At 41.0% G+C, this 70,408-nt stretch overlaps 7 protein-coding genes across 10 annotated transcripts in view; 1 reads left to right on the top strand and 6 right to left on the bottom strand.

Moving 5' to 3' along the window:
* Positions 1-13,367: 13,367 nt before the first annotated feature.
* On the bottom strand, positions 13,368-16,252 carry crcp (calcitonin gene-related peptide-receptor component protein). Its single transcript, XM_010777164.1, has 6 exons — positions 16,166-16,252; positions 15,077-15,113; positions 14,870-14,968; positions 14,668-14,762; positions 14,483-14,540; positions 13,368-13,997 (listed from the first exon to the last, which is right to left on the bottom strand). The coding sequence occupies exons 1-6, from the start codon at positions 16,171-16,173 to the stop codon at positions 13,851-13,853; spliced, it is 444 nt and encodes a 147-aa protein (XP_010775466.1). The 5' UTR covers positions 16,174-16,252; the 3' UTR covers positions 13,368-13,850.
* A 319-nt stretch (positions 16,253-16,571) lies between these two features.
* Positions 16,572-19,633, bottom strand: LOC104950624 (protein FAM111A-like). Its single transcript, XM_010777165.1, has one exon. The coding sequence runs from the start codon at positions 19,574-19,576 to the stop codon at positions 17,819-17,821; it is 1,758 nt and encodes a 585-aa protein (XP_010775467.1). The 5' UTR covers positions 19,577-19,633; the 3' UTR covers positions 16,572-17,818.
* Positions 19,634-20,800: 1,167 nt separating this feature from the next.
* Positions 20,801-26,938, top strand: LOC104950625 (protein-tyrosine sulfotransferase 1). The gene is made up of 5 exons (XM_010777166.1): positions 20,801-21,560; positions 22,179-22,337; positions 22,967-23,220; positions 25,467-25,668; positions 26,316-26,938. Exons 1-5 carry the CDS (start codon positions 21,156-21,158, stop codon positions 26,349-26,351), a joined length of 1,056 nt encoding a protein of 351 aa, XP_010775468.1. The 5' UTR covers positions 20,801-21,155; the 3' UTR covers positions 26,352-26,938.
* A 314-nt stretch (positions 26,939-27,252) lies between these two features.
* Positions 27,253-36,242, bottom strand: LOC104950634 (pinopsin-like). Its single transcript, XM_010777181.1, has 5 exons — positions 35,906-36,242; positions 35,390-35,558; positions 35,008-35,179; positions 28,484-28,717; positions 27,253-27,832 (listed from the first exon to the last, which is right to left on the bottom strand). Exons 1-5 carry the CDS (start codon positions 36,240-36,242, stop codon positions 27,677-27,679), a joined length of 1,068 nt encoding a protein of 355 aa, XP_010775483.1. The 3' UTR covers positions 27,253-27,676.
* Positions 36,243-38,726: 2,484 nt separating this feature from the next.
* LOC104950626 (transcription elongation regulator 1) lies at positions 38,727-43,300 on the bottom strand. 3 transcript variants are annotated; one of them, XM_010777167.1, is made up of 7 exons: positions 43,231-43,300; positions 41,698-41,929; positions 41,118-41,258; positions 40,567-40,828; positions 40,235-40,477; positions 39,124-39,207; positions 38,727-38,906 (listed from the first exon to the last, which is right to left on the bottom strand). In XM_010777167.1, the coding sequence occupies exons 1-7, from the start codon at positions 43,275-43,277 to the stop codon at positions 38,809-38,811; spliced, it is 1,107 nt and encodes a 368-aa protein (XP_010775469.1). In that variant the 5' UTR covers positions 43,278-43,300; the 3' UTR covers positions 38,727-38,808. The 3 variants fall into 3 exon arrangements, with proteins under 3 accessions (XP_010775469.1, XP_010775470.1, XP_010775471.1); XM_010777168.1 differs by having other exon boundaries at positions 38,728-38,906; positions 40,235-40,441; XM_010777169.1 differs by lacking the exon at positions 39,124-39,207 and having other exon boundaries at positions 38,728-38,906.
* Positions 43,301-47,356: 4,056 nt separating this feature from the next.
* Positions 47,357-59,692, bottom strand: LOC104950628 (clathrin interactor 1-like). Its single transcript, XM_010777170.1, has 12 exons — positions 59,482-59,692; positions 56,153-56,257; positions 55,751-55,847; positions 55,111-55,219; positions 54,675-54,887; positions 53,396-53,564; positions 52,724-52,934; positions 52,538-52,619; positions 51,711-51,788; positions 51,037-51,350; positions 49,662-49,836; positions 47,357-49,508 (listed from the first exon to the last, which is right to left on the bottom strand). The coding sequence occupies exons 1-12, from the start codon at positions 59,520-59,522 to the stop codon at positions 49,153-49,155; spliced, it is 1,950 nt and encodes a 649-aa protein (XP_010775472.1). The 5' UTR covers positions 59,523-59,692; the 3' UTR covers positions 47,357-49,152.
* A 10,204-nt stretch (positions 59,693-69,896) lies between these two features.
* tcerg1b (transcription elongation regulator 1b (CA150)) overlaps positions 69,897-70,408 on the bottom strand; it is a 4,996-nt gene continuing 4,484 nt past the window's right edge. For both annotated transcript variants that reach the window (XM_010777180.1, XM_010777179.1), the window contains exon 7: positions 69,897-70,408. This exon is cut by the window's right edge and continues 275 nt beyond it. The gene's annotated coding sequence lies outside the window, so the exon portion shown is untranslated.

Raw genomic sequence — 70,408 nt, forward strand, 5'->3', positions numbered from 1 at the left:
ATCCAAACGGAATAAACATAATAAATTATTATTAATAGGTTAAGTCTTGTTAATTGTTTTTCACTTTTATTAAATGTTTGATATTCCCGGTGGAAATGGTGGACTATCGGACAGCACACATAAATATATTGTCACTCACACATTCATGCATTTTGTTCTCATGTTGATATATTTTAATGCTCATATTTATACATTTTGCTCTCATGCAGATTCATTCAATGTTTACATTTAATATTAAACATGCATGTCTGAAGACAATATATGTATGCAAGAGAAGAATGGCTTATTATATTTACAGCTCTTAATAACATTCATTTTCTGGACTCAATGTGTGTCTTGGCTGAGGGGGAGGGCTGTGGAATGCGACCATCCCCCTTGGGGGAATTCCTCCACACATTCCGATGGCCAATTCGTTTTAAACAAAGAGTTCACATCAACATGGGGGGTGGGGGGCTGGTGAACGGTCTGGTCATTTGTTTGCTCCACAATGTTTATCATCAGGAAATTAATATCTATATATTTTATACTATACTTGCACTGCTTACCGTTTTCATACTTTATATATCTTAGCATATTCATACACACTGTTCATACTGCTCACAGGCTGCTGTGTATATCTAGTGTATTCATACCCCTCACTGTTTGTTCATCATTCAATTCATTCTATCTTTTATTCTGTAGATTGTGTTCATTACTTTTCACTTTACTACTTGTTGCACTCCTGGTTAGAAGCTAACTGCATTTCGTTGTCTCAGTATCTGTAATATGTGCAATAACAATAAAGTTGAATCTAATCTTGAGCAGGAACAAATGTATTTACTTAGTACATATCTGACATTAACGATTAAACACATGTGTGCATTCTAATTATGCAAACCGAGTCAAGCCGACTCCGGAGGTGGCGTCATGCACCTTAAAGTTGTTTGCAATCCGCCAAACCTCCCCCGGCTGCGATCGGCTATTCTCGTCTACTTTCGAGGCGAGCCGCATCGTGTGTCAAACAAGTACACACGAGACAGTTCCGTGTTAGCTCCAACCGCTGGAGAAGCTGCAGTACATATGCAGGATTCTGTACGTGCGCCTAGTAACATTCCTCCACAAAAGCAGCCAAGAAGCATGGGATTGTCATGGTTTAGTAATCCAAAGTATAACTTCTGTAAGTATTCTCCAGATTGAGGAATCAGAGGGACTACCGAGCAGAGTTTTTCGCCAGTCAACGTTTATTAAAGTTTAAATCTTTCCGGACAAAATTATAAAAGTGGTCTTCTTTGTTATTTATTGAGCTTTAACACAAATGAATAACGACTCTATATAATATAATAAAAACACACAGAGCCTCTCTTTTTCCTCCCTCTCTTCGGACAGCGTCAGTGTCTGTCTCATGCAGCAGCTGTAATGAGTGACCCGGCCGAAAGTAAAAATAAACATATTTATAACCTAAGTTAGGTATTTGAGAGGTAATTAAAATAGCTAAGGGCGATGATCTGACTTGAAGTTGTGTTTTGCTCCGTTCACCGCTGCCATCACAGCGGGAGGAGGTGGCCAGAGCGCGTCTACGTGCTGTCAATTAGACTTACTCCGCGTTTTATGTCCATACCAGAGAAAGATAAATAATCCGAATTCAGTGTGCCGTTTACTTGAGCAGGTCTCAGGCAGCAGAGGTCCTTGAGAGCGCATATTGCCTCATCATGATCAGAAAATGATAGTTTGGGCTTACACACGGAGACGTTGGACCCCAGAGCGTTGCGTTATAGTTCGTGATTATTCACAGATTCTGACCGCGTTATTGTTGCACAAAATTCTTTACACTGTAATTCGGATCCGTACCTAGTTCAGAATGGATATCTATGGTTTTCAAGTGTGAGCGTCTATAGGGGCTCAATTAGGTGGTGGTATGGATATTGTTGTGGACAATCTATACCGTCCCTATTCAACACCTCTTGATTTCACATCAGGTCAGCAAAATTTGCTTGTGGCATTATTTGAAATTCCGATGGCACTTGACTGACATTGGTTGCTCCTTTGACACAGACTCATGGCTCAGAATACACCACACGGCTGAATATATCAGCATGAGCTAGTATAGGGTACATGTAGAGTCTACTAGGAGGTACAAGTAGTTTATGGCTAGTTTGTAGCTGTCATTAAACCAGAGTTTAGTTTGATTAAGTACTATTCATATTGAACTATCTTTATCAAGGTCTTAATATAATGTATTAAAAAGCAATGCTCATATGTTTAATCACTATTACAAAAAACAACAGGCCTTTATTTTCCAAAATAAGAAAAAAAACATCCAAAACTAAATGGAACCATTAAGAACAGTGTTATGTGAATGCATTTTGAGGAACCATCGTACCGTCCTGCCTCACACACGTTCATTTGTGAAATGGCAATGTGAACAATTTTTGGAATTTTTGAATATCATAACAACTGCTTCGCATGAGCAGATCAATAAATGGTATCTATAACATCTCAAACTTAAGAAATAAGTTTAAAATGATGCATTCAGGTATAAGTAAGTATTCCTCTCTTCCCTGTTTAACTGGTTTGCTTGAAAATATCATGGCTTAAAGATTTTCCCAAAAATCTTTTTCTTTTTCTTTGCAAAATGGACAGAGGGATCTACAATATTTAATTGCTTATGATATTTAAAACTATTCAAAATAAAGGGTTGAGGAAAGCATGATTGAGAACGTTCGGGTTGAGAGCAGCAGATGAAACCTGGGAGGCTGGATGAAGCACAACACGGCTCTGAGAGGGGGGGGCGGGGAATCCGTCGATTATTTATTCTCTGGGGTTCTGGGGGTCCTGTTAACTTGATTGGGAAGGCCAGTGAAAGGGGGTAGGGGAGGGAGTTCCAGCTGGATTGCAAAACAGATATTGTAACCCACAAAAATTAACTGGTGCCCCCCTCCCCCAACCTCAGCTGGTGCCACACTGAAAACCCTGAACCCTGACTGTGCCTGCTATAAAGTCCTCTTCTTCCATGTCCCGCCTAGCTCTCTCACCCCTCCCCCCCCCTTATTTCCCTCCGCTGTTCGCCTCCGCTCCCCCATCCGCTCTTCCTCAAGACCAAACTGCACTTTGGGGCAAGCGGGAACCAGAAACCAGAGGAGGGGGTACAAATGTTACTGTACTTGCTGTGGCGGAAGCGATGAAAATGAGATGCTTTCTTTGAAGGGCCCCCCAGGCACTTATGTCTCCCTCACTTCCCTCTCTCCTCTGTGTCTTGTGAGGGAGGATGTGGGGTGAGTCTGGAATAGCATTAAAGGACAGGCACAACAACAGGCCGCCTATTGAAATGAGCTAACCGGTGGGTGGATTAAGTCTTATGTCATTGAATGGGGTTTTGTTGTAAAATTATGGGTGGGTAGGACCTTCATCCCCATCTTGGGTCTATTTTAAGAAACGCTTGTGGCTATTTACCCCCAGACAGGCATTGGGAGCGGCCCAGGCCGGGTCGGCAGGTGCCTACAGGGCCCGCTGCGGTCCGGGGCCATTTCACTGGCTCTGCTCACGCACGCTGCCCGCACAAACTGGACCCCAAGGTCAGCTCTGATTTGTTAGACTCCACTTTACATGGTATTTAAATTAAATACCACCCAGTGCAGCCTAGAGACCTAATCCCAACACCCATAACAACGTTCTGGGACGTAAAGACTACAACTTGGAGCTTTTGATATCTCTGTCAAAATGTTCAAAGTGGACCGTAAACAAACTGAAAACATTCTTAAACTCAACTGCATTGTTGGATCTGCTGCCCACAGTTGGATTTTTCCCAGCGTGGACAATAAATCCAGCCTCTCAGAGGTCTTCCTCTCCTGCTCTCTGAGAGGCTTCCTCTGTTAGGCCAGTGGGTTTGGTTAGATGCCCTCCTTTCAGAAAGGAGGAGTGTCTGCTCACCAACTTCTTGACCCTTTAAGGGGCGAAGGACAAGTCCGAGGAATGGCTTCTGAATTAAAACTCCTGAGGGGGGTTCCTCCGGTTCTTCTTTTTCCTTTATTTCCTCTAACTTGCGGCTCTTGGACATGACAGGGGGAATTGATTTTATTCTCGAATGGGTTTGCAGCAGGGGAACAGGGCTCCCTTCCTCACCAACTGCTCATGTTTTCTTTTAAGAGCTAAGAAAGGACATTTTGGCTTTTGGGGTGGTTCAAAATCCTTTCAACTGCCCTTTAAACCGTTGTAAGGGATACCACTTCAAGTTATTTAGGCCTCTAACTTTGGGACACTGAAAGGTTTGGGCCAGACTGTGCATTGTGGAGTGTAAATAGTTCTATAACAAAGTGAGATTGACAATTAATGATGAACCAACTTTAACCATTAAAAAAAAAGGAAAGCTAACCAAAGTAAGGGTCTCAACTGTATATTAAATTCACATTCAAATGAGTTTAACAGAATGGGACATAACTTCTATTAGATATGAATGGGTTAGATGTGGAAATAATAATAATTGCATCCGCATTTTAAGCTGGTATTGAGGGCGTATCTTGCCGATGAATATAATAATAATTGTATCTATTTTTACGGATATACCTGATTTAATTAACTTTGTTAATAAAAGCCAACATTTAGTACATTTATCTTTTTATAATACAATCTCTAAGTTTTGTATTGCCCATACAGTATACAGTTGTTTTATTATTAATGTGGTAGGGTTGTCACCAGCAAAATGTCTTTAGAGTATTTTAAATATTTGGTTAAAGTTCTCACAAAAAGGAAAAAACATTGCTTATTTTTTAGTAGGGCTTCATTCCAACCAAAAACCATGTTCTTTGTTATGGTCAAGAAGAATCTGCCTGTGTTTTTCGTATATAAAATACGGAATATGTTGAGAAATGTCTTATAACGCATTAGAGTTGGTCAACTGATGGGGGGTTCTTTAAAAGTGTTCATCCCAAACACGTGAGATATTCCTTTAATATTTTTTTAAATGTTTTGCCTGTTTTTGGGCCTGAAAATTACTTTTATCGCCAAATGTGCTTACTGGCGATGTGTTGGTGATATTTAATATTTTGCCAAAACTACATCACTTGAAGGGCATATGGCGGCTCCACGGCTGACAGTATATTGCGTATTCTAACACTGCCCTCCCTTAGGCCTCGGGGCCCTCAGCCTCCCAGTTTAGCACAGCGGCTGTGATGTTGCAGCCGCTCACATGGCGAACAAAAGGGCACTTGACCTTTGCCCTGGACACATGTAGAACGCGTCCCCGGACACTACTCAGCTTTCAGCTTTATTGCGATTTGAAGCAAATACAGACCCCAAATTAGAGCAGCCGGAGGCCTCCTCTGATTCACTTACACAGCACAGATGCGCACCCACTCTGCTTCCTTGGCTCTTCCAAAGACTTACTCAATGTTGTCTGTGTGGTGAATGAACCTGTGTTGTGTGTGCTCGTGTGGTGTGGTGTGTTGCACTCCTCTAAGTAAAACACGTTTATCAGGCTACATCTACTCAAACTAATGCAGCTCCAACATGATCATAAATAATACAAAATGAATCCGACCAAGACAATCAAATGACAAGTGATCATGGTGAAGGTACAACTGCAAACACAGAATCAAACTCTCTTATTAGGAATTTTTTACCACACAATAATCCTGGCTAGGAGTGGATTCACAATATGGATTTAATCGCTGACATTGTATAGAATTTGAGGACAAATAAAGATAAATCAATTGCTATCCCTTCATTCTTTGTTTAGTGCTGCATTGGTTTCTCTTATTTGGCAACAATGGATTGGCGATTTGGAGTGCAAGCCACCATGGAGGAGGAGAGCAATGTGACATTTTTAAACAAATTGTAACCAGTTATTTAAGGATGGCGCTGGATTATTTACACGATATCACATGTATTTTATATTGTAAACTGCATTTTTCATACAACAGCTGTCTTTCTGTTATGTTTGCCTTGGATATGAGCCAAAACACCTGCCTGCCTTACCTGGGAGAGCCTGCAGGTGTGACAGCTGCCTCCCCTGGCTCAGAACGAGACGTTATGGAGGCTTCTGCGTGTTCCTGCGTGGTTCCCTGGGGGGGGGTTTCCCTGGCCCAAGGGTCCAACTGTTATGCCTAGACCGGGAGACAGAGCCAACAATCAGTTTGGAGGGGGGGTGGACCCTCCATTAAACCATGGAACCTTTGCGGCTTTGGAGGCTAAGACCTTGGACCAGCTAGATCATCATGGATGAGAACCACTAGCAGGAAAATTGGACAGATGGATGGAATGGTTGTTATTTGTGAGGGTTTAAAAGGCAAAACCTGACACTGACATGAATGCTAACAGCATGGCTGTTTCTGCAAACAGACAGTGATGGTGTGTGGGCAGCTCCTGTGAGGAGCAGCAACATATTGATTCTTTACAGAGTAGACGAGCTGCTCAGGAGGGAAGGTGTATTTATCTGTTGGCGACAAAGTACAGCCTTAACACTTTCAATGTCCTGCTGCTTGTATTCACAATATCTGACCCATCATTCACCCTGGTGAGCTATGTGCAACAATGACATTCCTCTGTAACCCTTTATAACACCCTGTACACCTGTTCAAGGAGCAATAGATACCTTTTTAACATTTATTAAAACAATAGGATAATAATTAAGTTTCAGCACTGCAAAACAAATATTATATAATAAAAATAAATAAGTGTATAAATAATAATACAAATACAAATAAGATGTTAAAAATATATGTTAATAAATAAATACATTTCTATAAATACACAGACCGCCTATGTTTATGCCAAAACCGGCCCTGACTCACCACTGGCAGCCGCGCATTTAAACGTATTGATCTGAGAGACCCAGGGATTATGGAAGGAAACTGTATCAACAAATGTTGAAACAGCATCCTCTGCTTTCCACAAGCAGCTGGACATTCAGAGGGACCACTTTGGTGAGACGGTTATACATACCAAATAACATTTGGGCTCTATAAAGTTGACGCCGTTGGCTCTCAGTGTCTCTCACAGTTGTCTGGTTTGCAGTGAATCTGTGTGAAGCCTGCAGGGGGTGGCTCAGGGGGCAAGATGAGCTACGGGGACCTGCTTCGGGGCATCCTAACATCTGCCTGAACCGCCCCGCTGCTTAATTATTCGAATATGACAATTTGAGGAACATTCCTCAAAGAGGACAAAAGAACCGAACAACAAGGATGGGAGGATCGCAGTGTCCATACAATGTGTCAGGGAGCCCCAAGTATGTTGAATTGGGCCCTGAACCCCATCATTAGGTTTTCCAGGGACTGTGCATGTTTAGCTCATATTCAAAGTCTAGTCAGTTCATTTTTTCTATAATAGGCTTGGTCTGTAATGTACGTTGTAAGGTGCAAAATGCCAAACATTGGAAGCAAATATGTAGCAATGCAAAGATCAATGCACATCCCTCTTCAGGCGATGCCAGAGAAACTTTCTGCTTGAGTGCATTTGTGGGTTCGGAGGGTTTATGGTTGGGCGTGGGGGGGGATTCATAGTGCTCTATGATGTATGATGCCCCCCGAGGATTATGAGAGATAGGGTCAGGATCGTGTGTGCTGTGTGGCTGTGGCTCTATCGTGTGCTGTTGTGGGTTGATCATAGCACACACCGCCCATTGGTATCTATATATGATCAATTAGCTGCCAATGTTTGGAAATTAAAATCTAAAAGTCTTCAATACTAATGCTGTTATAGATTGTTCGGGCTTTAATGGCCGAATTCATTTTTGAATTAATTGCATTAAAATATTGTAACGCATTTACGCACTGCGCAAGAATGGCGCCGCCCATACATCCCACCCGTNGTCAAGGGCCCATTCAGTTGGTTACTCACCAGTTTCAACATTCAACATGTTGAATCGGCCAAAGAAAGTCGGCCAAACAAATCACTCTGATTGGCTGTTGCCTCTTTTGAATGACGAATACACACTACCGCTGCCTGCTGGTAAGGACAGTTATTGCCACTCGTCGACTGAAGTATTTGCGGTGTGTTCGTAGGCGACGTAGCGGACGTAAAAAAAAGTCGGGACGCCTTCGGTAAGCGTTCTTTTGTCTCAGGTTGGTGTGTAGCGGCCTTTACGTCGCCACTTCCATTCACATTTTTCATCATTGTTCCACAATGTTTATCATCAGGAAATTAATATCTATATATTTTATACTATACTTGCACTGCTTACCGTTTTCATACTTTATATATCTTAGCATATTCATACACACTGTTCATACTGCTCACAGGCTGCTGTGTATATCTAGTGTATTCATACCCCTCACTGTTTATTCATCCTATATTTTATTTTGTAGATTGTGTACATTACTTTTCACTTTACTGCTTTTTGCACTCCTGGTTAGAAGCTAAACTGCATTTCGTGGTCTCAGTACCTGTGCTCTGTGCAATAACAATAAAGTTTAATCTAATCTTGAGCAGGAACAACATTTATTTACTTAGTACATATCTGACGTTAACGATTAAACACATTTGTGCATTCTTTATAAAGTCAAGCTGACTCCGGAGGTGGCGGTGTGCACCTTAACCTCTTAAGCCCTGAGCCTGTTTTTCAGGTTTCATGCTCGAAAAGGCTCTGCCCAAAACAAATGACTATAACTTAACTTCTAAAAGGGTTATATGAATAATTTATTTTATCAAAGCAAGGTTACATCTGTGAGTTGGATGTAAAATAATTAATATAGATGTTTCTGTGTCTGAGTAAATTCAGATGGAACATAGTAAAAAAAAAGGTAAATTCTTACCTCCGCCTAAAAAAACATTACTTATAGTGAAAACCACCCTTGAATGATGGGATGGTAGACTAAAAGCTTTAGTAATCCAAAGTATAACATATAGTAAGTACCCTGTATCAAGATTGAGGAATCTGAATTGGGACTACTAAATGAGCGAGACTCAAATATCAGAAGTTCAGAGTAAGTTTTAGTAGTTTTTATTTTATGTATACTTCATTTACTTTACTCAGGGTCACAGGGAAGAAACCAGTTTTAAGATGTTGAAAAGTTCATTAAACATAAAAAGGCATTTCAAAGAAGTTGTGTTATTCTACATTTTGACACCAAGAGTTTCAGATTTTACTGCAAATGTTTATCGGTTATCGGTCTCCTTGATTACTAATAATCGGTATCGGCTTAGAAAAAGCCATATCGGTCGATCCCTAATCACAGTGGGATATACACATTCTTTACTTATTGAAACGGCCTTGTCTGAGGTTTGTGATATCTTAAGTGCCCTTAGAGTACTTTTAAGTCACAAATATCATTTTAAAAATAAAGGTAAATATGGTTTCTCCAATTTTACCACATGTTGTAGCCGCTTGTTTTTGTGGATTTTATTTGTACTATATATTTTGTACTGAGTGTGCGATTCTTAAAGCAGTCTGTTAATAGTATGTGTATTTAGTTGTGATGAACTGTTTTAAATACTCTTTTGGGGCAGAAGGTTGCCGGGTTGTTCAGTTTGAAAGAGGTAAACTATCGGAGGCAATTTTGAATGTTCATAAAGGGATTGATCTTAATGAGCTGCATTGGATGTTGGTAGTGTTTTGAGTTGGGACCCCACTCTTTGACATTAAGAACCATTTCCTATTTTGAGGAATGGATCATTAGGAGTGTTGGACACCTGGGCTGGTGTGACTGCTCAGCCATATCATTATAAATGCATCCACACTGCACACTTAAGTTAGTTCAATAATGAATAAGAAAAAATGCCAAAGATGAAGTATTTCTAGGAAAAAACAGTTTAAAAACATTGCTTAGTTTGTCCACCAGAGAGCACTGATTTAAACGTTCAGATGGTCACCATTCAGAAATGTTTAAAATAAAGGATCAGATTGCTTAAAAAGTCAAATGTTGTTTTCAGCCTCAACGATTTACTTTTTACGTCTTTATGTTTTTTAAAGAAAAAAAAGAAAAGAAAAAAATGTTCATTAAATCTCTCGTTTATTTGTAATGTATAACATTTTAAAAATATTTAGTACAATATTGAAAATTGTACAATTGTGTATTGTAAACATTAAAACAAATGTTTAACACATGAATAATGATCGAGAAGATGGATGGATGAATAATGATTTTTTTATATTCAATAAAGTGATATCATATAAATTTGGATTTTGATTGTTTTTTTATTTATTCTTTGCTCGTATGACATGATAAATATAGCTTATACTTACTGGACATGATTTTTTCACTTGATGTACAGTTCCATTAGGAGTATTACTACAAATCGTTGTTTTTTTATTTGTGAATGATTGTCACACCCTAAATGAAAGGATCTATTTTTTTAAAGGATCTATTTTTTGTTTTGTGCAATCCTTTTTTGCATTTGATTGACAAGACTGTTGGTCTCTCTTCCTCCATAAATCCTGTTGGTTTGTGCTTCTGGATATATTTTGATAAATGTATGCTTTATTTTACATTTGGATATCCCTTTACTCCCACAAATGTTGTCATGTCTTCATTAGAGTCTGTATTAAAAGGATAAACCACATTTTTCAAATCACACATCCTGTATTACAATGAGAAAGCAGCACAGGACAAACCAGCTCGATGCTGTGCGTTTTACTGCTGTAGTCCCACACCGAGGACACGTAACTTCCAAACAGAGGGCTAAAACCACAGAAGAGAAAAAGAAAGAGGAAAATCAAAATGGCTGAAGGAGAAAATAATGGGAGTGGAATCACTACTTATCCTGTTTCTTCTAAATAAAGTACGGTAATTGTTGAGTTTGAGTCTTTTAACAGTTGTGTGTGTGTTAATGGGAAGAAGACAGTCACCTAAGAGCACTCAGGTCTTCCACAGTGAGTTGATTCAGGGCGACATTTTTGGATTCAACAGCAAACACCGCTTGGAAGACCTGAGTGCTCTTAGGTGACTGTCTTCTTCCCATTAACACACANTATATATATATATATATATGGCGCTGGGCCAGTGGTTTAAGAGAAGAAGGCTGCTTTTTTCCTCCAAATATTTAAAGGGCCAGTTCACTTAAATCACAAAACAGTATATTTCTCAAATGTAACAATTGTTATAATTTTTGATTATAAGGTCAAATATTTCCCTGATGACTTGCTTGGTCTATAAAATAGCATTCAATGACTTTCCCAATTCAAATTGTTAGTGTTTTTAGTCTAAAACACTAAACACAAAGGAAAACAGTTCCAATGAAGACTGATCAACAGTGAGACACAGAAATGTCTTGGCTGAGTTTATTAGATTCTCTAATTCCATTTACCTCCAATGTATAAGAGCAGAAGCAGAGACAAATGTCTGGAGGCTGGTTGAGCAAAACCAATACTATCTGAGGACTTGACAAGTTTTTTTTCACGAAGAGTTCTTTGCAAAGACTAGGAGTGGAGACCGACTCTGATAAATCGGTGTATTGACCTTGGAAAGGCCACTGCGTCTGCTCATCAGGGACAAGTCAACAAACAGTCTATAATAAGCAGAAAACAGTGACCTGTGACCACAGTCAGCAGCTGGCGAGAGAGAAAGCAGCAAATTGATATCTTTGTGAAGAAGGTTGTCAGGAAACCCAAAGCCAGAGTCGCCTCCTCTTCACAGACTTCCTGCCAAAGGGAAAGTCTGACAGGGAGAACAATCCTACAGTTAGCCTGTACTAGTTAATGTGTTGATATGTTACTGTGCATACATTGAGCTGGTCCCTTGCATGCTCCCCAAGTAATTTTTACACATTACATTTATTTTTGTATGAGCTATTCATATTTTCTTTAATATATGCTGCAGGAAGATTCTCCATAGGAACAACACATTTGAAATTAGATCAATACTTTTGCTTTTTGTGATTAATATGCTTGTTGGTGGCATCATTGACCAGCAGGATGTCACTACATCTACATTATTATTTTTACTCACAGGAAAGGGAAATGACATATATAAATGTCCCTTCTTTAGGACGAATAAAGGTATTCTAATTATGATTATATATATTTGTGTTATTAGTATGAGCCATTCTTTTCATCTCAACGCCTTGATAACACCCTCCCCTCAGTGGCAAAACAGTGTGAAATTAGTATCCTAAATGTTCACATTGCAGCCTTTTTTGCGGCTTGCATAAAATATGTGTCGAACCAGCCAGGTGCATATTTGAGGAGATACCATAAAGAGGTCAGAGCTTTCCCAGCAGTCAGTGGTTCAATAGGATTACCCCTCGGCTGCAGATTGGAGGCCCTGCAGCCACCAACATCTGGCCTGCGTTGATGATGCATATTGCCTGCAAAAATGCACCCGAGGCTGCAGGCGGCCACCAGGTGAATGACCTATCAGTCAAACAAACCGTGACCGACCAGCGGCCACCTACAGATCAGCAAGAAAAGCCCCGATAGTATGCTATTAACCTCACAAACCGGGTAAATATACTAATTTAGCTGTCCGTAGGTAGCAAACACACGTCGTAAATATATCAGATCCGTTAAAAATGGTGTTCACTCACCAGCGTCTGTGAAACTGCCGAAATCTGAAAAAAACAAAACATGAACCTTGATCCAAAAAGCTGAAAACCAGCAGCTCCTCTGTCCACACCGGGGTTTTCTCTCATGTGAAGAACATAGCGGCGAAGGTTTAAAGGTTTTTTAGTGTTTCAAAAGATACATAATTACACAACGTTTCGCAGCTGGTTCCCGATGTAACTTTGTACCGTGAGAAGTCGAGCTGTATCTAGCTACCGATGAGGCAGAGCAAACTGAGCTCTGATTGGTCAATGCACGTTCTGAATACTAAATCACGTCTGTTTGGGCGATTCCTATTGGTCGAGGTGTCAAAGGGCAATTCCGCTGCAAAGATAAACCCTTGCTTTTTTTCTTTTTCACACTCGAGGCTAAAATTACTTTACCTCATCGATCTGTGTGCTCTCAGTAAAAGCCCACAGGGGAAATTTAATCACAGAGTTTAGTTGAGGTTAACTCCACCTCATTTCATTTTGCCGCCTGTTTATTAGTACAACATTTGGCTAACTCTGTTCGAGTATGACATGGAACTTTATGATACATTGCGACCACTGTGGAGGGTATCTCTCATTTAATTTAGAAGCTCTATGCAGGAGTATACTGCTTTGTTTATGTGTGAATATGAGGATTGCTAGGTAGGTATAGGTCACTATAGTCTATAACCTCTGTACTGTTCAGACAGGGGGGCGATGGATGAGCTGGTGTTCCTTTATGCTGCTGCAAAAAAAACAATTTCCCAAATTGGGATCAATAAATTACCATCTTATCTTATATTCAACATTAACATCAGAACATCATGTGATGTCAACTCGCTTGCTTGCCAACCATGCCTTGTGATAAAAACCTTTAGACACATTTCAGCTGTTTACAGAACGAAAATATGTTTAGAAAAAGATAACAAGAAGAAAATAGAACTATCGCCCATGGTCGAAAAAACTGTTTATTACATAGCCGCACTAATAATACTCTCTGAACTTATGTTTAATACAGCTTGGAAAATCATACAACAGCCAAAAAATGCAGAAAACTGATGACTAACCTTGAGTCAGAAACCTAAAATACACAGGGTTAATAGCAGAGTGTCTCTGCATAAACATTATCTGAAGTGAAATACAAATTAGACCAGTCAGGTGCAAAACAACACTTCTGTGACTCACTGTCCAAAGACTGTACTTAAAAAAAAAGTGTGAATGTTGGATCTGCATGAAACAATCTTCTTCCATTCCTTAAGTGGCTCACCTTAATGTGAATAATTTAATTAGACATTTAAGTGTAATAAGCCAGGCTGCCATTGTGTCACCCTTAAGAAGGCATGTTGTTCAGTTCAAACTGGGATAAAAGCGGTACATGTAGAGGTCCAGTTCTAGCCATCCCTCTGGTTCTCTTCCTGTGGGGCGTTCTTGTGTCAGGACTGTTGAACGGCCTCCTCCATCTCTGCGTCTGCTGGAGCTGCGTTCTCCTGCTCCGGGTCGCCAGGTAGGACGTCTGCGACCGTGTGGATGAGCTCCTCGATCTGCTCCTCTGATAACCGCTCCTCACTCTCTTCCACCATCTGAACACAAACAGAAAGTTAAGTGTTTGATATTACACATTTTCAAAGGCTATGTAACCATTAACTTCAGCTGATTTGATTTGTGTCTATATTGGGCTGTTTTAAATGATTTTCATAAGCTCAAGTAAAAACATTATTTTAAACATATAGGTTTTTTAATTGTCATGGAGTGGTAGAAATGGACAAGAAGTGCTGTTCACATATTCGTGGTCATGACAGAATGTGTTTTTGATTTTTAACGAGCAATACTCGTTCGTAAGATCAGTTTATTGTCAGTTTGGGAATTTCATGAGATGTGTTTACAATAAGAAATACATGGAATATCACCACACTCATCCTTTAAGTATGATTTAATGACACCCTGCCTTGTTTCTACAACACTAAATGTGTAAGAATCATGGAAACGGACACCAGAGTGAAAAAAAGATAGAGGATGGTAGAGCAAAGTGTAATATTAATTGGTGAGAATGAAGTTAAACACTCACTAGCTGAATTTCCACCGCTGTCTGTGGTCGTTGGTTCAATAGCTGGAGCTTTTCTGCCCTGATTTGGGAAAATGTCAGTGAGTATATAGTGTTCTGAACAGTTCATACATACAGTACATTATGTGTTTATATAGGTTACATTTGAACTGAATCTATAAATCGTGCATCTTTCAGATCTCACTGACTTGGTGAGTTTGTGGGGCTTCATGGTGGTGAGGAACTCTTTGACGATCTCTGGATTCTGCCGGCTGCAGGGTGTCTTTGACAGGTACTTCAGCGTCTGTGTGCACATTTAGAGGAAACTGTCGGCATACTGTTTCAAAAGTGTGAAAGTGAAACATCAAGCAGGTTTAAGTGAGTTGAGAGAAGTTCAGGATGTGTGCCGACCTCATACATGATGGTGTTGAGGTTCTGCTGCCCAGCACTGTTTTTGTTCTTCACGGTGTCTTTCCTCTTTTCCTTCAGGTCTGTCAGGAGTTTGAACACCTAAAAAAATGCACAGATCGACAAAGCGATACTGAATTATTTTAATTTTATTGAAAGTAAACGGGAAAAATATTTCAAACGTTTCAAAAGTGAGACATAATACATTACCTCATAATTACTGAGCATAGCAGCGTTAGCGTTTTTACTGAAAAAATAAATAAATCATGTTAAATTAAAGAGGTTTATTTTGTACCTTTGTGAAACTTATACATAAAACAATAATCTAAGCTTTAAGGTTTTTGGAGATTTAAAACAGATCTCAGTCTTCACCTCGTCACTAAATGGAGAAAGTGAGCTGTGACAGAAAGCTACGAAAGTTGGATGGTAGACTTTGAGCTCAGATAATTCTGGTAAACATTAGAAAACTAATGAAGGTTAAATAAACAGGGAGTTGGGACACACACGGTAAAACAAAGAAGGCAAGGTGCACTTAAAAAATGTGATAGCTTGTTTAGTTTAATTAAACAAATTGTTGGGTATATTTAATAGAGTACATTTGGTGTTAAGGCAAACATACTTGAATGTTTATAATCATTATTTTCATTATCAATTTTAATTATTCAACTTTCTTTAATTCAGTAGTTAATTGTTAAGATTTTTAAATGTTAGAACAACTACACTCATTACAATTTCCGAAAGGGGACAAAGTGGCATCCAATGAAGTGTACAAAACCTTGAATCTTTTTAAAATGTGTATGACAACAATTGACTCCTGAATTGACTTCTGTGCTTTCTCACAATGTTCACAATCCCTTACTTACATTTGTGTATTCAGTCCTTTCAATGATAGCAAAAATAATAAACCCATCCAAGTTGTACAGCAATTTTTAACCAAGTGAAAATGATGGATTATTTAAAAATTAAATTAACGTACGATTGCTCTGGTGTTGCCTGAATCAGATTGTAACGTTACTAATGTTTTAGCTTATTTATTCACTTTAAGAGATTATCTAACTGTATTGTTATTTTAAAGTTAACAATCTCCTGTTTTTAGATTGACATAAGAGTGGCTTGAGAATATGTTTAAAAAACGGTTCAGTCTCTTTCCGTCAGCTCTATCAATAAATCAACCGGAAACTGAGACAAAGACTTCGCTGTTGTTCCTTAAACTCGGCTTCTGTTGCAATAAGCAATACATAGCTAGCAATCAGCAAAACACACTGTTAAAAAAAGACTTTTAAATAAAAACATTCTTACACTTCCATTTTGCCAGGCACTCAGCGTTGGTCCGTTTAAAAACACCGTCCGTGTAGAAACTGTTATCCAGGTCAAACGTTCCGCACAGCATCAAGCTGGCTTTAGTGTTGCACATTTTTTCTTAAATATACCAAGCCCTCCGTTACCTTGGTTTGGCATTTACTTAGTTGTACTTATTCCCATTCTTTGGCTACATTATTAAAGATAAAGATAACATTATACACTACTCTGATACATGTCAGGTGCAAATGTTGTTTATTTACTGTACATCATTTCTTTTTTGATATATTTATTTGCTCTGCAAAGGCAGAATACAAATATAAAAAAATCTATAATGAACTGACATTATGATGTATTTAATTAATTAATCTCCAATATCTCCAGTAGATCCAATACAAGTTTGTCCTGTGCTGCTTTCTCATTGTAATACAGGATGTGTGATACAAAATATGTGGGTTATCCTTTAATACAGACTCTAATGAAGACATGTCCAACGTTGTGGAGTAAACGGATATCCAAATGTAAAATAAAGCATACATTTATCAAAATATATCCCTGATATATACAGAAGCACAAACCAACAGGATTTATGGAGGAAGAGAGACCAACAGTCTTGTCCATCAAATGCAAAAAAGGGTTGAATAATAAATCTTTGATGCACGAAGCAAAAAATAGATCCTTTAATTTAGGACAATCATTCACACAAAAAACAACACAGATTTGTAGTAAAATTTGTTTTAAAACGTCATACATTACCAATAAACGAGAGATTTAATGAACATTTAAAATGTAATATTTTCTTTAAAAAAACCTAAAGACATAAAAAGGTAAAAAGTAGATCTTTGAGGCTGAAAACAACATTTGATTTTTTAAACAATCTGATCATTTATTTTATACATTACTGAATGGTGGTGACCAACTGAACGTTTAAATCAGTGCTCTCTGGTGGACAAACCAAGCAATGTTTTTAAACACTGTTTTTTCCCAGACATACTTCATCTTTGGCATTTTTTCTTATTAATTATTAAACTAACTTAAGTGTGCAGTGTGGATGCATTCATAATGATATGGCTGAGCAGTCACACCAGCCCAGGTGTCCAACACTCCTAATGATCCATTCCTCAAAACAGGAAATGGTTCTTCATGTCAAAGAGTGAGGTCCTAACTCAAACCATAAAATAAAACAAACTTAAATTCAGACACTTTTCTAATTCATATATGTCAACATCCAATGCAGCTCATAATTAAGATCAATCCCTGTATGAACATTCAAAATGGCCTAGTTTACCGAACTGAACAACCCGGCAACCTTCTGCCCCCAAAGAGTATTTAAAACAGATCATCTCAACTCAATACACATACTATTAACAGACTGCTTTAAGAATCGCACTCGGTACAAAATATATAGTAAAAATTAAATATCCTCAAAAACAAGCGGCGACAACATGTGGTAAAATTGGAGAAACCATATTTACCTTTATTGTTAAAATGAAGTTGTTTGAGATCTTTATCCCAATCTCTGCACCCCTTTGTGACAGACAACGATAAGTCTCCTTAAAAAATGAAAACAGATAGTTTTTTTTGCACACAACTTGAACCGTTTGCACTGAATCATTGGTCAGCTGGGTTACTGTCGGTGTCGCTCAATCAATTTCAAATGTCCATTGGGACAGGTTCATCCATCTGAGAGAAGAACTCAAAGAACTTCTTCAAACCCTCGTCATTACAGATCTGTGGGTCGTTGACTCTGTTTTTAAATGCGATGATATTTCTGCCCTCAACCAGTTTCTTCAAATTGCTCATCACCCTTTGCTGATGAGCATGATCACAATCCAGGTATTCCTTCAAAACATCGAACCTGTCTCTTTGCACCATTTGGATAACAATGTGTTCCGTAATATCGGACAAAGGATAGCCATACTCTATGACACTCTGGATTTCCTTTTCTGCATAGACAAACCCGCCTGAATGCATTGCAACAACATTGCAGTGTTCGTCAAAGACAGGAGAGCCAGATGAGCCAAAATAAAAACAGGACTCGTATAGTAGAGTGTTTTGCTGTTGTCTGATAGATTCTTTCACACCATCAAAGAACTGGTTAGTAAACAACTGAAGTTGCCCTTCACTGTTTGTAAAACCATCCTCTGGATTTAGTTGTTGATGCCTCTCCACAACCTGATTTAGGCCTTCTCTTGGAACAATCAAGCATGGATCTATCTTTTTCACTGTTTCTGGATGCCCGATGATGCAGATTCCACCCCTTTGGGGAAGGAAACTGACATGTTTTAACAGAACATCAGGCAACTCCTGGTCAGCACAGAGCCTCAACAAAGCCCAGTCATACATATGCCCTGAAACATCACAACCGAACTCATAGCCAACAACCTCCTCCTCCACTGCTGCTCCTGGATCCACTTGATCAAGACTTTCAAAAGAGAAGTGGACAGTGACTTTCTCAGTCAGCTGCCTTTCACTCTCATTATAAATGCTCTTAATTACATGGCCATTTGTGAGGACAAACTTGCCAAACAGGAGGAAGCCACTTCCCCCTGATCTACCATTTATTCTCACATGGCAAACCGAATTACTCAGATCCATTAGTTTTTTCATTGTTTTCACTTCGTTGCATGTCTGCACATTTTTTCCATAATCTACACGGAAGAGTCTCTGGATCCGAGAAAGCGGAGTTTGCTTCTGAGTTTGCTTCTGAGTTTTCTTAACTTTAACCGCTTGTTGGAACTCTGCAAGTAGGCGACCCTTCATCTCCTTTGAATTAGGTATCTCACGTAACATGCTTCCTGGTGCCATGTTACCATTTAGCGTTGGTTTCTGGTTTGGTGTGTTTTCATTCAGGGAGTCATTTGTGGTAGACTGCTTTGGAGGAGCTTGGTCTCCACTGGGAACAATGATCCGAGGTTCATTTTGCAAGTCATCAAGTTCAAGACTCTCAGGCAGACTTTCTGGTGGATTCTTCCTATTGAGGAGTATGATCTTAAAACTTTTACCATCAAGATCGTCCACCAGGCTGGACATTTCAGTGATTACTTCATTGCTTGTGTGAGAGAGCACACAGTTCTTTGTGAACACAATATCCAGTAAACGACCATCTCTTCTCAGAGCTTGCTTCACCTTTTCATCTTTGTACCCATAAACAGTAATTTCCGGAATTTTTGTCAGTGTGCTGTTTCTCATGATATTAACCACATCTTTACCTCCCTTAGTCTGTAAATGAAACATCACATGCTCGCTAGACCGCCGCTTTCTTTTGCGTTGAACAGAGTCATTAACCGGTTGCTTGGCATTTTTAACAGCTTTAGCTTTAACAGCTTTAACATACTTAACAGTCAGTCGTTCATTGTTCTTAATTAAGCAGCATGGGAAGTGGGAACTGATGGCTTTTCCATCTTTCATAATAACCAGCTCTTTGTTTAGGTTATTTTCTGAGATGTCTCTAAATTGTGAACTTCTTTGGAGNTATATATATATATATATATATATATATATATTATTGGGCTCTGCACTGGCCTAATTCTCTGCAAACTACAAGTGGCTTAATCTCTGCATGGAAAGGCATTAGAGTTGCATGCAAAGCTTGGGGATACCAGTGGACTAATCATGGCTTAGGCAGCACCTCAGCATCCCAGGCAGGATATGATCTCCTCAGTTCCAGTTGCTTCTTTATTTTTCTTGCTTTGATCATCAGACATTTAACAGGAAAGCTTCTCCCGCCTAGGGAGAGGAGGATTCCCCACGTGGGATCCAGATGTTTTCAGCTCCCTGCACATTCTGTCAGAACAAGACCCGAATCAAAACACTTCTGAGAAAGGGAGACATATTTAATATTTCTTAGAGCTTCTGTAAGAAGTAAAACAACAGTTTGAGTTTCAGAGCTGTAATGTTGCTCTAAAGTGATTCAAAAACGATAATGAAATCACCATCATAAGTGATATTATAAGTTATTGAATAATCATTTGCATTCTCTTATTGTTGCAATTGTGTGTGTTGTATTTTCTTATGTGCTAATGAGGGGAATTACCAGTAGATGTTGGGGAAACTGCTTGTGGGCGCATTGCAGAAGCAGAACAGGGAAGATGCACATGCAATAATAATCTAATTTAATTTAGCTTTTAGTGCGACAGGAAGTGTCAGGGAGAATACAAACATGAAGAAGCTGTAATTAGTGGATTCAGATACACTGTCTGAGAATGTGTTTGTGCTGCATGCCGTAATGAACTTTGATACAGCTTAACGGTCAATGGCTCCCAGAGGAAAGATGCAAAATAGCTGCTTTGAGAGCAAGAGCTGGATTCAGCCACTCTGAAAGGGAGTACTGGCAAAGAAGACAGCAGCCACCATCACACCCTGCGTGTTGATAACAACTCAGTCGTGCAGAGCGGTGAATAATATAAGGAGTTACTCATTTGTTTCTCAGCAAGTTGAGAAACCATGCATGTAAACAAATCTCATCTAATACTGCACAGGGCAGCAACTTATTCTATTTAGAGATGAGTTGTTTCTGTTTATAAAATGTCAGAAAATGATGCAAGATGATGACCAGTGCCTCCCAAATCCCAAAATGATGTATTGTCTTGTCCAAACCCCAGTGTGTGTCATAGAGGAGTAAAGAAACCAAAGGATAGTCACATTTTGGAAACTGGAATTGATTCATCTGTTCAGCTTTGCTGATTCTGCAACTCTTGTTTTTTCTGTTTTAGGTAGGAGCGATGGATAAGAGACGTGGTTGGCTGTGGAGCGCGGCAGGCCTGGATCCTGCTCACCAACACCAGGGCTGAGGAGCTGCAGAGGGGAGGAGACTCCCCCCTCTGCCTCATCTCAGCTGTCTTTCACACACTCATCTTCATTATCCAGTCTGACAGTGTGTAAACTAAGTCTTGACTTGACATTTGCTGAGTTTTGAGAGGCAGCTACGTCCACTTCTGCCTCCTCAGGGGCCCCTGGACATCGTTGTATGCCCCCCTGAATCTGAGCCATGAGGAACAGATCGAGCCTGCTGCTGGGCTGCGTGCTCCTCTGCTCCGCCTCCCTGCTCTACCTGGGGATGAGCGGGATAGAGTGTCCCCCCAAAAGCCATCGGTACCGGTGGATGGAGCTGAACCTGGGCTCAGCCAATCACAGCTCATCCCTGACCGAACATTTCCCAGAAGACACGCCCCTCATCTTCATCGGAGGCTTTCCCAGGAGCGGCACCACTCTGATGCGTGTCATGCTGGACGCCCACAATGCAGTGCGGTGCGGGGAAGAGACCCGAGTGATTCCCCGCCTCCTGGCCATGCGGGCCACCTGGAGCCGCTCGGTGAAGGAGAGGATCCGATTGGACGAGGCCGGCGTCACCGACCAGGTGTTAGATTCAGCCGTCAGAGCATTCCTGTTAGAGGTGAGCCGGTCGCTGCACCTCACAGCATCTGTTGTCTGCAAACAAGTTGGGGTGTAGAAAGCATGCTTCATCTTTAGGGTGATTTCTTTAAACACAAAAAGAATTCACTCTTATTTTTTTGTATTTCTCGGAAAAGAGTCTTTGAACACTGGGAAAAGCGTTATATAATAGTATGTATTATTATTTATTTTCTTGTGAATCATTTGGACTATAACATTTCTTTAGGTGAAAAAAATGCTTTTTATAATTTCCTTGTGTTGTGATGTCTTAAAATGCTTTATTTGTGTTTGTTTGACGGTTCGAACCCTCCAAAAACATTCATTGCATACATTTTTGCTTGAATAACAATTATTTATTGACTTGACTGAATTGTTAGTTTTTCTCCCCATTTTGTGCGCTTTTTGTTGTCATACATTTTTTGTTGTTGTGTTTTTCTAGACTATATTAGGTCAGTTTTCTTTCTCCTTTTTTGTTACTGTTTGTTTTTCTCTTGAAGGAGAGGGGTGGTTTCCAGTTACATTTCACATTTGTCATAATCTGAGTTGCAGGTACCCTTATGTGTGTACAAATAAAATAATTATAACTTAAACACCAATAATCCTTTTTCATGTGTTTCAGGTGATAGTTGGCCACGGGGAGCCTGCACCTCGCCTCTGCAACAAGGACCCGTTCGCCTTGAAATCTCTCTCGTATCTGTCACGCATCTTCCCCAAAGCCAAGTTTGTGCTCATGCTACGAGACGGGCGGGCTACCGTCCATTCCATGATATCACGCAAGGTATGCTGGGTGTTAGAAAAATATCACTCGTCACCGGCTTGAGCTTCAATAATCAGGATACATGTATTTATTATCCTTGCAAGAATGGAAGTAGTCATCACATACAGAGCATATGGGACAACTCGTTCCTGAACAGTGTCCTTCCTATGCTGATATACAAGAGAGGGTTACAGTCACAAGATGGAGGAATACCGGTTCAAAGCAGTATACAATGTTTAGTTTAGATTAGCTAAGACCCACGTCAGAAATGGTCATGCTTGTCATATGTCTCTCTCCATAGAGGCTGAATCATCATGTTAATCACATAGCTATCATATGCCTAAAACAGTCCTGACGCTCTTCCAGGTAATCATACATCCTGTCATGTACGCAGTTACAGTTGGGCCTTTGTTATCATGTGCTACCCTGATATTGAAAGAGTACATTCTGTATTTTCCCAACACCGGGTATCTTTCTTTTACTAGGCTGGCTGGCTGGCTGGCTGGCTGGCTGGCTGACAAACTTCCTCATGTTTCCACACAGCCACTTGAAAAACATGTACTGCTTGCACATTGCAACATTTTCCATCCTGTGTTTGTTATTCGTTGTGATAAGTCTAGTTTGTTTATCACATCTCTACCTCCACACAGGTGACTATCTCAGGCTTCGACCTGACCAGCTACAGGGACTGTCTGACCAAGTGGAGCAGCGCCATGGAGACCATGTTCAGCCAGTGCATGGCGGCCGGGGAGTCCAGATGTCTGCCCGTCCACTACGAGCAGCTCGTCCTCCACTCAGAGGAGGAAATGAGGAAGTTGCTTCACTTCCTGGAGCTGCAGTGGGACCCGTCAGTGCTGCACCATGAAGAGCTGATAGGGAAGGCTGGGGGCGTGTCTCTGTCCAAGTGAGTATGTGAAATGTGTGTACAGTTAGTCAGCTCAAGTGGTATCTGACCATGCAGATCCTTTTAGTTTCAAGTGCTCATATTTACTGGAAAGGCATGCTATTACTCAAATGTAAAAGCGGATGTAAGGCTTGGATGTCAACGGTAGAAAAAAAGCACAGATCTTCACCCGTCTGTGTTTTTCATTCGGCATTATTATTCCACCTGCATATTCCCACCCTGTTGCTTTGAGATATATTTCAGTCCAAGGGTGTCAGTCTTTTCTTACAGGCTGCTGTCCTTTTCACATCTCACACCTCTTTCCATCTTCAGCCTCGGTCCCTGTCGACTGTATAGAAAGAAACTCATTGGTTCCGTATTGTTGATGATTTTAAAAGCCAACCACAGCATCATTTAAGATAAGATAAGATAAGACTTTATTCATCCCGAAGGAAATTGTTGTGCCAGAGTAACAAAATACAATAAACACAATAAACACAGCAGCAAAACTGTACACTAAAAGTGCAGCAAAAAGAACAATTAAACATCCACAGACAACATGAAATGTAGAAACATAGAAACATAGATGGTCACACAATCAATGCAATGATTATTAAAAGTAGTTAGTAGTGTAAAAAATAAAACGTAGTGGCAGTTACGTAATTGCACGTTATCATAGCATTATTAATAATACTAATAATAATAATATAATATTGCACATAGTTATATATAGCAGAGAGTGTATTGCAATGATGTTAATTATATTAATATGTATATTGCACATAGTGTTGATGTGGAAGTTCTCAGTGCCCTTTACTTAGGGGTGAAGAGTTAAAGAGTTTGATGGCCACTGGGAGGAAAGACCTCCTGTGGCGCTGTGTGGTGGTTATCGGTGATATCAGTCTATGGCTGAAAGTGCTCCGGTAGGAAACCAGTGTGGTATGCAGGGGGTGAGACCCGTTGTCCAGAATGCTGAGAAGTTTCCTCAGCATTCTCCCCTCCGACACCACTGCCAACGACTCCTGATCCACTCCCAGGACAGAGCCTGCTCTCCTGATGAGCTTGTTAGCTGCTAGAAATATCTTCATGTGACTTTATATCATGTATAACTGGATAGCTGTCATTTAAAGAATACAAATAACATCACTTCAAAGGGGTCAGAGCCAGAAATGTAAAATACTTAAAAAACGTAAAAAATTCCCCCATTGCAGTTTTGCCCTCCTTAGAAATGTTAAATAAACCTTCTGAAAACAAAATAAATTGAAAGTAATGTTTTGAGGAAAATATTTTAAATATGTATGTTTTTATAAATGCTGTTTAAAAACCTTCCCCACTGTTTCACATATATAATTGTGGAACAGCAATTAAACAGATTATTAGCCATAAAAATAAAAAGGAAAATATGTGTGTCATCGAAGGATATACTCCAACTTATTTCAATCAACCAATTTCCACAAATATTACAGAGATCAGAACTCAATGACCTGCACCTACAGAGCCCATCATTTCTTGTTATTTAAGTATATTAAGATGTTTTTTCTTGAAAGAATTCAGGTGCAGCACACATTGAGAGACAGCTTTTGAACACTAACAACTCATATTGTCCTCTGAGCCAGTGGGAAGTCTGCTTAGAGCCAGAGATTTCATCTGAAGCAGCCAAACCTCTCAGGGCCAAGTGAAGCTTCCAGACTCCCCTCCGTAGAAGTTTAATCTGTGTTGCTCCACTTATTTGTCGCGATTCAAGTTGAGCATCTCGTTGCAGAAGCTCAGGGGATTTGGTGGAAAATGTGTCCGCTTCAAACCTGCTAAAAACCCAAACCTGGCATGTATTTGAAGGAATTAGGCCACATTCTGAGGGAATTAGCACCCTTATTTTGACGAGTTATGCAACTGTTGGCGCAATATTAGTCATAAGAATGTTTTATAACATCCTCAGAAATGTGACATGTTGTGGTTCTGAATCATGTATGTATATGCTAATGAACACATCTATTTACTTAAGGTGGTGGGAAGAGATTAAATGGCAATTAAATAAAGCATAAAACACATTTTTATATTGTTGTATAATCTTTATATGAAGGCATTTACAGTGTCATAAATAAATGAAAAGACGTTTTATGTAATTTGTTGTATTGACGTTCACTATGTGCAATTGCATACATAAATAAAACATGTAGCACTCTTAAGTAGCTTATGACAAGGACCATTAAAGTCGCAGCATTCCAGTCGAACACACACTAACAGACTGACCTTGTGTTTGTGTGCAGGGTCGAGCGCTCCACAGACCAGGTGATAAAGCCGGTGAACACAGACGCCCTCTCCAAGTGGGTCGGGCACATTCCCTCCGACGTGATCAGCGACATGGCTGAGATCGCCCCCATGCTGGCTCGCCTCGGTTACAATCCCCACGACAACCCACCCGACTACACCAAGCCAGAGCCCATTGTGTCTCCGCTCAACCACTCACAGGTGAGCTTTAAAAAAAACTGTTTAAACAACAGTATCACGGCTCAATTAAAAAATTAATTATAAACATTTTTTTTTTACTGAAAACTACTGACTTTTTAATGATTTTAATAGGTTATTTAATCTGACTTGCGATAAAAGCCCATTTAAATGTAAATGTGATTTGCTATTTCGAAATTAAATGATTCGATATTATCGTTGATTGATCTACTATGTGGTTTCGGCACCATTTGACAGGAATTGTATTTAATATTTGTTTGGAATTATTTTTGTTGAGAAGTAGTTGAACCATAAATATACATTAATGTGGATAACACTGAAAAGATTGCGAAAGAGAAACACTGAGAATTTTAAGACTTAAGAAATGGACTTTACAATTTTCACCCATTGATATCACAGCAACACAACACTGATATGCATCATACACGACCACGCTGTACGCTGCTGGAGTTCGACCCCTTTAACACAAAAACATAATTTCCCAATCAGCTGTCGTGGCCTCCAGTCATGCAGACCTTATTTTTTTAACAGCTGTCAAAATGAATCAAAGCTCCAATCGTACTCTTTTGCTCTACTGCTCCTCTTCTCCTACTTTTCACCCTTGAAAATATTTCCATTCATAAGTGAACATTGTGTCTTTCTTTTCTTAGAATTTGAAAGCAACAGAGAATCCACATCCCAGTTAAGCTTTCCAAGGAACATCCCTGAAATCCAGACTCCCTGTTCCACTCTATGGATGCACCTTAAAGACAGACTTCTCATTCAGCAGTAATTAAACCTCAAAGGACAGATGTTAAAAGTATTTCATGTGTATTTTTGAATAGTTTTTAAGACTTATGTCTGGTGTACATGTCTGAATGCGGATAGGAGTGTTATAAACACGACCTCACACAGTGGTTTGTGTTTTATATCCCATGTGGATTAGCTTCTGGAAGAAGTTTCTCACTTTCCAACATGTCCGATTCAACAGTATTACACTGCAATGACGCGTCCTCTCACCTTGTAACTGAAAGTATTTCAACATGTCTGTAGAGTTGTTTAATTCACCACAAATGTGAATGTGTCTTTAGAAGAATCTTTCACTTACTGAGAGCTCAGTCAGGGTTCATGAAGCATAATGACTGTATATTTTTGAAGACGTATGTTTATTTTCTTAATAAATTATTTTGGTGTTGACAATTCATTCAGGACCTTAATGTTGATTTATCTGAATTGAGGGTTTTTTGATTGTTGTAAATTGTTCAACATGAATAAAAAAAGTGTCTTAATGTCACCTTTAATAACGTTCTTCATGTATTTTGTTGACAAGTTGTTAAGGTACCAACTAAGGACACATTTTTGGAAAAATAAAATAAATATATTTTATTTGTTGTTAAGCACGATGTTACGCCCGCTTTTGAGGTGCTTGAGAATAAATATTATTACAGACATAATCTATAATACTGGATGAGCATGCTGACAGTAAACCGAGCCACAGCGCCCACTGGTGGAGCGAACACAGCCCAAAAATACCCTTTTTGCCAAGTTTTCTTTTATAGAGACAACATATTCTAGAGCTAGACCAAACACATGACATGTCTGTCTTTATGGTTTAGTAGGAATATGAATATTAACACTAATAACATTCAAGTGAAATGGCACACTTTTCAAATAAAACCCTGAGATAGAGGGTTAAATAAAAATATAAAATCAAATAATAGTTTAAACTAAACTTGTATAACCATGTGATTAGACCACAATGAGCTACAACTGATGCAAGGTTTAACAATGGACTGAGGTAATAAAGTGCAGCTATACTCAGACTATAAAGGCAAACATACATCAGAGTGCTGCTGTGAAAAACACTTACAGACATAACAAATTACGCAGTGTGGTCTACTATTCAACAACAACTTTTCAAACATATCAACATTTCTATAATAAGATAACCAAAATCATTCCTAATTCCAATTTGATTCTTAAAAATTAATTCAAAACAAACTGATTATAGGGTTAAAGTGAAATGTGACCTCTATGAGGCAGGCCTCTGTTCCTGCTCATCTGTGGATGTGAACATGGCAGCCACCGTGTTTTGTTGGTCGGTTGGCGAACGGGGCAGGATGCGGTGAACTGGAGGGGGCGGGGCTTCTGATCTGCAGCTGATCATGTACAGTAAACACCTGGAGAACTGAGAGAAACACAGAGGAGGTGGAGGCAGCATGAAACTGATGCACCTTTGGCTGAATAAAAAACAATCTTATTTAGAAGAAGGGCAGGGGAGGGAGAAGTACTCAGATCTTGTACTTAAGTAAAAGTAGAAGTACAAGAGTAGGAATACTCTGTTACAAGTAAAAGTCCTGAATTCAAAATGTTAAGTAAAAGTGCAAAAGTATAAGCACCAAAATATACTTAAAGTACAAAAAGCAAAAGTACTCATTATCCAAATTGGCCCATTTTAAAATAATATATTTTGTATCTTTTTATTATAATTATTGATGAAGTAATGTGTATATCAAAGCTAGTAAAGGTGCAGTCTTATTTACTTTGTATGCTGCAGGGTAGCTTGTGAATGTTAATCCAAGTGTACCTTATTTGATTATATTTTTATTGATTTTATTTTTATTTTTTTATATATATATATCAGGAATTGAAATCTGCAAAGTAACTAAAGATATTAAATTATGTAACGGAGTAAAAGGTACGTGATTTACCTCTGAATTGTAGCGGGGTAGCAGTACAGAGTAGAACACAATTGAAATACTCAAGTAAAGTACAAGTCTCTCATAATTGTGCTTGTGTGATGACAGTGTTAGGGATGTTTACAGGAAGGAGTTGTTACCTGGTTGTTGAGCAGCACATATATTACCGGGTTGATGACGGTGCTGGTCTTTGCCAGCAGGGATGGTATTAAAGTGGCGGCAGGCGACACCCCTCCCGGCCGCCCAAATGAGGCGAGCATTGCCACAACGCCATATGGCATCCAACACAATATGTAGCCTGTCACCATGGAAACCACCATTAAAAGGACACGGCCTTCCCTCCGCTCAGCTGAGGGCCGGTTGATCCTGCTGACCTGGAGACACAGTGATTATGAGATGTTGGGCCCTAACACACTAGTAGTAGTAGTAGTAGTAGAACCTTTATTTATCCAGGAAAATCAATTAAGAACAAATTCTTATTTACAATGATGACCTGACAGGAGGCAAAGGCCTCCTGAGGGGATGGGGTTTGGGAGGAAAACATTTTTAAATACAGACTCCGGGCACTACAGAACCCAGGAGACAACACAAACACATAGAGCAAAGATGACAGGCATAGCAGTTAAACATATAAAAACTCTAAAAAAATATTGCTGTGGTTCAATCAGTCATTAAAATCAGCATCAGGCAAAGCAGCCACATGTGTGTACCAGGGTGTCTATAATAGTGACTGTAACGACGAGACGCAGTTACTAGAGCTCTCGTGAACATGTTTATATAATTTATTGATGTAGTATTTATTTGGTATAAGTGTTCACCCCCATCTTGTCTGTTGCTTCCGGTCGTCTCTGTGTTCCCTCCTACTGATTACCCAATTGTGTTCACCTGGTGCCCTGTGTTTGCTCCTCCCCCCTCACCTGTGTCTAATTGCTCCCCCCTCACCTTTGTCTTGTTAGTCTGTGTATTTAAGTGCTGTTTCTTGTTGGGTGTGAGTGTGTGTGTGAGATCCTGGTGGCTGCAGGCTGGGCTCGCGTGAACAGCAGCAGGATTGAGGCTGTGTGAACTTTGTACACATTGTTTTAATAAATGCCCACGTCGGGTTATATTTTTGGACGTTCTGCCTCTGCCTCCTTGCTTTGTCGGGCCGCTCAACGGTCAGTCTCACAAATGGTGTCAGAAGTGGGATTCGACCAAGTGAGGAGGTGACAATGACGAGAGGAAAGAAGAGGGACCAAGGAGAGGAACCGCGGCTGGGGTTGGCTATGCCTGGAACTGACCAGGGGGCCACGGCTGCTGAAGCAGCAGGAGAAGAGAGACAAGCAGGAGGAGACGAGAGACAAGGAGGAGAAGCTAACGGAGACAAGGAGGAGAAGCTAACGGAGACAAGGAGGAGAAGCTAACGGACCCCCGAGGAGTCGACAGAACCAAGGGAGGGATATATTAGGTCCATAGCCTCAAGGGAGGGATCTAGTGTGTCCATGGCCTCAAGGGAGGGATATATTAGGTCCATAGCCTCAGGGGAGGGATCTGGTGTGTCCATGGCCTCAGGGGAGGGATCTATTCTGTCCATATCCTCAGGGGAGGGATCTATTCTGTCCGTTTAGAAAGCCAAGACTGTCTCCGGGTACTGTGCGCTTTAGGAGAAAAGGGGGGGAATGTAACGACGAGACGCCGTCACTAGAGCTCTCGTGAACATGTTTATATAATTTATTGATGTAGTATTTATTTGGTATAAGTGTTCACCCCCATCTTGTCTGTTGCTTCCGGTCGTCTCTGTGTTCCCTCCTACTGATTACCCAATTGTGTTCACCTGGTGCCCTGTGTTTGCTCCCCCCCGTCACCTGTGTCTAATTGCTCCCCCTCACCTGTGTCTTGTTAGTGTCTGTGTATTTAAGTGCTGTTTCTTGTAGAGTGGGAGTGTGTGTGAGATCCTGGTGGCTGCAGGCTGGGCTCGCGTGAACAGCAGCAGGATTGAGGCTGTGTGTGAACTTTGTACACATTGTTTGTTTTAACATTGGGTTATTTTTTTGGACGTTCTGCCTCTGCCTCCCTGCTTGGTCGGGCCGCTCAATGGTCAGTCTCACAATTGGTGTCAGAAGTGTGATTCGACCAAGTGAGGAGGTGACAATGACGAGAGGAAAGAAGAGGGACCAAGGAGAGGAACCGCGGCTGGGCCACGGCTGCTGAAGCAGCAGGAGAAGAGAGACAAGCAGGAGGAGACGAGAGACAAGAAGGAGAAGCTAACGGACGAGCTAACGGACGAGCTAACGGAGACAAAGAGGAGAAGCTAACGGACGAGCTAACGGACCCCCGAGGAGTCAACAGAACCAGGGGAGGGATATATTAGGTCCATAGCCTCAAGGGAGGGATCTGGTGTGTCCATGGCCTCAGGGGAGGGATTTATTCTGTCCATAGCCTCAGGGGAGGGATCTATTCTGTCCGTTTTAGAAAGCCAAGACTGTCTATCCCGGGCACTGTGCGCTTTAGGAGAAAAGGGGGGGAATGTAACGACGAGACGCCGTTACTATAGCTCTCGTGAACATGTTTATATAATTTATTGATGTAGTATTTATTTGGTATAAGTGTTCACCCCCATCTTGTCTGTTGCTTCCGGTCGTCTCTGTGTTCCCTCCTACTGATTACCCAATTGTGTTCACCTGGTGCCCTGTGTTGCTCCTCCCCCCTCACCTGTGTCTAATTGCCCCCCCCCCTCACCTGTGTCTTGTTAGTCTGTGTATTTAAGTGCTGTTTCTTGTTGGGTGTGTGTGTGTGAGATCCTGGTGGCTGCAGGCTGGGCTCGCGTGAACAGCAGCAGGATTGAGGCTGTGTGTGAATTTTGTGCACATTGTTTTAATAAATGCCCACGTCGGGTTATATTTTTCGACGTTCTGCCGCCTTGCTTGGTCGGGCCGCTCAACGGTCAGTCTCACAGTGACATTGAAGGTGCGGGGGGAGACCAAGGTTTTCATTTTCAACGTTTTTTGAATGATATTCCAGCTATCTGCTGCTGCAAATTGAAAGGCGGAGCGGCCAAAGGATGTATGGGCTTTGGGGATCTTTAGCAGGATGCTTGTAGCTGACTGGGTATTGTGCGTCGGGGTGGGCGGAGTTGCAGTAATTGTGTGAGGTAGAAGGGGGTGAGACCTAGGAGTGTTTTGTAAACAAGCATCAGTCAGTGGATGTTGCACCTGGTCTCAAGAGAGGGCCAGAGAGTACAGGTCACAGTGGTGTGGTGTGTCCTGTAGGGGGCATTGGTGGCGAAGCGATACAGAACGTCTAAATGATCGAGAGCTCCTTTACACGCCGAGCGGTAGATGGTATCGCCGTAGTCGAACAGAGGAAGGACAGCCATCTGGACCAGAGAGAGTTTAGCAGATGAAGTGAATGAGGAGCGATTCCTATATAGAAAGCTGAGTCTAGCTTTAACCTTGGTCTGAATTTGGAGAGATGTTCTGAGAATGACAGATTACTGTCAATCCAAAATCCAAGGTATTTATAAGATTTAACTATTTCGAGGTCCCGGCCATCCGCGGTCACAATAGTGCCAGTTTGGGAGGCACCACTGCGGCCAAACCACATGATCTTGGTTTTAGTGGTGTTCAGGACGGGCAGAGAGATGTGACTGGATTCTCTGAAAACTATCTTGAGGAGTTTTCGGGGCAGTATCTGGGGAAGGGCCAGCAGTGTACAGAATCGTGTCATCGGCATATAGGTGGATAGAGGAGTTGCCCACTGATTTCTCCATGTCATTTATATATATTGAGAATAGGATGGGTGCTAGGATAGAGCCTTGTGGTACTCCCTTAGAGATGGATAGGGGCTGTGTCATCAGATTTTCCGATTTTACACACTGGGTGCGCATGGACAGGTAGTTTTCAAACCAGGCTATCGATTGGTTAGTGACACCAATGCATCTAAGCTTTCCCAGAAGCAGTTGGTGATCTACAGTGTCGAAGGCTTTGGCAAGATCGATGAAAATGGCAGCACAGTATTGTCTGGAGTCAAGGGCATTGATGATATCATTTAGGACTTTGAGAGTCGCCGTCTCACACCATGACCTGCACGGAACCCAGACTGCATGTCAGATAGTATGTTGTAAGTCATCAGAAACCATGTTAGCTGTTTGCAAACTAACTTTTCGAACACTTTCGCTATACAGGGTAGAATGGATATTGGACGATAGCAGTTGGGGTCAGCATGGTTTCCCTCTTTAAACAAAGGTTGCACTGAGGCTGCCTTCCAGGCAGAAGGTAGCACTGCTGTCTGTATGGACAGATTACAAAGGTGGGAGATAGCTTCTGCAATAATGTGGGCTGCAACTTTAAAAAAGAAGGGGTCTAGCCCATCAAGACCTGCAGGTTTGTTGGGTCAAGTTTGCTAAGGACCTCCAGCACACATCGTTTCACTAACTTCCTGTAGGCAGAAGCTGTGACATGGCGGACTGCGCTAGAGGGCTGCGTGGACGGAGTGTTGGGCTGGGCAACAACTGGGGCTTAGGAGGCGCTAATAAGAGTCAAATAGGTCCCACATTTAACATTTAAGTGCTGGTAAGAGCTCTGCTATGCGTTCATTACCGGGTGACTACTGTGCCTCAATAACGAGGGAGTTAGGGAGCATGAGCCAGGAGCATGGGGGGTTTATTCTCCCATCTCTTTCACTGTTTTCCAGAAGTGCCTTGGATTGGATCCACAGAGGTTGAATGGATATTATGGAAAGTAATTCAACCTTGGCTCTTGCGGATAGCCTGTATAGATTTATTCTATTTTTCCTGAATGATTATCCAATCGTCGTGGGATTTGAGTCGATGAGGCCCTGCGCCAGGTGGAGTTCTTGAGTGAAGCAAGTTTCAGCTAAATCTCGGTTTGAACCAAAGGACTGCATCGGTTTTTTATCCTCATTTTTTTGTTATGGCAGCATTGCTGTTTTATTGATTACCATACTAAAGATAGTCATAAAAGAAGGACCATGCAGCATCGATGTCAGGGATCAAAGCTAATCTGTCCCACTTTGATAGCAGCCAGTCGTAAAGAAGGCTTGTTCGTCGAAAATGTTTCAGTATTCGTTCCTCTGAGTGGTAAGAACGGCTGTTTAAATTTTTGCGGCCCATTACGAATGCAGCCAATAAGACACGGTCACTGAGATCGCTACAGAAGGACGCCAGTTTTGTACCTGTCACAGGGTTATTAGTGAGGATGACATCAAGGAGTGGGCTTTTTTTCTGGATTTTTTGGGTCATACCGTGTAGGAGTAAGGATAATCTGCGAGAGATTAAGAGAGTGAAGAATAAACATATCGATTAGTTCAGTAGTTTGAGTGAGTCTAATCTGACGGCAGAGAGAGTCAGCGCTGCTGACGGGTCGAAGATCCAGTCAGCACAAACTCAGAATGAGTGTGGGGTGCCAGGAGGGTGCTGAGAGCAGGTAGGGTACATGCTGGGGCAGAGGGCGATAGCAGCCAGCGACTGTCAGTGTAGAGTTATTTGCCAGTTTAATGGTTACGATAACTAGGTCAAATTGTTTGGGGACAGATTTACTAGTGGCGATAGAACACTGGAGGTGTTGCTTTGTGAATATAACTACTCCACCAGCTTTAGATGATCTATCCTGCCTAAACACATTATAACCAGTGATGCCGATGTCAGAGTCTGGGATATTCTTCTTCAGCCAAGACTCAGTGATGACAAGTACCTCCGGATTTGAGCTGTGAACGACTACTTTTATCTGGTCAATTTTTGGCAGTAAGTTTTACATATAGCTTTACGATAGCAGAAGTCAGGGAAACTCAGATCATTGTGACAAAAATGTACATCAGGGCACAGGTCAGAACTAGGGCTGCATACAATAGAAGGTCCAGGATGAACATGCACATTGCCCGATATCATCAGTAGTAATGCAATCAGGGCACGGCCAAGAGCTAGCAGTGAGTCACAATGCCTAGTTTGTTTTGTGCGCACAATGACAGTGGAATGTAGCGTAATCATCTTGTGTAGAGACCTCATAATCACACAAGATAGTAGTGGCATGGTGTCAGAGTTTATGTTTGGCGTTAGCCCAAGGAACCTGAATATCAGCAACGAGTCATAGTCTCTGCCTACTGTATGGATACAGTTTGTTATGCAGGTGGGCAGCACTGCTGATGTTAAGTGCGTCGGTTCGCATTTGTTATGTGCAGGAGGGGGTGGGGAGGCAGCTCTCTACAGGAGTTCACTTTATAGTTGTTAAACCTGTTTTTTAACCTTTTTTTCTGAGGTTGTTTGGGCCCTTTTTGTAATTGTGTGTCTTATTAGTTGTATTATTTCTCTATGTATTTTTGTAGCTGCTTTGGGTGTATGTAGTTATTTTGACTTTCTTCTTTCTTATTTTCAGCAACCTAGTAGTTTATTTGTCTCTTTTTGTGGTAATTGTTAGTCCCCTTGTAGACATTTTGACTATCTTTCTAATCACATGAGTCTCTTAGATGTCTCTGTTTGTTCTTTGTCTCTCTGAAGTTGTGTTGAATCACTTGGAAGGTGCTTTGTTTCTCTTTGTAGTTGTTTTTTTCTCTCCTTGTAGAGTTCACTACACACTATTCCATGTCTGGACGCACACACTCACACATAGCTTCCACAAACACTGGAGAACACATATAATACACAGAGGGGTCAAAGGTCATTTTGCACGCTAACCTGTCTCTCCACCGATCGCACAGCCAGCAGGATCTTCCCGTAACAGAAGATCATGAGCAGCAGCGGCAGCAGCAGGCAGAAGATGAACAAACAGCTGATGTAGGAGCGCGCTGTGGGCGAGCGCTGGTGCCACTGGACGGAGCAGGTGGTGCCAGGACCCTCCAGCCCGTAGCTGCTCCATGACATAAAATTGTACAAACATTTTCAGAAAAGCAAAACTTAATTTTGTTATTTACTTTTAAACGAGTCACTTGTTAATTATGTATTTTACTAACTAACACATACTATCCCCCTAGTTTAAGAATGCATTTGATTGAATAAGTATACATGAATTATCTGATAGTGAAATTGTTTCATGGTGATTTTAAAGATTGATTCAGACCTGCTCCAGCCCAGCAGTGGTGGCAGAGTCCAGACCAGTGAGTAAAGCCAGGAGGCAGCGACAGCGAGTCTGGCCCTGCGGTACTGGGAGGAGTCTGAGGGGGAGCTGTAGAGCAGCACACAGTACCGCTCAAAGGACATCAGAGAGAGAGACACCAGAGATACTATACCTGACAGAGAGAAGAACAGCAAAGAACTGCAGCGAGACATCAAACGAGACTATCATGAAATGATTCTTATTCAACTCTGACCTAAATTCACAGAAAGTGTACTTTTACTCCATTGCATGTACAGCTGCAGATACAACGGTTTACATTTAACATCTAAAATAGGATGCATTCCATTGTTAAATTAGATTAACGAAAATTGGTACAACTGCACAACATGTATCTAAAACTAAATACTTCTACTTCTAATACTAATAAATCTTCTTTTTGAAATATGAAATACTTTGACTTTTTGATTTATTACTGATGCTAACACTTTTATTTATGGTGGAGTTAATACGATCACTCACCAAAAAATGCATTTGAGAAACCATACCAGCGGCACCCAGAGGACCCGGTCAGCCACCGGCCGTGCACGCTGGCCGCGAAGCTGAGGGGGGTCCCAAAGATGCAGACGAGCATGTCGCTGGCGCTGATGTTGATCAGCAGCAGGTTCACAGGAGTCACCAACCCGGGGAAACGCGAGAACACCATCAGCACGAGGAAGTTACCAAGGAAGCCCAGGACCAGAATGACCCCCAGGAACACGGCTGCCACGGTGTGAACTGCCCGGGGTAGCGCACCGGGGTCCGATACGGAGCTGTGTCCGGTGCTGATGTTGTAGCTTTGCTGCAGGACGATCACCATGACTTCCTGGTAAGAATGCCTAAACCGAAAAGCAGAATGAACAAGTCATAAAACAAATACATTATTGCGGATTTAGATGATTGAAGGTGTAAGGTTTTAGCGCTAGTATCCTGTTAGCTGTTGTGTTTTTAGTGTTTTGTCTATCTGTCTTTTGATGTTAATTACTCTGCTCTCTCTCTCCAGGTGTCGGCACTTCCTGTCCGTGTGGCACCTGCTAGACTGATTGTTGTTCCCGCCCCTGATTGTGTCCACCTGTGCCCCATTACCTAATGTGTATATTTAGTCCTTCTCTCCCTTTGTCTGGTGTTGGTTCGTCTTGTGATGTCGTTATCTCCATGCCTGTTTGCCAGAGATTCATGTTACATTACCTAGTAGAGCCTAGTGATTCTATGGAGAATCCTAGTAGAGCCTAGTAGTCATTATTGATAGCTTTGGTTTCTTAACAATAAAGAATATTACCAAGCAACGGAATTGAGCATCTGAGTTCAGACCAGGGCCCACAATTCGTTTCACGTTTCTGGAGGGAGTTTTGTCGCCTGATCCAAGCCACTGTGAGCCTGACGTCCGGATACCATCCCCAGTCAAACGGCCAAGCGGAGAGGATGAATCAAGAAATGGAGACCTGTTTGAGATGCCTGGTGTCCCAGAAACCTACCACCTGGAGCAAACATCTGATTTGGGTTGAGTATGCACACAATACCTTACCCACATCAGCCACCGGAATCTCTCCTTTCCAATGTGTCCATGGATACCAGCCTCCATTGTTCCCGGTGCTCGAGCAGGAAGTTACCGTACCATGAGCACATGCTCTGGTTTGCCGCTGTCGCCGGGTATGGAAGGGGAATCTTCCTTTTCACAGGCAGCAAGTCCCTAATCACAGATTTCGACAGACTACGGCAGGGATCACCAACTACATTTGTCCAAGGGCCAAAATGTATCCAATAGACACTATCGCAGGCAAGCGATTTTTATATAGTCCACAATGCTAGTGGAGCACGCTCAGGTACGCGGACCGCATAAAGCTTAGCAGACTCTTCACGCTAACGAAGGATCACTTCTAGGCAGGGTTGGGAGGGTTACTTTGTAAATGTAATCAGTTACTGAATACTGAATACATGCTCTGAAAGTAATCAGAATACAGTTAGTTACGTATTCAGATTACTTTTAGAATACTTTTGTAATACTTTCTTTTGCCATAACAGATGGGTATGTTTTGGTGAACAGGTGACACTTATTTTACTGTTTTAATGGCTTATCAAGAACTCAAACACAACATCTTGGTTTCATTCTGGACAGCTCTCTCATCTGCACCCCACATAAAAAACATCACCCGGACTGCATTCTTTGTACTGTCTTAAAACATTTCCTTGGAATATGTTATGAATTGTAAGGTGTCCTTGGGTGCTTTGAAAGGCGCCCATAAATAGAATGAATTATCATTATTATTTATTATTATTATCTGAAACGATGTAATAACTTTTAAAACTTTTTCACTTTTTCAGTCACTTGACCCATGCATTCAGCAGCAGCAAGTCATTCACTTTGATTTGATCCCGTTATGAAATGTCATCATTTCGACAATAAATAAATGCTACATAAACGTTATCTTGCACATTTTATCTAACCATCTCCGTTTCTAACTTTCAATATATTTTAAAAGAGATGTCTCATCTGCGTGCGGGGGCGGGGCCTCACAGACACGCTGCATCTCTCTCTTGCTCAGACATGCTGCAGCGCTGTGCAGTGTTGTGCACAGTTCTGCCGGTAATGAATATTACCTTTTGTGAGGAAACCTTTCCACCAATAATTCCAATAAGTATTCCAAAATGTATTCACTTCAGGTTTACGAAAGTAACTGTAATCAGATTACTCGTTTTTCAAATGTAACGCCAGCTGAATACAGTTAGCCTACTAGATTTTTGTATTCTGATACGTAACGCCGTTACATGTATTCCGTTACTATCATAGACTGTATATATAAAGGTTACAATGGGTTGTAACCTTTATATATACAGTCTATGATAGTAACGGAATACATGTAACGGCGTTACGTATCAGAATACAAAAATCTAGTAGGCTAACTGTATTCAGCTGNGCGATCCATCGTGCACAGAAAGCGGTTTGTGTTTGCAGGTTCAGAGGTTTTAAACGGAAAACAAATATGTGTGGATCAAAAATACACATTTAAAACTTTTTATATGAAGTTGCATATGAAACGGAACACATTTGTGTGTGCATTGAAAAACACAAGTGTGAATCCTTTTGCAAATCATGAAATACAAGTGTGAATCCTTCTGTGTGCATGTGTGTATTATGAGACTGTTCTGAGCCCATAGGAAACCCCCATTTACTTCAATTCAGAATGTAAGGTATCACAAGGTGAGTGCTTGATTTACTAATACATTTTGTGGCTGAAGACTTTTAATAAGAATCAAGCTATCTGTTGGAATAGAGGAAATGTCTACTGTGCTATGGATGGATCATGTTCACATCATTCACCGTCACTGTTTTGGGGTTGCCATATATACCATATGACTCATGGAGACATCATTCACTACCATGCCATCTACTGTAGGTCTGAGAGGCGAGCGGCTGGGTGTTTACCGTTGGGGCCGGGGCCTGCCTTTACACAGGGGGCACCTACTATCTGCATCATTGCTACACCTGCAAGAACAACGGACAAGCAAGCATCTGGTTGAACACAGAAGGACACTAGACAGGAGCTACCACGGTGTGTAAGAGTTTGTGTGTGTGGCCCCTGGCGGAAAAAACACACACCTGAAATGTGGGTTTTGCATTAGTCTTGTGTAATGTTTATTAGCCTGTAATGTAATTGTGACAGATGTTAGGAATAAGCACAGTGTAAGTTAGATTTACTAACTTAAATTCTTTTGGAAACCATAGAGAGGCCAAGTCCCTCCCATGTCTGTGCCTCCTATGGAACCGTCTTTAGGGAAAAGTTGCACTGTAGATTTTGGGGCGAGAGACAAATTATTTGTTTTATCTTTGTCAATTTCAAAGTTCATTTTAAGGTCAAGAAAGATGCATTTATTTGTAGTTCTGTGTAAAATGGTCAGTCTAACTACATTTCGCCACATGGTGATCTACCGGAAGGGGAGGGACTTCCCCTTTCTATTACTACAATAACAATTTCAATAGAAAGAAAAGAAAGAAAGAACCTGATATTAATGTTATTATTATAGTATTAAGAGAGAGTTAAGAGCTTCTTAGAAAAATTGATGGCAGAATGAGGGACAGAGAGAATCAAACAGATGACAGAGGGCAAAAGTGACAGAAAAACTGGAAAGCAAACACACAGGAGCATTTACATTAGCGCATACTTCAGTTTAAGCCAAAGCACCCAAGACTTGTCATGTGAACTATGAACTAATCACCTGACAAAACTGAGCTGAATGAACTGACTAGAACATATTAATAACCAGGAGATGTTTTTTGGGAAGTCTTGAAGAGACACGCGTGACATGCGGGTGTCTCTATAGTCCTTCCAATAACAGCTCGACTTGGAGTCCACTGGCTACACTAAGGTTTTGTCCGTTATCACAGAGACTGAATATTAGTTGTCACAAAATATTTCCTTAGCTAAGTAGCGCAGTAACAGTAGAGTAATCCCAATTGGAGCAACATCATACTTTCTACTATAGTTGTCCTACCAAGATATTTAGGCCCTGATTCTAGTTCTTTAATATAAGGTATCGGCCAAGTTGGATCCACTACTTGTATTTACATAGCAGCAGGTGAGGCCTGTGTGCAATGCTGATTAAATATGTATCTGGCACATAGAAATTACAGGTGTAACCTAAGAAGTTTGGCACACCTTACTTTCAAGGAGATTTAGGGCAATATAGATTGTTGCAGTACTCTATTTTTTACTGGATTCCAAAATAAGAAATCAGCAGTTCCTGTATTAAGTCAGTGATGGCAGCTAAATATTGTGGCTTGTTTGTTTCTTGCTCTTAGTTGGTGGTTCTTACCTGGTAGAGGGATGTGCATGCCCGGCAGTGGGACTCTGAAAGGAGGCACCATCACAGGGGGGAAGGCAGGTAGTGCTGCAGTGGGTTGGCCCACATTGTGGGGCAGCCCTGCAGGCAGCAGTGACATGGTCTGCACCGCCGTTACAGGTGATGGCACCGTGGAAACTGTTACCACAGTGACTGGAGACACAGCTACATTTGAAGACACTGTGGCGACAGGGGGTAGGTCTGCTACAACAGGGGCTTTTTGTAACACAGAGACAGAATGGAAGGATTTTTAATTTGTGTTTGTGTCTGTGAGTGTATGGTTGATTTAAAGAGTGTGTACTCACCTGAAATAGTCACAGAGGGGGAGTGGCTGGAGGAGTCTGGACTGGAGGCGAGTGTGCGGGAGGGGGTCGTGGAGAGGGCCTGAGTCTGCATGGCTGCTGTGCTGCTGGCTGTGGTGTTGACACTGCTGGAACTGCCAGCTGCCGTCACATTTGGACCCGACCCCGCTACAAGAAGAGGGTTCAGTTCGGACTGCTGGATGATTTTTACACCATCTGGTTTACTCCACGATGACTCTCTAGTCCTGGCGTTGTAGTAATATGCCTGTGGAGAGGATAATGGACAAGAAAACACTTAATAACAAATAATAACCACAATATAAATCATGGCAACAGCAGAATAATTATAACCCTGTATTCATAACCAATTATATTTTTATAGAGGAAAGTTTATTTCAAGTCTAATGTTCATCCATTCCACATCACTAGACCTTACTTTTCTAAATTATAATATACTTTTGTGAACTTCAAAATACTGTAAAAATCAATAATGAATTCTCCATGTCATTAGTAAAGGGGCCTTACGATGTGCTTAAGTATGACTTTTGGCTTACCTTTCCCTCAGACGTCTTGTTCTCTACCCAGATTTCCTCTGCCGGGGCTCCAGATGCAACAACGGGGGGCATCCCTGGAGGAAACAGCATCCCTGGGGGAGGCGGCAGGTTCCCCATGGGAGGTGGAAGGAACGGAGGTCTCTGCAGCAAAATATAGAGACAAAGCATTACATTTTCAGACCGTAAGCGGTAGGGCTAGGTAAACAGATTGCCCACAAAGTTTTCTGGGTGTCAAGACAGAAAAGCAGTCGAAACAACTCGATCGTTAAATCAATTAAGTCAATTCAAATAGTTTCAGTCATATTCCTCCTTGATTATGTAACATGTCTTTTTTTTTTAAAGGGATTATAGTGATGTTATTGTGACAAACAATTATTTTCATTATCTATGTCTAGTCAATTGTGTCTAGTCGAGAAGTCGGGAAATGTTTCCAACTATATTCTGTAAAAGATGTATTTTACTTTTGCCCGTCTTGCTATAAATGCAGTGTAGCAGATCACTCCAGACAAAGTTAAAATTACTCAGCCAACACTAACATGAAGATAAACATGCACTTCTTATAAGAGTTTTGGACATTCACCTGTAGATGTGGAGGTCCGATGGGTGGTGGCATGCTTCCTGGTGGTGGGATGGGCGGCATGTTGGGGTCGAAGGGGGGGCGTGCGAATGGGGGGCGTGGCGGAGGTCCCCTCATCATCCCAAAGGGGGGTGGCGGCGGCCTGAGGAGAGGTGGTGGGCCTCGTAGCACTGGTGTCTGGGCGGGTGCGGGGGCAGGCACAGGGCTGCGAAACCGCACTGCCTGCTGCACCATTCTAACGAATCAAGACAATATCAAGTTACTACACGTGTTCAATGGCAGAGCACCAAGTAGCATCTACAAAAAACGATATGAGCACTCTGATCAGTACTTACATACTAACACTTTATATACTGGATCTTTTCACCATATTCTTACCATACCTGCATATGTCTATAACCTCTTACTATTAGCATTACCTATATTTAGACCAGCAGAATACACTTTTTTTTTGTATCCCCTGCACTGCCCTCTATGTTTGTATGTACTGTTTATATCTAGTGTATTTCTATCTCTAGCTGTTAAAATCAAATCTTATTTATTCTATATTTCATTCGGTTTAATATGTACTTACTGTACTTAACTGCATTTTGTTGTCTCTGTACACTGTGCACACAACGACAATAAAGTTGAATCTAATCTAAGAATATGTACAACCTCTATGCATTGTTTAGCAGTTGCTTATCAATCAAGATATTGTTTAATGTAGATCTTTACAAGGGGGGATGATGCAGTAGCTAGGCTAGTTTAGCAGACTATACTTATATTACAAAAAACTTTGTAGCAACTGTTAACTGTAAGCAGTAAACTATTAAGCTTGCATGGTATAGTATGGATACATTTGCGCTTATGTGCCTACAACATATGAGCAGCAGGAATACGCTTTTAAAGATGGAATAACACTGTGACGTGGTAGATGTTTTTGCTACGGAGACAGTGGGTGTAGCACCTTTATAACCGTAACGCTATGTAGCTCTAAAGTTGTTTATTATTCCACATGTTCTTTAGGGTGATATCCTGTTGATCAAAACAGTACACACTCAGGTTAATCAAACACTCAGTTAGTCTCGTTTATAACAAAACAGGCTTACAGCACCCCAGTCCATTCAAAACACTGAATTGACGGAGTTGTGCGCTCCTGCTTACTAATGAATATAGCATAGCTTAGCTAGCTTGCAATATGGCATTCACATTTAAAAAGCACACTTAAAGACTGCATCTGTGTCTGAACGGAGACTCAAGGCATTTAGAAGGAGGCATTCAGAAGGAGAAAAACATCTGTCTGTGTCTGTATGTGGATGTCCATGTTTACCGCGTGGTAAGAAATGTGAGAGCAGAGATCAGCCGCTTGGAAACACAGGCTAGTTAGCTGCAAGCTAGTTAGCTAGCAAGGCTACGTGCACAAGTTAAACGGCTGTTTATCTCCACCTTATTAAACACATACAACGCGAAATAACTTCACAGGAAAGCGTGGCTTGTGGCTTCCTGTATACTGAGCGCACATTCATTTTAACACTGTATTTGCTATTATCTGACCTGTTGTCGCTGAACCCGATAGCCTCGCTCTCTGTCTGGTCCGCCATTACAGGAAAATGTAACCACTCTCTTCCTGGAAACGCCCCTAAGTGGTTTCTACGTCTAGTATTGGCTAAACGTTTCTGTCAGTCAGAGCGTAGTTAGCTCTGATTGGATCATGTTTCTCACACGGAGGTTTGGTCAAGCATTCATGTCTTTGTTCACACTGTAGAGTAGACTGTACACATACATTATGCAGGATGTAGCTGACTTACAGAATGCCACTTAAATTGTTCTACTTCTGTGTGTTTACTGTGTTGATGCTGGTAGATATTTTTATGCTATGATCATTTCTGTTAAAGTCCACTGTTGTGAACAGATGTGAAAGGACAGTGATACATTCTAGGACGAAGTGCTTTCTCAATAATGGAAAAAGTCCATTATATACAGTAAAACAATCATAGGGACATATTTGAAGATAGATAATTATGTTTCAGTAATATTTTTATTTTGCATAGATACTAAAAGGTCCCATTGAGATCAGATTATTTTTTTACAAGGGAGATGTGGCCAAGAACAACAACATTGCTGAGTTTCAACAATTAAATTAAAACTGTTATGACCTGGATGGAAGATTTCAGCATTAGAATTTTTTCAGGGTTACTTTTTTTAAAAAGTTTTAGATGACTCGGTTATTTATTCCATGCAGTTTTATTTTCATATTTTAGGTACATGTTGATTATAACACTTGTGTGCTGAATATCTCAGTCCAACAATATAAACATCATCATCATATTTACACTCCACTTAGATTTCTGACAAAGGCTGTTGACTGGGGAAAATATTAGTCTGCTCAGGTCCCTCTGATGCAGTCATCTGAGTGTTGTGGTCATTCTTAATTCCCTCAGTGGAACATCTGGCATTTGGGTATGAGCACACAGGAAATCAATTAGAACATGCTTCAGTTCAATATGTAAAATAAAAGGTATTGAGTTGTGATTCTGTGAATCCTACAACCTCTTAAAGTATTACGTCACAGACGGTGTGTAAAATGTAAGCATCTTGCATTGGTAAAAATCTGGCTTTTTAATAAATATGAGAACACTTGCACACAAGACCAAAGAAACGTCAGCTTTCTGCTGCATTAGAGAAAACTAAAATAAACAGTGCTTTTGCTTGTCCATGGAATTGATAGAAATTAATTTAATTATAATAATATTGGCAATGGATGGAGCATTGAAAAACATGAACCAGCCCTAAATAGTCACTTATCTGAATTCACTGAGGATGTCTGACCTTGAGGTGGGGATCTGTGCCTTTGAGCAGAGGCCCATTTGATGATACTGGCAGGAAGTCGTGTAGGGATAGTTGTAAACTTCATAGCACATGGGATATGGGGCCGCACTGGGGCATGGACGCATGGACCGAGCTTGAGGACAGGCACTTGAGAAGGAAACACCTGGGTCCTGTCCTGCTGTCTTTTTTGAGGAAAACCGCTCAATGTTTCTCTTCCTCCTGGGGCGATATTTATAATCTGGCATGATATGAAAAAGCCAAGAGCACGAGTAAGTGAAAGTCAGAAGTTGACCATGCATATCAGATCAGATTTAAACTGAAAACCTACTGTATCAACAGTAACCTTGAGTAAAACGTGTTTACCCTCTAATCAGCTGTGTAAATGTCCATACCAGGGAAATGCTGCCAGTGAATGTATTTCAGTATGTCAGCCACTTCGTAGTAGGGCCTCTTCTTCTCCACACTGAGTTTGGACCACTCGCTGCCCAGCAACTGATAGGTGTACGTCATGTTGACTAAAGAGGCATCTTTTTTAAGGGCACGCCGATGGATGCTAGCCCAAACGAAGTAGGCATTCGGGGGCCGTTTAATGTGTCCATTCTTGTCTGGGACAGTCTGCAACCACCTAATATCTGAAGGAGATTTTATTTTGGAGACACAAACAATGAGTTAGTCCATTTTGATTTGAATTGAATCAGCTAAATTGTCACACATGTACATGGCACCGCCCATACTGGGATATCTAGACACTTCATTAAACCTGTAATAGTGGATCATTGGGCAGCAGGGCCCATTGAATAATGTGGGGCTCAAAAGCAAACTGGCATCTCTAAAAACTCCACACAATGTACAGTACTTGGTCCATTTGGGTAATTACTGCCTCCCATTGCATAGTACAGTGTCTTTATTTTTGGACTTAAGTGAATTTCAATTTGCTACCGGATTTAGCATCACATTTTTGTTTATTCTGGTCAGATATTTTTACTTTGTTTATCATTGATTTTGACTTATTGTTGTTGTCTTAATTTAGGATGACTTTAATGTCAAAATATGACTTGGACTATATCCATTTTGATTTGATTAGCTCATAAATTATATTAAAAAAATTGTTTTGACTTAGTGTCTCATCATTTTGCCTCCACCGTTACAATTACTGTATGTTTTCCTATCTCTCTACATATTTTCACACCATCACACACAGGCCCTATGGGGTACTGTACCTTCCTCCGTTGGCATGATAGTAAAACTGATGACCTGACCATCAGCTCCTGTGGGTGAGGTTGGGGTGAGGTGGACTGGATCTTGGCTCAGAGGGTCTCCAGCTGCACCCTGCCTTATCTTTGAGACCCGCAGTGGGACCAAGTTATTCCTAGATGGAAAAGGGTTCACAGTACTGACCTGGAAACAGTTGTGGAAAGTAATAAGTGCATTTACGGTAAATACAGATTCAAAGTACTTGTAGTTTATTATTATTTTCATGTGAGTTTATACTTTTACTCTGCTACTTTAAAAAAAAAAAAGTTTTTCGTTTTTGTTACAATAATGAACAGAAAAACTATATGAAAGCAGACAGGGTCATCCCTGGGTACAAATAAATGCTTACTATGTTTTAGAAAATATTATACATAATATACATACGTAAAATACGTACTTGCGCACACATCTATACAATCGTATACACACTTAGATGCTATAACAGTAGCCTATCTGCATACGTGTATACATATTTAGGCATGTAGGGCTAACAAAGGCAGGGTTACTACTCTGCTCCCACAACGTTTGTTCAATAACTATAGTGCCTGATTACTCTGCAAATTGATGAAAACTAAATATAAACAACAAACAAATGATGACATATTTGAAGAGGCTAAGATAAACTTAATTAAACCCTTAGGGGAAACTCACAAACTATCCAGCAGTATCCTCAATCGTTATAAAATAACCCAAAAGTATGATGTAAACAGCTTTCTGGTGATGATGATTATAATATGGCCTACATCAGCCTATGATTATGATAGTACTATTACATAAGGAGTTTTTATGCATTGACTACTTTGGCTTCTGATGCTCAAAGAATATATTTGTTTTACTAAAGTAACATTTACAATGCATTACTTTTGTTTTCAATAGAGTAGTGAAAGGCACTGACCATTGGGGGCTTGTAAGTGTTGACCCCATTTCCGGTTAAGTCCAGCGGATGAATCTGATCCGCGGATCCGGTCTGCAGGCACTGAGAGGCGGCCCCGGCTGCCGGTGTCCTCGCTGGGTCCTGGCCCGTGTTTCTGGTTGACCATAACGATTTTATTTGAACTCTCATTGTTATTATTTTTATTGCAAGGACCGTCGCTGTAATTCCGATTTGGCTCTGTTTTTTTTTTTTTTAAACCCGTATTGTGACAACTGGAATGCTCAGGCAACAGAGAACGGATTTGGAAGTAAATAAGAGCAACGTTGCAGATGCAAAATGTTTTTATTTCTATTTATAATCATACTGTTAGTTCTATTTTTCTGTGAATACATGTAATTTCCCCCACGTGATTTCTTTTCAGGACCTTTAGTGCTACTCAGTGTAGAAAACATATGTAACAAGTAAAGGTACTGCATTCATAAAGTTAGCATAGAAATACACTTGTGGGACCAAAAGTACAATTACTCATTATACAGAATGGCCGAATTGACCATTTGATACCTCTTGAATGTTTTTGCTTTATGTCTTCTTTAGACAAAAACAAGAAAAACTCTGGTGGTGAAATAATATTTCCTTTGTTGGTTTAAACTGTGTCCTACATTACTGACAATAACTCACAAAGTTGCATACTCTTACAAAAAATGAAGAAACCGAATCTTTAATGTTATAATTTAATTTAATGTCGAATGAAGTACAGAAAATATAGAGAACAATCAAATGAAACGAGCTTTACCAAAAAGAAACAAAAACATGATTCCCTTAAACTATGATTATGTTATTAGTAGCTCTCACATATGAACAAAAGCTTACAAGGAAACTAATCAAATATTAAACTAATAGCTATGGAATCATCCTTCTGAGAGTAACAAAATAAAGATTTGGTCATTTGGAGAGCAGTGCCTCAGAAAATGACAAGAGGCTCTGCTGTGTTAACACATCAAACAGCAACAACTATACACAAAGTCACACACACTCATTCTATGCTCACACACACTTCACTCAAGACCCGCAAACCCTTAAGAATGCTCTCAACTAACCTTAAAAATAATTCATTAAAACTCAGCTATTGAATGAACTCCTCCAATGTCCATGTCAAATTTAAGGAAAGTTATTTCTTGGTACATGTGGTGAGTTGCAGATAGGCAACCTTTGCACCAAAAGACTACCAAGTTTGCTGACAAAAACAGTTTTTAATTAAATGTACATTGCTAGGTTGACCAAAAATGCTGAAGTGAGCCACCGTCTTAAATATGGAAAAAATGTAGAGGATCATAATGTTCGGTCTTGTAGATAATGATCATGTCCCCTTTTTATTCAAATAAAAAAAGATGATCCTGTACCTCTATCCATAAACTGTACACTATATGGTTTTCCTATCATTATCGCAATGTCAACAACAGAAGACTTTGATATCGAACTCAAGGATATTTCAATTTTTGTAGAAGAGTACCAGCACAAATCTGTGCTTGAACATGTAACTATTATAATTGTTTCTTGTGCCAATCGGTTCAATTCAGTGCAATTTGTTTAATAAAAGAATGTTAGAAATCATTTCTTATATATTATTTTCATTACACAAGCAATTTGTTGAATTTTAGCAGTATTCTGAAAGCAGCAGAAAGGCATAACTGATGACACATCTGTTTAATTCCCCTTGTTATATCTTTATTGCGATATTCAACAAAGTTACCACTTATCGCACATTTTCCCCATCTTGTGCAGCCAAGAGAGGAGGAACCTTTCATTAGTAGAAATCTAAATAAAACACTGACAAAGACTTTAATCAGACAGAGGCATCCAGAAAGTTACTGCTCATTATAATATTAAGAGCTGCACATTTTAGGGACCTTTGTTCTGGGCATGTTAAGGTTTCACTCATCAAAAAACTTTAATAAAACTGTTGGTGTTTATTGAACATGAAATGATTCTGAACTGCTACAAGACTGAGCAAAAAGAGGAAAGTCAAATGCAATTCATCCATAAGGCTCAAGAACAAGCATACACTCACTCTGCCCTCTGCTGGAGGACCAGAGTATGGATTCACTAAAATGAAGACTTTGTAAATGTTTGCACTGATTTTTGTCCTAAAGGGGGATATACTGTAGTTAATTCAAGAAACAGGAAAAGAGGGAGAACCTTTTCACCCACAGGTAAGTAATGACTATAGGCCAACAGTGAAGGTGGGTTAACACCTTCACTGCTCTTTAAGTCTCTCTGTATGACATCATTTCACACAAACAGTTGAGGGGCACCTGTGGGTGCTCTGCCCTCCATCAACATGTCACAGGCTGGGGGATGATGAGCAGTCGCCAGCTCGCCACAGACAGCAGAAGCAGCGAGAGAAACATGCAAGGTTCTCTTCAAGTACAGCAGTCCTTCTGTGGTTCAAACTCTCATAACGTCAGACATGCACCCTCACAGACACACACACACACTCAGTCACACACATTTGCACTCCTTCATTTTCCAAAACTGCCAAAGTTAGCGAAGGCATCCTGTTTGGGAGGAACCATGGCCAGGCTGATGGAGTGTGCTGCTCCTGGCACTCCCATGCCGCCCATCATCACTGGAGCGGCCATGCCCAGATTCATGCTCATGTTCATTCCCATCATGCCTTGGTTTACAGGAAGTCCTCCCATCCCCATGGTCCCTGTGGTCATAGAAGGGGGGAGACTCGATGACAAGATAGCAGGCATTCCCATGGCGTTGCCGGCCATCATAGGATTGGCTGGTGGTCTGATGGGGGTCACCTGAGGCGGGGAGCTGAGGTTCAGTCCTCCGAAGTTCTGGGACAACAGGTTGAGGGGAGGAACTCCTGCACATAAACACGAGCAGGGAGAAGTTAATACTAGGTTTTACCAGTAAGTGAGATAGTAAAACTGACAAACGGTCAAGTCACATTTATTTATCTTTTTTACATCTGCAGGCTGCACAAACAGAAGAGGAATCACAATTTGGAAGATGATACCTTGCTGCTGGATGATGTTGTTGAGTGTGGGCGGTGTCTTGGAGGGGTTGAGGCCTGCTGATAGGAAGTCCAGGCTGATGTTGACGGAGGGGTCCGACCAGGTAGAGCCTAACGATCCTGGACCTCCAACACCAACCTTCTGCTGATCAAAGGGCTGCTGAGAGCCTCCCAGGCTCTAAAATAAAAAAAGAAGCATATTGTGAAGAACTCAAAACTCAATGCAAGTAACAGTCATAAACTGGAACTTCATACTAGGGACAAACTGATATCTGCATGTCATTAGTATCAGCAGATAAAGGCATTCAAATTAAATATTGGAATTTGTCAGAAATGTATATTTCCTCAAATATGAAAGGCCAATAGGATGATGTGTATACGCACATGATGTGAACCATTGACAAAGAGAGTGCAAAGGTGAATGTGTGCATTAAAAATATCTATAGAGGTTTCTCAATACTCTAATCTCAATACTCTAATTTCCCCTCCTCGACTCCTATCCTCGAGACTTAGTGCCGCCCACAGGAGATGCGAGCGGAGGACTGAGGAGGAACCATCAGTGTCTCCTCGGTTAGAGCTCCTCCAGAGAGCCTCCTCGATGCTCGGTCCTCGTTGTGCATTTAGGGAAATGAGATGTCCTTCAACATGGCGCGCTGAAATCCATTTCCGGGTCACTACCGGAGGACCGAGGTGTCGAGGAGGGGAAATTAGAATATTGAGAAACCTCTTATATTTGCATCTGCCAGTGGGCCATTATAATGATATTGAGACTTGAGACTTCTGCATAGACAACATTTAAATATTTAATTATATTTGTGCCAAAGCATCATACATGTGTGCATCCCTACTTTAGATTTATTGAACATTTGAACTAGAAGCATTCTTCAAGGGTGCACTGACATCAATCTTTAAATACAGGGGTGCACATACATAACTGGTACGCAGTTACGCATGCGCGGCAAACATCTGAAATGCGTACCGTCACTTGTCTCACTAAGCGCATTTGCGTACCGGCGGACTTGTGACGCATTTCCAGAAGGCGCTTCGATCACTGGACGACAGAGCTAGTGTACAACGGAATTGTGCCACAACTTCCGGCGCGAGTTCCACGCGCGTGCTCCACTAGAGCCCACCCCTCCCGTCAACGTTCAATACTACACCCCCACCGACAAAACGCATCCTCCCCCCCTAATACATGTTTTTGTGATATAATGATTATAACCAGGGGTTGAGGGGCTGAACACAGAACTTTGCGTGGGCAGCCCTGAGTACCAAACATTGTCTCCTGGTACTCATTTGAATAACTCACTAAGAAAGTTATGTGCACCCCTGTTTATATAAGTTAGGAGTCCCTGTCCAGGAAGGGAACCGTACATACCTGTTGAGAGCGAGAAAGGGGCATTGTTGGCATAGCAACAGACGCCCCTGGTGTTGCACCTCCCAGAGAGAAAGTCATGCTCTGAGAGGCGCTCAGCGTTGTGTGTGGATTGGTTAGTTGATGGTTCACTCCCCCCATCAGATCAAAGAGCTCTGCAGAAGGTGGGACGGTGGCAGGTTTGGAGCAGGGGGCGGACTGGACGCTGCCGAACAGATCAGTGACGGGCTGGGAGGAACCGGAGGGGGAAGCTGGCTGATTGGCCCCAAAAGCATTCCAGTCTCCAAATTCCCCGTTTCCATTGGATGGGGCAGCAGCTGGCCACAGGAGATTAGAGACATGTTACGTTTTTATTATAATATTCATCTTGGGCTTTAACACAAACAGACTCTTTCACCTTGTCCTAAATGTACACCAATTTTCTAAAAAATCTTTTGGGCGTTGCCATAAACTAGCATCTAATAAAACTGTGACTGACATTAGGCTTTGTGGATTTGTTTTGTTTATCAGTTGAACTTAAGTCAGTTTAATTGTTTCTTTTGAACGCTCTTGTACAGTGATGGACACAGACTCTCTCCATATCCCTACACTCAATTTTCTGTACGAATAACTTTCCCCCTTGGTCCGGTCAAAAGGTACCAAACAAAAACATCTGATGGAGGGAAGACCAAGTTTACCTGTGGAGTTTGGGAGGCTGGCAGAGGCTGCAGGAGAAGAGAAGTCAGCAAATCCACCAATGAGGCCTGAACTGCCACCTGGATGGTCAGAAACATGCATTATTAAAAAAAAAAGAAAAAATCAAAGGACTAACAACTCACTGGTCCAATAAAGAGTGACAGGACTTGTACACCACCTTTTAAATGAATCAATTAGAAATGAATTGAATAGCAGGATTAAATGTAACGTTACATTTTAATATAACATTATAAGAATGGTATACACTTCACATATTGAGTCTAACACATTGAACTTTACAGTGCACTGGTATGTAGCTATTGTTTTGTATTTAAAGCAAAACAAAAAGGGTAGCATCACTACAGTACAGTGCAAGTTATTTGTTTTGCAGAGCAGCAAAAATAATCCAGGAAGAACCTGAAAGTTTGCACGTAGGATCAATTCAATTGTAGGAGTACCGGTGCTGATCCAAGTTTAAATCGGACAACACTAGGGTGCCAAACTATTGGAGCCCTTGAAAGATGGCAGCATTTTCCCAACTGAAAGGCTAAAAGTACACTGTACTGTGATGTTGTTCCCCTTTCCTGCTTTACAAACAAAATAATGACAACATTTCAGCATTTTATTTTTCTCTTGTCTATATTTGCATGTTTCATTTTGAGGTCATCCATAAGTGACGGAAAGTGATTAAGTTAAGTTTCTTTGTAATACTTAGATTAGTTTACAGAAAGCAGGCAATTAAGTTATCCTCTCAACTTTTTACAACACCTAGACCAAGATCCTGGCCCTTGTTTTTTATATCTTTGCATTCGTAAAAGTTTGTATTTACCTGTTGCAGTGCTCTGATTGGATAAAGGGTCAATCACTAGTAGGTCAGCTAGGCCGCCACTCGAAGACTGCCTGAGTGATGACTGAAGACAGAAACAGAGATTAGAAATGTACATTCAAAATATATCCCACATTTTTAAGTGTGAGAGAGTGTGTGTGTGTGCGTGTGCGTGTGCGTGTGTTTCACCTCTGGGCTCTTGTCTCCGGTGTAGTGCGCTGCAGCTCCCAGGTCCAGAGTCTTGTTGCTTGTTGCTCCGCTGCGTTTCCGCGTGGTCGTCGTCGTTGTTTCTGTTGCCTGTGTGATCTGAATGCTCTTCGTTGTGACAGTTTCCTCCTCGTCTTTGAACTCAAGGGTTTCCTGCCTACCGTTCCTCGATGCTCGATCCTCCTCGTTGTCACTATGGCAACCGGACATGAAGGACGAATGAGGAACAGCACTCAGGAGATTTTGTATTGATCGTTTTTTGTATGTCTGTGTGTGTTTGGTTATGTAAGGGTAGATATTTATTTTAGGTTTCTACCAGAACATGTTTAAATGCTTTAATGTATAAAAAAACACATCATTTCCCCCAGACTGTCTCTCTGAGTATACCAGTATCAATGCTTCATTTAGCAAGCTTCTCTTTAAACCCTTCTTTAGAAAAAGCACAGCCTGCTCTTATAGCCTTGGGAGATACAATTGAAGTGTAGCTGCGGGTAAAGAGACACAGATTGGGGCGGTATATTCTAATAGGCCTGAATGTGAAGGGCAGCCAAATTTGATTATATGTAGCCTAAATCAAATGACAGCGAGGCTATGACTATCTAAAGTGCGTTGTGACTAGGTGATATTGGTGATACAAACAGTGGGAGCATTTACCTGATTCTCTCCGGTGAGTCGTCTCGTTCCTTCTTCCTGAACTTGTTGATTGTGTCGTCTATGGTGCTGCCTATCTTGTCACTGATCTCTCCGAGCTTCTCGCTGAAGGGGAAAGCTCCTTTGCTCTTATCCCAGTCCTCATCCCACTTACTCCGATCCAACTCGTTAGCTGGAAGGAAGAACACATAAAAAAGGGGAGAGAATAAATCTGAGCTGTTTTACAGACATCCGTCAAGTCTTAATCAAGAACTATATCATTTAAATGTACACACAAAAGAAAATCCTGGCATTGTAGAAGTCGGAAGAAGTTTTTTAAATATTAAATCAGTGAATATTTTCTGGATCGACTTGTTGACTAATCTATTTACACTACAGAATAAATAATATCCGCAATACTTGCCAAAATAATGACGGTTTTAAAAGGTTTTAGTATATGGGCAGACAAGGCTTAACTATAATTGATAAATGATAGCGTTTTGTGTTTCACATCATTGAAGAAATCTCTATGTATAGACTTAATAACTTCACAAAATGTCTATAGTGTTTGCTTTACATGATATCCATTAGGGATGATATCGGCCGATACTCACTCTCTGCCGATCGATCGGTGCTCTCTAAAAATGCCGATCGCATGACGTGAAATGATGACGTAAAATACATGAGACTTTTCTCTGTGCGCGGCAAAACGAGCTCGCCAAAATGGCTTCACCGGTCTGGCAGTATTTTAAGGTGTCTGAAAATGACTATAAAATAGCGGTATGCAACGCTGGGACGGAGCGGTGAGCGGAGCAACACACACACTAAGAGTTAGACCTAACACACTTAGCTATTTTATCTACCTCTGGAACAAGCTGAACTAGTTATAAATATGTGTATTCTTCACTGTCGGTCACTCATTACTGGATCAGGCTGTCAGGAGAGAGAGAGAGGGGGAGAGAGGAAAAGAGAGCGCTTCTGCTCATTTCTCCCGTGTTATTATCCAAAGTGAATGTAAACTTGAATAATCTACTTCATTTGAATGTAATAATTATGTTGGTTGTTGTTTGTGGAAGCGCCAGTGAATGAGCATTAACTGAGTTTTAAACATCACTTTAAATGGAAGATCCCCATAGGCCCCGCCCACTCGATCGGCCGATACTGATTCCGGCGATCGGCCCAAAATTGGCGATCCCCCTAATATCCATCACTCAAAGCATGTATAGGGAAAGTTATTATAACCATTTTAATTCACATTTGTCATTCGCTGTCAGAAGGAGACGAGACGCACTGAATTACTTACAGTTCTTGATAATTCCGCCTACTCCTCCTCCTCCTGCTAATACTACAGCTCCTCCTCCTCCTCCCATACTGTCACAGGACACTCCGATGTATTTATCTTTGTTCTTCTTGGCTTTCTTCCTTTCCTCTCTCAGTCTGTCGTCGTCCTGGACAAACTCCACCATCTCCTTCACCTTCTGACGCACATTGATGCCCTGATCCTTACCGCTCTCATCTGGACAGACGCACAGAAAGAAATGCTGGTTAACTCATGATCGTGTTTTTTTTTTATAATGCAGGAATACCAACAATGACATGAACAGAATTCCGTCTTGTTGAACACACTGTGTGCATGCTCCCCGGAGAAAGAACTCTTTATACTTTGATCTTTCTAAGAGTGCTTATTGTGCAAACAAATTAACAGAAAAGTTAAGACGAATTTTCATTAAGAGACTCACCAATGAGGTGGTAGTTTTCTAAAGATCGCAGGTCGTAGATGTGTTCTCTGGCGCTGGTGACGACTCTTTCAGACCCATTCCTGATCAGATAGGCCAACAGTAGTAAAGCCTGTGTGCAGAGAGAGGAAAGGGATAGTAAGAGATGGACTGAAAGACGTGACAAGAGAGTTCCCTTTGGGGAGGATTTAGGTTCAATTACTTTGGCAGAAATAATCTTTCCTTAAAAGAAAAAAATCTGTTCTGCTTTACTTAACTGTCCCTTCTTTAAACTAAACTTAAAAAACCCCAATCATTCAATCTCCCTTGGCAATTTCATAATTTATAATGTTTTCATTAAAGTATTTTGATTGTGTGGGAAGGAAACAAATTCAGTTATAATGCAACATTGCTCTAACATTTCACACGATACATACAGAAGAAAAACAGAGAATGAAAAACCCAGAATGACATGGATGAAATTAGATATGCAACACTGGAGCACATATGGGTTTGTGACTTCGTTAACAAAGAGGAACAGAGACTCGGCTTTGATGAATCCTGATACTACAATACAGAAATGAGCTGCACAGAACAACACCACAGTTACAGTGCAACACAGGCACATCTGGGGAACATCCAACGAACCACAGTGTAACGATACCTTGTACACTCGTCTCCAGTTCTTCTTGTTGTCCTTCAGCATCCTGGTCCACAGCATGTTCATCACCTCTGGGAACTGCTCATACATAAAGGTGGATCTAACACACACAAACACAAGACCACAAAAGTTAAAAGTGCTTTGAAAACCCAATGCATGTTAACCAAAACACAATCAGGTCAAGTAATCGGGGCCCGTAGTACAAAAACATCTTGACCTTCAGATACTGTCTTACCTGTGACAATTGTAGTAAGGGTTTAACCCACAATGCATTACGGATTAACAGTTCTTAATTCAATGCTCCTACCGTAACTTAAAATAGCAGTAACGCATTAAAAAGGAATCCTAAATTGCCCAAATCTAACGCAATGAAATATCAATAGGGTATATGTGTCCTATACATACTTGGCTATTTCTCCCATCAGTTGTCCGGAGGGTCCCCAGGGGTCGTCATTAGTTGCCTCTCTCACCTTGGACTCGATCTCGGAGTAGTTCATCACCACATTAGTGCTGTTGACACAAACATACATTTTCTTTCAAATGTGCTCCAACACATTTTGATATTAACATCACTATTCCAAACATGTAAAGGTGAAACCGTGTGGCTGTGCTTTCTTATCTTACTGTTAGTCAGTCTGCATTGCAAGTTATCAGCAAATGTTCTTGACGTCCTGATTCCCTCTTATGTCAGACAGACCCAAATACACACATTTGTATATCTACACACTTTTACACAACACAGATGTACTGCTACACATGAGAACGCCTCACTCATGCAGCACACACTAAAGCTGACAACACGTTCAAAAACAGGATTATAACAACAAACATATCTTTTATGCAGGTGTCGTACAGACAATGAAACCATGAAACACAAGGAGAATCTCAGCTGCCTGAATTATAAATGACAGCTTTCTAAAAGCCTGACCCCTGCACTTCAAAGGTGGACACACCAGCGTTGTGTGTAAGAAATGATTCAGCTTCACGGGGCACAAAAGGGAGATGAGACGGTGTGTGCATGAAAGAGAGGGGAGCAGGGGGCGTGTATCCATCTGTGTGTGTGTGTGTAAGACAGTGAGGTAAACAAAGCCAAACCTCGCCATAAGCAATGCCTGCTTCCTGCCCGCTTTGATTCTGTGTGCTCACCATCTGCTGTGTTTGTTTTCCTGTCTGTGTATCTCTTGATGTGCATTGCTTGCTTTACAGACAACCGAAAACCACAGCCAAAGCACTAAACATGTGAACCACACAGCTTTCACTCAATTTCCTATCATGTTATTTGTTCAGATCCTCTTCGCCTCTCCCAATCTCCTGATTCTATCTTCCTCTTTCCTTCCACAGCACCTTTCCTTGTCGTCTCTTTCTCCTATAAGCTCTGCCACTCTCCAAGCTGAAGGAAATAAGAGGCATCTGAACATCACGAGAGCTGCCTTTGACTGTGTTATTGTCGGTAGATAAGACAGACATAGACAGCGAGAGCTCCATAGTAGTGTGACTCTTCATCTGCAGGGAAAGCAAGGCTGCTGCTGCTGCTGCCAGCTCTATTGAGGTAGATCAATAATGGAGTGTATTCATCAGGCCCAGCCAGGCACAACCAATAGCTGATGGGAGCTGGTGTCTATTATTCCGTTTAAATCTCTGTTGAGCTCTCAGACTGTGCGACTTTACTGTTTATTCCCTCTTCTTATCTCCTTTCTTCTGTCTCTTGACGTATCTGTCCTTTATGCAAATCAACCGGTATTTTTCCCTTATCACATTTTGCTAAATAATTTGACAAATAAAGTGTGAAGCCAGCCAGAGAAAGTATAGGGTCTCAAATGTGGAAATGTGGAAAATAAAGCTATGATTTGGAAAAAGTAAAAAGAAAGAACTTAGGGACGACCTCCTCTTGGAAGCCTTGTTGGCCATACCAATGTTTTTATCATCATCATGGTCTGTATTTAAAGAGGTATACAGGGCAAAATGAATGTTAGAGTTCATCAAACTCTCTTCAATAAAAAGATTATTTTGGAATATATAATATCGCACTCTCCTTGCCACTGGGCAGTTTCTCTAAATAAAAGTGTTCAAGGTTTCAGTATTCAGATGAAATAACTACAGTCTGAGTGTTAATACAACACCCACACAGTATACCTTACCTTACACTGCATTTAACCTTATTTTCAGAATTGACAAAATGCAAGTGCACATTAACAAGTAGGGCTTACTTATTTGGGAAGGAAATTGTTATTAAAATTATTTTGACTGCAAATGTAACATGATTTACACTATTGGAGAGAATGCTCAGTGTTGCAGAATCATTCTCATTTCATTGATAAACATATTAAGTATATACTATGGGTCATATTTTACTCCCTTCAAGAAAAGCCTTAGAAACACCGCTCAATATAATGCAGTCCAGTTCAGCGGCACTGCGAACTGTAAATGTATATTTAAATGAACCCACTCTGAGAGTTTCAACCAAAGCCGATATTCAAATTATATTTCGATAACAGACGAGTATGCCACTCATAAAATGACCTAAGAAATTAAGACGGACATCAAAACTCTACCACCAAAATGAAAATTATTGGACAAACTGTAGGAAAAAAACCGAAATGATTAAGACGAGTAAGCAACTAATTATGAATTGCACCTAGATTTCACTCAGTAGCTGAATTAAGTATACATAGGACGTTTTTCTATTTTATGTTTTCTTTAATTATTTTACAGCTCTTGTTACTAGTTTCTTTACACATTCAGATTATTATTACAAATGAAATCTGCCTAAAGAGCACTTTTAACTCTCGAGGTATATGTTCATGCTAGTACAGTGGCACGTTATATTTTGAACACAGGTATTTTTAACTGAAGTTTGTTACTTTAACGTAAAATAACTGAAAATGTCTTCCAACGATGGTTAAACTCAAAAGGATTCAGATAACGTGCCTTTTCAAACAAACAGGAGGGTAGGCTGTTGTTGTCCCACCTCTTCTTCCTTCTCCTGGGTAACAGTATAATGACTATATCAATTATACTGCCCATTATACTTGAAACAAAAAATATCCCACAGACACACGTCACAATGAAGCATGTAGTCTAGCACTCAGAGAAATAATCAAAATATAGTAGTCTGCATCAACAACAGTAGCCAGTATGATCTGTATGGACGAGCTTTGTTGTCCTAACTGTCCGGGACCAGGGGTCATCGTGGGCTGCGTTGAGACATGGTTGCTCGCTTATTGCCAGGAAAAATACTATCCACAAACAATTATCTGGCGTATTAGCTTGCCATCCTTGATGCTTAGCTTCCCAATGAGGAAACAATGTTAGGTAAATGCATGGTTTAGGTAGCGGGCATCAGGGTGGGACAGGGCGTGATTCCGCAGCAGCACCAACACACAGAGACGACCTGGGCTTAGCAATACTAGCGAAAACAGCTAACTGGATAGCGTTCGTTGTGGTTTGGAACTAAATAAAGTCGGAGTTTTTAATTGTAATTTTCATGGCCCATATGAATAGGTGTAGAAAAAAATATGCAATGGGAGAAGATTTGGCAGCTAGCCAGCCAGAAGAGCTAACAGCTGAGGGGCTATCTCCGTGACGTATCCTGTCCCCTCAGCGATAAAAGCTGCTGATGCTGCCCGGCTAAAGCTGCTGATGCTGCCTGGGTAAAGCCGCCTAGCTAGCCGGTTAGCGTAGCAGCCACTTAGCGGTTGAGCCAGTAGCTCCACCTGCTCCTCCGTATTACTCACGCTTTGTCCACTAGCTCTCTGACTTTCCACATATTTAGCATCTCCGCACGGAACTGCGGGATTGCCGACTCGATGGTGTGTTGCCCCCGTGCCTCTTCGCCTCACAAGACAGAGGAGGTGTCCCGTTACCGACGACAATCCCCCCCCAGCTCCTTGATAAGCTCCGGTAGTACAACGGCCGCTGCGGTTAACGGTTCGGCCCCAGTTGCTACGGGAAACGTCGTTCTCTGCCTACGTCACTAAAGCGTCGATATGTTCCCTCGCTTATTAAATACAAATAGTGAAACGATGAATCTATTATTATCACAATTAAATAAAAACACGGTATGTTACTGCCAACATCTCGATTGTTTTGGTCCTCATGTTTAGTGATATACAGTAGGAGAAAGCATGGGAAATCATCAGTTATACATAGCCTACTGTGTCAATTCAAAGCAATGGCAATGTCAAAGCAAAATTGTGTTGGAAAATGTTTTATTGTATATTAATACATTTGGAATAGACGAATATAATATCCCATTAATTAATATTTACTTTTTTTCCCATTGACAGGAAGAAAGCCACTTTTTCTGCACTTTATTTATGCAGTTAAACCAGACAGCATCATCTTATCTAATGTTAAAAACATAAACTAGCAATTATAATTATAATTATTATATAATCATGCAAGTTATACACTTGTCAAATATTCTGTATCACTGCTGATTTGTGTCTAAAGGTTGGTCCGGACCTGAGGGGAGCCTTGCCCAAGTTTACACACATAAAATGTGTGTGTGTATAGAATAAAACTAAAAAGCAGACTTTTAATAACTGACCAAAAGATGTTTGTTTATTTAGAAGTGAAATGTTTTTGGCCTTTTGTTTGTCTATAGCTGTGTAACCAACTTAGAAACTAAATGAAACATAATGAGGCTTGGAGTAAATGTATAGTTTAGAAGTGCTTAACACAATTGTCTTGGAGATATTTGCAGATAAAATTCACCTGCAACTCTCATCCAAAAGTGTCTTTTTTTAAACAAACTCAGCTACTCTTTTGTTTCTTTTACAGATGTTGTTAGCAGTAGGTCTCTGCCTAAGCGTGATTGTTCAAACAAAAGAAACATGGGTAGAGCATCACAATATGGTGCATCAGTGGCTTATTGTGTTAAAATCTGTAATGCAGGATTTAGGAGCTGTATATTTTTATTAAAATGTAATCAAAATTATCACAACCCTATCTACTTTGGTTTTGTAAAAAGCAGCCGGCTCCCCTAAAATGTTCATTAGTGTCTTCCGCTTCTGTTGCCAGGCTGAGTGAGTTATTGGCTCATCCGCTCAGTCCACCACAGCTTGTATTATTGATATGTTGGCTCAGTTATTTAGGTCTCCAATCTGGTCTAGAATAAAGTAAGGAACATAATAAGGACGTGTCTGATTGAGTAGTGGTCATCTACGACAGAACGTTAGATTCTACACCTTGGTTTACATTTTCCTTTGGTCTTTCTCTGTGGGAATGTGTCCTTGGTCCTGTGAAGGTTTGGAGATGTTATTCACTTTTTGACATGTCTATTAATCCTGTACTATGTTATCTAGAGGTTTGTTTAGCCAACATTTGTATTGTAGTAGTATAACTCTGCTCTTAGTGTTTTTATTTTCAGAGATTGAATTAACTTAGATGGTAGTATTGCTTTTTAATGACTGCTTTTTAATAACTGTTTTTAAATGCCATATTATTAATGTCTTTCATTGTTGTAAAGCACTTTGAATTGCCTTGTGTTGAAAGGTGCTATATAAATAAACTTGCCTTGCCTATGTATTTAAATGCCAATAGGCTATAGAAAACGGGGGGAAAACAATATATAGCTAACTATATTTATATTGTCTATAAACTATGATAACAATAATTGAGTGTTTCCTTTTTATTGAGGGTCTGTATTTCCGTTATTATTTTTACAACAATATGGATAGACAAACCAAATGTATTCTATGTGAACACAATGGGGTGTTTAAACACTAGGAGCATCCCACAGATATGTATGTGTGTGAGAAAAACCGAGCTAAATATTGCATCCCTTCATCCATGTACTTAAGTGCTTAATAAGTGTTTTGTCTTAAAGGGGCTCTATTATGCAGATTTACAGGTTCATATGTGTATTTAGTGCCTCTGCTGTTTACATTCTTTAATGTTAAATTTTTTTCTTTATTTTTCTCATATTGCCTGTGCTGCAGCACCTCTGCTCTGATTGGTTAGCTGGCCGCTCGGTTGTTATGCTCAACCGCTTAGAGATGTCCCGCCCCTTAGCCAATGTGTTGGGGCGCTAGCCAATAGAAGCGCAGGTGTTTCATAGTGGGTGAATTTTTTTTTATTTTTAGGTTTTTTTTTAGAAACGTTTTTTTTTTTGTTCTCGTCTGTCTTAAGTGAGTTGCTAAAGTGATAGTGAGTGTTCCAGTGTGTAGCTCGAGCAGCGGGGGAGGGGGAGACTTTCGGGTTGAGTTTTAATAAATACCAGTCCCAAAGCGCGAGACTAACAAAGCGGCCCGGCTCTATTAACATGACGAGTGTCGACCCGCTTAATATAAGATATGTCGTGTATACGTTTTTACCGATGGCTGTTGTGCCGTTTTATACTCTCCTTTATGCTTGTAAATTTCCCTCCTGACCCTTTGAGCCTTCAAAAAGAAGCAGAAGGTGGCCGCAAGCCCTTTTAACGGGTGGACGGACGAAACGACTGGTTGATAGTAAAGTTGTTAAATTTTCCAGGTTAAGCGTCGAAGGTGGTAGTGTCTGTCTTATTGCTGACTCTTCAACCGAATCAATAGCTGACAGGCGTTTGCCACATCTTATCTCACTCCCTCGTATTATTTCCTGCACCGATCTTAACTCTTCGTACATGCCTCCGTCTTGGCAATCTAGATGTGGAACCTAGAATGGAAAAAGGAGTAGAACAATGCTCCACTTACTAGCTGTCTCCGTAGGAACTGTTTATAGTGTGCAATACTTGACTACTTTGTCTACAGTTGATGTAGGACATAGATAACAATAGCGATCTTCCCAGAACTGTATGACGAGTCTGCTAACAAAGTTGCAACTCATACAGGGACTACTTTTGTACTGGACGCTTGCTCATCAGTATCTTTACGTCGCTGACTAGCTTATTGGATGCATCTATCCTTCATGTAGTCTGTAAAGTCTCTTGTATGACGTGTATTGCAAATTTCCTGTTGTAATAGTAGGCGCTACTCAAAGTAACTCCACGTGACCGTTACGTGACTTTACCGGAACACTACAGTTACTGTGCGCGTGTTTAATCGATAGAAATCACGGCGACACGCGATCAGTTGCTCATGTCGGGTAACTGTATATGTGCCCCTCCTTTGTTATCAGAACTGTTAATCTCATATATCAGGTATTTTAGTCTATCGTTTTCATCACTCATTGTATGGCGAAAATACTCCCCAGCGTCATAAGTCTTTATTTTTCGCCGCGACACGACCTTTGTAAATGTCTTTCAAATTGTAACCAGGGAGTCATACTTTTTTAGTGTGTCGTAAGTGCTGTCTACCGCGTGGCCGCTGCTACGAACCATTCTCCTTGCCTCCGGCGTCACAGGGAACGACTTGTCTTCTGCGAATTTTTGCCGGCCCCCCACCGGACGACTTCCCATGAAAAGAAGTAAATGGTACACATAACACGGTAGTTGTTCGGGAACAAACGGATTCAAAGTTTACAGACTTACTTCACTACCGTTTACATTAGCTTCCACCGATAATATAGTCCCCGTGTCCGCGACGGCACCGTTCTTTGGTGAATTTAAAATATTTGACGACACCACACCTCCTTCAGAACCTGTGAGTGATACCTCTCTAAACCACAAAAAATGTGTGGCTCTATTAGTCTCGACGAGATTTCCTTGCATACGAACGTGTAAATTACCCCCTGAACCTAACTTGGGCACTTTCGGGAAGTAACAAGCCGGGTTCCCCTCTGAAGGCTAAAGGAACAAAAGACCTACTATTTCTCACCCACGACAGACAGACAAACGCGTCAAGGGACGACACCACTGTAATGCGCGTTCGGTGAACTTGCTTAGAATTAGAGTTCTACGTCCCTTTCTTTGTTCTGGCACATACTCGAGATGTGTGCCGGACCAGTTTCATAAAAGACTGTTTGACCTACATGAGCTGGTTTCACAGAGGCACCAAGGGACCTTAATGGGCAGAGAGAGGGTGCGGCACCGTCTTTCACTACCCGGCTTCCGTACGTTCTGCAGAGGGACTGGACCAGTTAGAGTTAACACAACACTCCACGATTGACCTCGAGGTTCGTTTGATGTGTAGGTCCTAAGGTGCTGAAGTTTCCTGGTATCGTTATAAAAAGATGAAACCCACTTTTTTGGTAAGGACTAAACTTTCAGTTACTTTTACTTCGCGTTTCTATTCCGCTGGTCGAACGCCTGAACACGGTCGAAGTTTACCTCAAGCACGCCTCAATTTCTCCGAGACTTACTTGCAAGTCCGGCAGTTAAAGCCTAATGTCCTACAGCACCTGAAACCTTTTGACCACCCCGGTAGTGATGGTTTTATAGAGGTCTGACCGTTCTGCCGTAGTAGAGTTACAAAGGCAGGTGTATGGCGCCACACTGTCGTCGTAAGAGACGCGGAGTGTTTTTATTTTTACCAAGCGGTTGGCTTTTGTCTAACTTCAGACCGTCGTGTGTTGTCTCCCGGGGAGGCCTTAGCGGCAAAGGTTTCGCGGTCTCGGGCTGTGAAGTTTTAGTGAACGACGCCGTCTTCCTCACAAGTCTTTAGTTGTAACTTCACACACTTCATTCCAGTTGTAGCATGAGAAAGACTGTTGGGGACGACAGACATATTAGACTGACAAATAATACCTTGACACTAATTAGTCATTTGTACGACAGACAATAGACAACAAAACACACAAAACACCAAGTCACTTTTATTCCTTTAGTGTCAATTTACCACGGTGACATGTAATTACGAAAAGGTAAGAATTCGATTGCTATAATGATAATAGGTATAAGAGTTTACGTGATTTCCAAAGTCCCTCGCTTTTCCTCGCAAAAAACCTAACACCGAGAACGTTTTTATTAAAAAAGCAGTTACACCGAAGGACTTATTCCTGTTCCAACTCATGGGTGACACCGAATCTCACTAACAACAAAGGGTGGGACTAACACAGGTGGACACCGGGTTAATGGAATGTACAACATATAAATTCAGGAAGAGAAGGGAAACAGACCACAACCCAAGCAGAACACTAACAGCGAATAGAGGTACCGGACAAACGGTCTCCTCCTAGGTACAAATGTAATGGATCATCTTGGATCACCTAAGTACCCTCTTTAGGATCATCGGATTCATCAGTAATAACTACTCGGGAACCAAAATAAAGTTATTTCTTATAATGGTTCGTTGCCTTGCAACCTCGTAGAATTCAAAGTCTTGCTCCGGGTAGCATAGTCTTCGCCCCGGGATAAATACTAAACAGCACCGAAAGGGGACAAGGAGTGAGGGTACGGGACTTTGCGGAGCTAACCTTGATGAGATGAAACCCAAAAGGAGGCATGTATNAAACACACACGAATGCACAGCGATCCGTGCACAGAAAGCGGTTTGTGTTTGCAGGTTCAGAGGTTTTAAACGGAAAACAAATATGTGTGGATCAAAAATACACATCTAAAACTTTTTTCTGTATTTGGATTTTATTTACATGTATATGAAACGGAACACATTTGTGTGTGCATTGAAAAACACAAGGGTGGACCCGGAAATACAAGTGTGAATCCTTCTGTGTGCATGTGTGTATTATGAGACTGTTCTGAGCCCATAGGTTCCTGTTTAGGTTTCCTTTAACGCTAGCTGCATTCGCCCAGTCGAGATGCAGCAGCCTTGCAGATAGGGCTACATGTTGGGGTTGTTGTCTCCTTTTGTGACATGGTTATGAGTGTGTGTTTGTGTGTGTGGTCACTGCTTGGTTTTTGTGTATGTGGCTTGTGTTTATAGTAGTGTGATATTTCCGGAAGACATCTTAAGTCTTGAGCAGTTTCATTAAATGATCATTATTTGTAGTCACTCACTGATTTAATAAGCTTTAAATGAACAGGCTCATTTTTGAGTTGGAGTGAATCAAATTGTTTTAATCAGTGGAGTGCTCTGTCTCAAATCTGGTTTTGTTTAACAAACTAATGTATTTTCCAGTGTAGTCCACCACAACTGCTACTAGTTGCTAGGACAAAGTAGTAGTAGTAGTAGTAGTAGTAGTAGTATAACCTTTATTTATCCAGGAAAATCAATTAAGAACAACTTCTTATTTGCAATGATGACCTGACAAAAATATGAGTCTCAGGCGATCATGGTCTTTTTTTTCTTCTCTCTGACAACAGGCATGCTTCCTGGCATGGGCCCGCCTTTAGTCTCGATGATGCACCCACAGCTGACTCTATCCGCTCCTGTCTCAATGGCCGGATCAATGCATCTCCCCGAGTGGTCAGAGTACAAAACCGCTGACGGGAAAACATACTACTACAACAACCGAACCCTGGAGTCCACCTGGGAGAAACCCCCCGCCCTGGTGGAGAAAGGTAGGCACTGCAGATGAGAACACAGGCTCGTTCTGTGTTCAGCAGCTATGAATGATATGTAGCATGTTTACTGACCTTATTGATGGACACAACAGCACTTTTAATCATCTCATTATTGGTTCCTCCCCGTCTTCAGAAAAAGAAGCAGAAAGGATCAAAGAGCGTCTGGCCCAAGAGGAAGCGGAGGCCATGGAGATGGAGGACGAAGAGAACAAAATGGAAAACACTAATAATGAGAAGGAGGTATTTTAAAAGTTGATTTACCTACTTAATGACAACAACAACAACACTTAACACATTCAGGTTCCAAAGGGCATTGTTGCTATGGCCTTAATGAAGAACAGTATCATCTCAAAGCATATTGTTAAGGGGTTACATTATTAAGAATTTTTCAGCATGCAAGAAATCTTATAAACTGCACAACATGAATTATACTACATAACTATTATACATATGGTATAATTAAGCAATAGCTCACGACAGGCCGTGATATATGCTCATGCAATATGAAAGAAAAATACACACTCTAATTTAAATAGTTTTTATTAGTAAATAATGATTTTCAAAATAAAATAGTCCCTCCGTTGCCTTCTTCACAAAACATAGTGCAAGGTGGTTGCTATGCAACAACACTAACAGCAAGCAAACATATTAGACAGAGAGCGTTGATCCATTATTTGGCTGTTTATTTACATTCATGTGTATGTTGCTGTTTATTGTGCATCCACTGAAAAACTGTCCAGCATCAGTAGCATGGCTTACGTGGTCACTTGTACAGGTTGAGGTTGTTCGAGGCTGTTGCTTGGCGTGGCGAGAATATTGCTCCACTTTCTCCGGTCCCAGAGATTGGGCTTCCAGTAGCTCTGGAGAGAGCTTTCGCACCTGTGGCCACTAACGGTCATCATTTCTCTGCTTTGTTTCAAGACCCGCATCAGAAAGCTTTTGAATGGTGCTACTTTTCCAGTTGGTCTACCTGCTCTTCACTGAAGAGCAGGTAGACCAACTGGAAAAGTAGCACCATTCAAAAGCTTTCTGATGCGGGTCTTGAAACAAAGCAGAGAAATGATGACCGTTAGTGGCCACNGAAGAGACACAACCGAGACTAGGAGGTCGCCACCAGCCCCGGCCCCTATCCGCCGTCACGTTCGTTGTAAAGACGCCGTCGTAAACGGACTCCAGGTCCACCTGCAAAAGCTCTTCCCTCTCCAGCCTCCAGCAGAGCGGTCGGCCATTTGCAGGTTATGTTGCCTGATGCTCCAGACCTCCTAGGTAGTAAGTGGAGGGAGTGGAGTAACGTCCGATCAAACAGTTTAAAGTGTGTCATACAACTATTGAACTGATAATACCTGAATTCACTGTATGAGTGCATGGCATTAGGCTGTTCAAAGGCATGATAACACATATGTGCTTCAAATGAATGATAAAATAAACTAATCACTATTGAGGGTTTTAAAGTAATATTTCTTGTTTTTAGCAGCTTTTATTGGTCATGATGTCTTTCTGCTGGAATGAGGAGAGTAAATGAGAAACTATAGGGTGTTTGATGCAGTGATGGCCTAGTGTTTTATTGGGAAGTAGACAGATCAGCTGGTTCTTCTGAGTATTTCTCCCACTGGAAAATTCCAGTGCAGGGTTTGAAAGGACATTAAAATGATTTGGCAGAAATCAGGAGTATTCTCCTTCATGCTGACGTTACTGATGCAGGGAATAGACTTTCATTGGACCAAATTATTGTTCTTCCTTTTTTTTATATTTACTTTTTTATTCCTACTTTGCTTAAACAATTAAATAATTATTCATTTAATAATCAATGAAAAATAAAATCCTCTCTAATATGAGAGTCACTTTTGTCTGTTGTATATCATTGTACAAATAGAATATTTGCATTTAAATTTAAACTGCTGATGGGACAATACAACTAAATTGTATAAATACTTTAAAGTCCCAATTCATGTTGCAACTCCTCATACATTACAGGTGTTGCCTTTCCTTTAGAGCAGTGTTTCTCAAACTTTTTCATACCAAGGACCACCAATAACAAAACACTCGCGGACCACCTAACTCCACAAATATCCAAAATCCCATAGTTTTTCTAGAAAATATTTCAAATTGCCTGACAATGGTACAAACACGTGGCAACATGTGTGATGCAGGTGTTGCGCTGGACTATATCATGCAATCGAAAGTGAAACTTAAACTCGCTCCTTTGCGGAGATATTCTTGCGAGAGTGCGGAAAACTTAAATGTATTTATTTATTTCAAATGTGAAATTGTACCAATATACTCACGGACCACTAGGGGGCGCTCACGGAGTACCAGTGGTCCGCGGACCACACTTTGAGAAGCACTGCTTTAGAGTTATGGCTGCGGTTGGTTACTTTGAGACTTGACCTGACTTTAGGTGTAATATTAACTTTTTTCCTAAAACTCTAAGCAGTTGCAACATTTTTTTTACAGTGCAAACGAAGAGGATTTGATGCCATTGCCTATAAAAAACCTTTATTTCCAGCCAAGTAGCACCCTCCATTGATAGGTATGTTTTGGTGAACTGTGATGATGGGAGGTGAAGAAGGGGTTGTGTAATTATGAGAGGAAGTAGGGGGGGGGCTTGAACTCATAAGGTTCATCTTTCTCTAACTTAGTCTTAACAGTCTTTAAAGCACATTTTGATGTGACGTATCTTCATGACACATTTTTATTTTATGTTGACTAAATAAAGCCTCTTTTTCATAACTGGATCTGGCATTGTCTTTTTATGTATGTTAAACACATTGTTTGTCATTGAAATGTTAATATAGCTATAGGATCAAACATGATCTACCAAGCTACCTACAGCTGTAGCTACGCTAATTTTATTGTACGCAATAACCGCACGATTCATATCTCTCGTTTAGAGTAGCATGTAACCCTCCCAATGCAGCTAACATTAGCTCAATTCAACGGATGCTATGATGTTTAACACATTACTTTCTTGCCTATTTTAGAAGGCGGAGCTCCGTCCACATGGTCGGATCCCGCCGGGTCTCCGACAACCGAGCAGGCGGACAGCAGGACGAGGATCAGCGGGAGCAGAGGGCCGTCCATAGTTGCTCCGGAGCTGAGATACCCGGGAGGAGAGGAGGCGAGGAGCGGATACGGAGCAGCGACAGTTAACACATCAGGGTCAAAGTTAGCTCCTAATAGGTTTTATCTTTCCTTTACACCAAAAGTTTGTTTAGAATCAGACAGTGTACATTTATCTTTGTGGCTAAATAAGCTTTAAGTGTGATAGTGCACAAAAGATGGCTTTATCATTGTCATGACGATGCAGATCCATTCTCCAATAAACGGGCGCTTTTACACACGTACAGAAATATCACGTGATCCGAAAGTGGCTTATTTCGACCAATCACAGCCAGGCATAGTAACTCCACAGCAGAGTCAGAGATAAATTGACCTATTCATTGCATCTCTCTAGGGCTTTGCTCCGCAGCAGACAATTGAGTTACGTACTTCACGTAATGTCACTGCAACAACATGGTTTTATAACGCAGCGTTGACACAGGATTGGAAAATGTAAAAGTAGTTCCAAAACATGATACAGCATAAATGGTTCATAGACAGCATCAAATAGCCCTGTAAATCTTTACAACAGTAAAATGCAGCAGTATTTTTAATCCAACATAATTTATAATAATACACTAAGGACAATTTAGGCAACATTTGTAGTTAATATACACATTCTAATTAAGGAAAGAACTTGAATGCATAATATTGACTTCTAGTAGAACAATTTCTGTGTCTGAATACCCAAGATAATATGCAACGAAAACAGAAAATCAGGACAATAAATTGAAAAAAACAGTGGAAGTTGCCTTTATTTCATTCAACAGAGAAATTGCTGCAACATCGGAGTAAACCACTGAGCAGAAACTAACATTCACACTGAGCTGCTGAAACAATGACTGGCAAAGTGGAGCAGTAAGGCTTAAGGACGCCTCAGTCACATGCACACACACGCACTCATGCACACACCACACAGACGCGCACACTCACTCATTCTCACTAATTTTCCTTTACATCCGTTATCTTACACCTCTCTGTGGCTGCTTGTGCAGCAGCCTTATCAGTATTCCTCTCCCTCTAATGTGGTCAGCCAGAGACGAGGGCTCAAGGGTCACCATCAGATCAGGTGACCTCAGTTTCCTGCCTTAGCTGCAGGGCAATTTCAGGGCTAAGAGGTGACATTACACAGAGACCTTAACCGTTCATCTCTATGGTACATCTCCAAGCGACATGAGCCCCAGCCATAACACTGTGAGGCCAGCCGTGGGCCTGAAGGGCGGGGAGATCAGGGGGGAGTT

The sequence above is a fragment of the Notothenia coriiceps genome, unplaced genomic scaffold, assembly GCF_000735185.1.
Source record: "Notothenia coriiceps isolate Sejong01 unplaced genomic scaffold, NC01 NC01_scaffold00017855, whole genome shotgun sequence".
NCBI classification, from domain to species: Eukaryota; Metazoa; Chordata; class Actinopteri; order Perciformes; family Nototheniidae; genus Notothenia; species Notothenia coriiceps.

What these genes read in the sequence shown, in the direction of transcription:
- LOC104950624 (XM_010777165.1), bottom strand. Translation starts at nt 19,576, where the DNA reads ATGAAAGATGGAAAAGCCATCAGTTCCCACTTCCCATGCTGCTTAATT.
- LOC104950625 (XM_010777166.1), top strand. Translation starts at nt 21,156, where the DNA reads ATGAGGAACAGATCGAGCCTGCTGCTGGGCTGCGTGCTCCTCTGCTCC. An exon ending in TCAGAGCATTCCTGTTAGAG is followed by an intron (nt 21,561 to 22,178) that starts GTGAGCCGGTCG and finishes CATGTGTTTCAG; the next exon opens with GTGATAGTTGGCCACGGGGA. An exon ending in CTCCGCTCAACCACTCACAG is followed by an intron (nt 25,669 to 26,315) that starts GTGAGCTTTAAA and finishes TTCTTTTCTTAG; the next exon opens with AATTTGAAAGCAACAGAGAA.
- LOC104950626 (XM_010777167.1), bottom strand. Translation starts at nt 43,277, where the DNA reads ATGGCGGACCAGACAGAGAGCGAGGCTATCGGGTTCAGCGACAACAG. An exon ending in TCGGACCTCCACATCTACAG is followed by an intron (nt 41,259 to 41,697) that starts GTGAATGTCCAA and finishes ATTTTGCTGCAG; the next exon opens with AGACCTCCGTTCCTTCCACC. An exon ending in ACAAGACGTCTGAGGGAAAG is followed by an intron (nt 40,829 to 41,117) that starts GTAAGCCAAAAG and finishes TCCTCTCCACAG; the next exon opens with GCATATTACTACAACGCCAG.
- LOC104950628 (XM_010777170.1), bottom strand. Translation starts at nt 59,522, where the DNA reads ATGCTAAATATGTGGAAAGTCAGAGAGCTAGTGGACAAAGC. An exon ending in CTGATGGGAGAAATAGCCAA is followed by an intron (nt 55,848 to 56,152) that starts GTATGTATAGGA and finishes TGTGTGTGTTAG; the next exon opens with ATCCACCTTTATGTATGAGC. An exon ending in CAACATCATCCAGCAGCAAG is followed by an intron (nt 49,509 to 49,661) that starts GTATCATCTTCC and finishes GTTTATGTGCAG; the next exon opens with GAGTTCCTCCCCTCAACCTG.
- LOC104950634 (XM_010777181.1), bottom strand. Translation starts at nt 36,242, where the DNA reads ATGGTGATCGTCCTGCAGCAAAGCTACAACATCAGCACCGGACACAGC. An exon ending in TTTCTCAAATGCATTTTTTG is followed by an intron (nt 35,559 to 35,905) that starts GTGAGTGATCGT and finishes TCTCTCTGTCAG; the next exon opens with GTATAGTATCTCTGGTGTCT. An exon ending in CCACTGCTGGGCTGGAGCAG is followed by an intron (nt 35,180 to 35,389) that starts GTCTGAATCAAT and finishes GTCATGGAGCAG; the next exon opens with CTACGGGCTGGAGGGTCCTG.
- crcp (XM_010777164.1), bottom strand. An exon ending in CTATGCTCAGTAATTATGAG is followed by an intron (nt 14,969 to 15,076) that starts GTAATGTATTAT and finishes GCATTTTTTTAG; the next exon opens with GTGTTCAAACTCCTGACAGA. An exon ending in AAGCCCCACAAACTCACCAA is followed by an intron (nt 14,541 to 14,667) that starts GTCAGTGAGATC and finishes TTCCCAAATCAG; the next exon opens with GGCAGAAAAGCTCCAGCTAT.